Raw genomic sequence first — 72,089 nt, forward strand, 5'->3', positions numbered from 1 at the left:
AACAGTGCATGCTTTATCTACATTACGAATTCTTTGATGCTAAAGGATTGGTTTTGATCAGTTTTTAGATGCTGATTTATAATTAATTTTGGGTTTTCGAAGGTTTGGCAAATGTTGTTTTGGGTGATATACATCTTAGAGTTCATGTATGGAATTTTATCTGATTTTGGTTAATATGGGCTTAAGCATATTTCATATTGGTTAGATGCTGATTTATGATTGAACATATTTCATATGTTGATTTCTTTTTATTTTTATCTTTTAGCTTGGCATGTAGGCAAGAGTACTCTTGGATCAAGACAATGAGCTAAAAGTGAACCACATTTACTTAAACTCTCAAATTATTAAACCACCATAATTTGTACCTAAACTTTAAATTTAACTGACTGTTATTGGAGATAAATGGCTACCAACATGGAAAGACACAAGTCCACATAAGGTATAAGTAGTTCTCTTCTAAGGTAGCATCTCTAGAGCCATAACATACTTGATTATCTATTCTAGCTTGCGTGAATTGAAAGGTAGCATTTTCTGATGTGATTATTGGGTAGACTTGACGGTAAAATCCTATATTTCTTAATTTTAATTTGGCAGGTTGTAATGTAAATTATTTGGTAATGTAGTGATGGTGTTTATGGAATTCTCAGCCTTGTGGTGCCTTGAATTTGACAAGAAATTTTCGAGTTGTGCTTCAAGGTACAACTCTTTATGTTGGCAAGTTGTAATGGAAATTAGTTGGTAGTGCAGCCATTTTAACCCTTTTATTGTTGATAACATTATGCAACATCTTGTGATATGTGGGTTGGATATTTTTTTAAAGTTTTTCCTATGTGGCATCTGCTTTGACTTAGGCACTCTGGAATGTGCTATACATATTTTCTATAAATATACAGTCCTATGTTGAAGTTCATGTTCCTTTCTACTCCATTTTATTTATTTACTCATACTTGATTATCTATCTTTTTCCATAGTGATTCGACTGTGTTGATCTATATAGCTCAAATTTGTGGGGTTGGCTAACTGAAGTCCATAATGCTGCCAAGTTTATTGTACATAAGCTTAAACTGATGGCTGCTATTAATTCAGCCAAGGAATTGCCAACGATGTGCTTATAATGGTGGATGCTTGTTTGTAAATTTTGGCCACTTTATCAATCTAGATCGTTAATCATACATGTATGAAATACTCGAATGACAGAATGTAGTAGTGATCAACTATATTGATTTGATTGTTTACTGCATCAGATAGAATTTGAGTGTATTATTACCCTTTGTGAGGTATTTAATAAATTTAATATTAGCCCAAGAATTATTATCGCAAAATGAAGGATAAAAGGAAACAAAATAATTAATAATATTGAAAATCCCATGTACACTATTTTTCATCTATACTAGCCTAAAAAGAATTAGTATTGCAGCCATTTTGTCTTTTTGCAAATATTCATACGTATGGCATTGTCTTTTTGCAAATAATCAATCTGAAAGTCATTAATATATCTTCTTTGATCTGCAACTATGTATTATTGTAATTCCAATATCTGCATACCACATTATTTTACCGTAACACCTCTGCACCGAAAACAAATTAAGAGACTATTAGTGGCTAGTAATTGTCGACATCATGTATGATATATAGATATATATACATATAAAAGATGATCGATGGCAATAATTGAGTCAACAAGATGATTTATAAATATCTTGCATGTAATAAGAATTAAACACTAGCGGATAGATTACTGCAAATACTTTGCTAAAGTAGAATTTCAATGTCAAAGTTTATTCAGAGTAAAAACTCCCACATGTCTTGAACTGTAAGTAGCTTCTAGCTATGCTTCAAAAAAAAATATCCAGATTACTTCCAGCTAGAACCCACCGTCAAACCCAAAAAGTAAAATAATGTGCTATGATACGGGAGTGTGAAAAATGGTAGCAGGTAAATTGGAGGGAAATAATGGCAGTAACTTTTTAAAAGTCTAAACATAAGATAACTCACTTGGTGGAGTCAGAGTGTTGTCTTCTTTTTAATCTTATAACTCACAGTTGGCCATAAAAAGTTGAGACTTGTTTTATCTTAGAAGTACTCATAGTCCATAGAAAGTTGAGACTTGTTTTATTTTAGAACTCACAATTCATAGAAAGTTGAGACTTGTTTATTTGTCTCAGGCCAAGAAATTTTTGAAACTATGGGTGGCTACTGAACAGCACATGTGGATGCCATTTCTCAAAGTTGAGAGGTAGTCAGATATATTTTCAAGCTTTTAAGAGATCCTAGTAAGTATTTCCCTACGAAATGTTGTATGTTTTATGAATTTCATGACCACAAATATATGCTTAATGAAAATAAAATTGCTGAACTGATTTCATAATATTATTGGGGTGAAGCCAAACATTAGTGATAGATTTTATTAATCATTTTTGTCTATTAGATTTTCCTTAACAATATATAAATGGGGAATTAATAATATGCAAAATAGGACTTAGAATCTGGTGATGTGTGCTGAGGTTAAGTAGTTTTTCCTGTAGCATGAGAACAACTTATTTTAGGACTATGATTGATGGCTGAGTTTCTCAGTTAATTTCAACCCAATAATAGAGCTAAACTGGGATGACTCCAACTTAGTTGGTGGCCTTTGGTGAAGCCATTTTAATCATTTTGAATGGAACCAACAGCACTAAGTCAGAATTTGTTGTATACAACCACAATAAAAACAGGGTCTACCACTATCCATTATGAGATCAAGCTCAAGGTTTTATCCAGTTGGGTGTACAAGCATGGCCGAAACAGAATTAATAATTATAGTGCAAATATTCATATCATCCAGATTTATCATAGATTGTGGTAGACCCTATAATATTAGACCTTGTATAGTAATATTACATAACTTGAGAGTAGTTAGTGAATCATATATATATATATATATATATATATATATATAAGTAAAAGTAGTTAGTGAATCATTTACAGATGTTGAGATTTATCCTTTTTTTGACTTGAGAGTAGTTAGTGAATCAAATGTTTTATTTTCTCATGATAGTTTTATTTATCATTTTTTTTATAAGTTATTTATCATTTGTTGAATATAGAATCAATTTTCAACTCCAATCATAAAACAGCCATTTGCCATGAGAGGACCAAAAAGAGGAGTTGGTGGACATGGCCGAATGACACAAACTCACATACCCCCAAGTAATAGTTGCACATGGAGTGGTCCAACTCCTGAGGAGCAACCTAGTAGGTGGACACGAAGGGTTGAGCAAAGCTCATCATTTGATGACTCGACACAACCACCAGATCTGGTTTTGGGTACTGAATTTAATATTATTAGCAATGGTACTCCAGATACAAGGACTGAGAATGATGCTAATAACTATTGTATATGTATACATTACAAAGTAATGACAAATTTTCTGTTAGATTTAACTGCAATATTTATTCTGTTATGAGGTTGTTGTGGAGTAATTAGCATTTTTTTGGAACATTTCCTATTCACAGTTTATTAAATGCATTGTACACTGAGATAGTGACTTCTAATTTGTTACTAATCTGTGTGAACATGTCAATGATAGTGAACCAACCAATGCGGAGGTCTTGTGGACCAGCTGGGTGCACTGAGTTTATAAAGCTTCATAAGCATGGTCTCATTCCTTTGCAGATTAATGATGGTGAAGAGGCAGCATCATGTTCGAATGCGGTGTTCTTTACAACAAGAGTAACATGGATTATCAAGCATCATGCAATCATAGTTCAAAATAGTTGGGATGTTGTAGATGCATAAGAGAAAGAGGTGCTGATCAATCGTGTCAGAGTATTGAGCTGCAATACTGAAAAATTTAGAAATTTATAAAGTATTCTAGTTTTGGTATATTTTAAAAGCTGTTATATATATGGACTGAGGCATTTTTTGTGTAATGTTGCAAGCTGATTTCATTCTAGATTGGAGCAAAAGGAATCATCGAGAGATGGTCGAGAAGAATCTCGGGAAGAAGTTCAATGACTTCCACTACCAGATTCATAAAATATACATGGGCTATGCAACACACCAGGAGGCATTATTGAAGAAAACATCATTGGTGGAACCAAATATATGGAAAAAGTTATGTGAGAGATGGGGGAGTGACGAATTCAAGGTAACAAGTGACGGGTAGAAGTTTGAAAATATAAGATAGCATTTGATTTGATGAAAGGTTATTGGAATGAGTTTCTGTTTTGATAATTGTTAACATTATCATTATTAATATTGCAGAAAATATCCAATCAAAATAAGGCCAATAGGAAAAAGCAGCTTGCAAACCACACAACAAGCAGAAAGTCATTTGTGAGGTTAATACAAGAGATGGTAATATTCTATTGATTATCAAAATCTAAGCTGATTGGTTTATAGCTAGTGTGTTTACAAAAGAATGTAATTTGTTTTTTCATGTATATGATTGAAGGGTCCAAGTTCAAAAAACTTGGTAAACTTCTATAAATAAACTAGATGGTCAAAGAAGAAAGGGGCATTTGTCACTCTCATGACAGAAACACTCTATGTGTGTGCTCTCTAACTTATCATCTATACTATTTTGTTCCATTCATAGATAAGATAAAGAGTTAGTTATTTCCTCTAATTATAACTCATATAAGATATGTGCGTGCTCTCAGAATACGATGATTGAGAAGTTAGATGAGATCGAACCTGAGGAGCGCACAGATGAGGCTGCTAATAAAATATTCAGAGATGTGCTAGGGCATAGGTCTAGTTATGCAAGAGGACTTGGTGGTTCAGTTATACTCAAGCCTAAACCATCATATATGTAGGCACAGCTTGAGCACCTAACCCAAGAAAATGACAAACATAAAAATGAGGCAATGATGTACAAGACAAAATTGGATGAACTGAAAAGGGATGTAATACAATTACTGGTTTGGCAACAATCCTATGACCAGAGGATGAATGACTACGAAATTGAAGGAGTGTCTAATAGAGACACTCAAGGAAATCTTTAACTGGATGGACATGATCACTGAGAGTTTTTTTTGATATTTTGTTAAGAACCATAGGCTAACTTTTGCTTGCATGCACATATTTTGTTTAGTAGTTGTCTTAGAAAATGATGCAGGATTTTGAAGTTGGTTATACTAGCCGGAATGGTAGAAAAACAGAGTTATGGGCATATATTTGTTGGTCTACAGCTTGGTGTTCCATTTTGTTAAAGGTTATTTTTTAACTTTGTAAGTATGCTTTAAAGCCCCTTCCAATTGCATGTCTTGTTAGCAATTGTAAAGAGAGTTTGGGTGTATTAGATTGGTAATATTAAAATCTGGAATTGGGGGATGTCTTGTTAGCAATTGCTATTGTTCCTTACTTACCAAAAAAACAATGAGAGATATTGTTCCTAATATTAAAGAGGAAAACATGCGTGTATGTGTGTGTGTGTATATATATATATATATATATATATATATCTCGATCACTAGATGAATAAATAATCTGCTCAAATCAACAAGGCTACCAAATATTTATACATTCTTTTTTTATATATTGAGAATAATTTTACTTGTCATGCTTGGTAGTTTTCTATGATATGGGAGATTTAATAGATTCTTGGTTATTTGTTGAAAGAAGTGATGCAGGGTGCTGAAATGTTAACCATTCTAATTGTTTGAATTTATTTAACTTGCACATAGACATAAGCCATTTGAGGTTGATTAAAGAGACATGACAATATTTTATGCAGCAATGAGCCTGCATGCAGGATGCAAAAGCTATACTTCACTCCCAGGTTAAAATTAATAGCCATGTTAACAACAAATCCAATTTTCATCTAGATGAAAATTTAGCTTTATGTGTGTTTAGAAAAATTAAGCTTCATCTCCATCTTTCAAGCTTGTATGAAAACTAGATGGCAATGTACATGAAAATGCAAGTAAAAAATATGGCGTTTTATTTAAGGTTGTATTCAAGCTTGACATTCAATCTTTTATTTATACATGGATGTCTATTTGCTATATTAAAATCTACAATAAATTAAAAGGCCTCAAATACAGGTTTGGCAGAGTGCCAATTAGATGGAGAGGAATCTGATCAATGAATAATTAAATTGCAATTTGAGATATAATGAAATTTGTTAGAGTTTTTGTTCAATTGATACATATAATTAAATTTGAGATATACAGAGATATAATGAAATTTGCAGTACTTCAATATTTCCAATAATAATTCTATGATTGGCTGAAATGGGTTGAGTTTGAGGATCAATTACCTGAATTCATCATCACGAGTTCTAGCCATAATAAAAATTAGCTATGCTTTTGGAAAAACAAGAAATAAATCCATGGATATATTTCTGGCACTTGGTAAACCCATTGATTTTCTGTCGTTCCTCGTCGATTTTGGGAATTCTTGTAGAGCAAATACCCATGAATTTTAATGGCTAGAATTTAAAAGGCTGTAAACATATTATTCACTGCGCGATTCACCCCTCCCCGCAACCAATTCTTACAAATTTCAACGTAAGAAATATATGGCCGTGTTGGTATGGGTTTTATTTTCAGCATGCCCCAAACACGCAGCAAGGGATGGCTTTTGCGGTGCCCCTAATATTGCCGTAGGTTGATGATGGCGGCACCCCAACATTCGCCATAATAGCCCTTCAGTCCCAAATTGGGCGTCGACATATTGCTGCGGGATATGTCGGTGGCAAAATATTTTTGCAATTGCGGTGACCCAACCTCGTCAAAGATTGCATTTGCGGTGTCCAATATTTCACCGTAAATTTCGTGACTTGCCGACGACGTCCCAGCCATAATTGCCCTTCAAACCCTACCTATTCATCAAATTTTGCTGCGGGATAGATCGATAGCAACATCTGCAGCAATTGTGACCCCCTTGTAGTTATCACCGAAATTGGTTTGACCAAACATTTTAGTCTCGATCGATTAGCGATGGATGAATATCGCAGCTGCTACTCAGTTGCTGCGAGAAACCAAAGGAATTGCGCAATAAGCCAAATTCCTTGTAGTGCTTGTTTAATATATTAAGGTTTTGTATTTTACACCCAAATTATATTACTCGGTAAACTATAAGAAATGACACTAATTTGCAATATCGTTTACTTCTGATTATGAAAATAGATGAAAAATAGCTTATATGGCTTTTAACATATAGATTCTTATCGTTCTAAATTACATTTATTGATACGATATTTCAAAATAATTTTACGGATTAACCACTTAGATTGGGAATCATTCAAAATATACAATATAAATAAATATAATTAGAATGATAAAGTTTATAATAAAATAACATAAATTTTTTATCAACAAAAGCTTCTTGATAACGTACTAATATATCATATATATATATATATATATATATCAAACCCTTCAAAAAAATATATCATATACATATCAAACAAGATGAGCTATAAATCTCTCTTTTACGCATTCAATAGAAAATTAATACATCAATTTCTTGTTGAATGATAATATATATATTTATTTATTTATACATATACTAGATTACACACATTAAAAAAAAAATTAACATTAAGATTTGATACAAAAATAGGAGTGGTTATCTAGCCGCTGCTCGAGTTTTGCGACTGCCAATGAATTTTTGACAGAGTTTGATTATCATGTGATATATTTTGGTGACCTTTGATAGGCGTCTAGTGGAATTAAGGTAAGCGTTAACGAACGTTTCGTGAAATTTTTGCCGCCACCTTCAAGCGGTGGCTGGATTAATAGTGATTATTTTGGCTATCACACTTATGTATATATTATTATTTTTTTCTCTGTTTGATCTCTTTAATAATTAAAAAATGATTAGTGAAAATAGATAAAATAAAATTTATTTTTTGTATAATACATTGAAAAATTATTAGTTTTTTTTTTAAGTGAAAAATTATTTTTTTATAGGAAAATAACTTCATTGCAAATAGGCACAAAAGACCTTAAGAGTGCTAGAAGAAAGAGCATCAATGTAAACAACATTATCAATAAAATAAGGAACTCCATGCCACCACAATTGCATATCAGAAATGGTCCAAGCATGCCTTGCTAGGTGGTGAGCTGCTGCATTAGCCATACGGAAACCATGTTGGATTTTACATTGCATGAATCTTAGCATAATTCTTCTAATTTCAACAATCACAGTTCTCATAGTTGAACAAGACTCGGCAACTAGGGGTGTAAAAAAAACTGGCGAACCGGTAAACCGGACTGGATTGAACTAAACCGGGTTTGGTCCAGTCCCGAGTTTGGTTTGGTCCAATACCGGTTTTATTTTTCTTAAAATTGGTCAAAATCGATCCGGTTCTGATTTTTCTTTTTCTTAAACCGGATCGGACCGAACTAGACTGGTTTATATATATTATAATTTTTTATATTGTATATCGTTTTTATATATAATATATAATTATATAAAAAAAATTGTATTATATGATAAATTACTAATTAATATAATATTAAATTTTAAAATCTTATATCACTATAATCTATTGTATTAATAGTTATACTAATACTATATCACTATATATTATAATATACTATAATATATCACTATAGTCTATAATACAATTATAACATATATTATAATATATTATCACTATAGTATTATATACTATAATATACTATTATATATATTATAGAATGTAGTATATTAAAACCGGACCGAACTGGATTAGAACCAGTCAAACTGGAAGTACCGGTTTAGGGGGGAATCGATGCGGAATCGGTTCTTAAAAATGCAAAATCGGTGCATACCAGTTCTGTCCCAAATCTTATCCAAAACCGGACTGGTTACACCCCTATCAGAAACACTGTTTATCTCCTCCACTAAATGAAAGAAATTACTTTCAATAAGTAGATTATAAATATCAGTCTGAAAACAGAATTGCAGACCTCTCAAAATTGCCATAGCTTCCACATTTTCTGGTTCTAAGAAGAGTGCCCCATTACCACAAGCAATTCAAAGTATAGCTCCAATTCCAGTTTTATTGCAATCAAATAAAAGTGTCCTATCTACATTTAGTTTAAACCAGCTTGGTGGAGGTGGACTCCACCTATAGTTCATATTCTTGACAGTCCTGTAGGCAGAATACCCTTCAAGGAAAGAGCATATCTTAAAGCTTGTCGAGGAGGCAGATTATTACTTTCATGAATCATTTTATTCCTTCTATACCAGAACCCTTATGCCATGAGGATAAAATCTAAATCTCCATAGCAGTAAGCATAAAAGATTTGAAGGATTCCACTTTATATAAAGCAACAAATTTGTTCACCCAGATTTGATGTATAGCTGGACCAAAAAATAAAGCATGGGCTAAATCTTCTATCGTTTGATCATAGAAACGGCAAGAGCCATCCCCATTACCCTTTTTTTGAAAAAGGTTAAACTTTGTGGGAAGAATCTCTTTGCATGCCCTCTATGCAAAAATTCTGATTTTGTGGGGAATTTTCAATTTCCACAAAGCCTTCCAAAACTTTTTATTAGAGGCCTTAGATGATGTCTCCACTTGTTTGGCTCATTAGAAAAATTGGGACGAATCCTCAACACTGCCTTAACAACTTTTGGATTGAAGAGAGTCATGATGTTAGACATATTCCACCAATGTGTATTGCAAACAATTAAAGAAGAAACTGGATCATTCAATTCAACTAGAGCATTACTGTACTAGTTGCAATTAATAGATGCTTCCTTACTTAGTTCTCGAAAGCCAGGAATCCAAGGGTCCTTCAAGATATGGATACTTCCACCATTACCCACACTCCATCTCCCACCTTTGATTAACAGATTCTTAGCCTCCCATATCTCTCTCCAAGCAAAAGATGGTGAACCACCAAGAGGAGCCTCAAATAGAGTAGAATTAGAGAAGTACCTGGCACTGTAAACCTTGTAAAACAAGCCATCCTTATACTGCAATAGCCGCCAACTTTGTTTAGCTAGCATAGCCATATTGAAGGTTTCCAAGTCTTTGAACCCTAAACCTCCAACAGCTTTAGGTTTGCATATGCTATGCCAGCTAACCCAATGGACCTTTCCTTTTTCTTCTGTCTCCATCAGTAAATTGCCATCATTCCTTCAAGGTCAATACATAACTTATGAGGGAGTTTGAAACAACTCATGGCATATGATGGAATAGATAAAGCCACTGCTTTTAGCAACACCTCCCTTCCCCCTTGAGAAAATATATTGCCTTTCCAACCTTGTAGTTTCAACCATACTTTGTGCTTAATCTCAACAAATGCAACCATCTTTGATTTACCAATCAATGGTGGTAAGCCTAGATACTTGTCATAGTATTGTACTTGTGAATTACCCCACAGTTCCATAATAACTCTCTTGTTAGCAACCTCAGTATTCTGACTAAACACCATGACAGTTTTGTCTTGGTTAATCAACTGACCTGAAGCATCCCCATATGTTTTCATGACCTCAAGTAATCTGTGATTAATCTCAACATTAGCAGTACAGAAAATGAGGCTATCATCTACAAATAGCAGATGCTTAAGCCTTGGGGCCCCTCGACAAACTTTTATACCAAGGATTGAATTTGAAACAGCTGTTATCCTAAGCAAACCACCGTGCACATTAGAAATAGATAAGGAGAGATAGGATCTCCTTATCTCAAGCCTCTAGAAGGAATTATATACCTAGAAGGTGCTCCATTAATAAGAACTGAAAATGAGGCACTTTGAACACATTTCATAACAAGTTTGATTAACTTTTCATGGAAACCAAGCTTGAACATTACTGCTTCAAGAAAGGGTCATTCCACTCTATCATAAGCTTTACTCATATTTAACTTTAGAGATATATAACCCTTCTTACCCCTCTTTTTTCTTTTTTAAAAATGAAGAACCTCATAGGTAATAAAGACATTATTCGAGATCAATCTACCAGGTAAGAAGGCAGATTGGGTTTCTGAGATAACAACGGGTAAGACATATTTGTTCCTATTAGCAATAACTTTAGATATTAGCTTATATAGTACATTACAGAGGCTAATAAGTCTAAAGTCATTGACTTTAATAGGATTCTTTTTCTTGGGAACCATGGTAATATAAGTATGGTTAACAGCTTGTGAGAATTCACCAGAGTTTAGAGCATGAAGGACAACAGTAAATATAGAATTACCAATTTGAGGCCAATACTGTTGAAAGAATAAAAGAGGCATTACATCAGGTCCTAGGGCCTTCAAGGGGTGCGTTTCTTTCAAAGCTCTATTGACTTCATCCACAAAATATGGTTTAATAAGGTCTGCATTCATCTCCACTGCGATTTTGTTGTCAATGTTATCGAGCACATGAGGTACATTTTGAGTACCTGCAGAGAAAAACAGCGAAGTGAAATGGTTAATGATAAGGTTATCACAGTGCTCTTCTTCATGCCAATTTCCTCTTTCATCCATGAGTTTAATGATCATGTTCTTATTTTGTCTTTGAGATGCTTTAGCATGGAAGAACTTTGTGTTTTGATCACCCTCAGCTAACCATAGGACTCGAGAGCTCTGCTTCCACATCACTTCTTCTCTACCTAACCATTTATGAACTTCTTCAGATGCTGCATTAACTTCCTCAAAGTTTAGTTCAAGGGGGTCCTTTTGTTGCACCAGCTTAAGATTCTATCTGGCTTTCTGCAGATTAGATTGTACTCTACCAAACTGAACTTTATTCCATTGTTGTAGTTTGGTAGAACAAGAAGAGATACTTGACATAACATCCTTTAAGCATGACTGATTACTAAGCAGGTTCCAAGAATTATTCACAATCTGGTTACACCCCTCTTCCCCTAACCACATAGCCTCAAACCTGAATGGTTTTGGCCTTCTTCTTCTTGGTTGGACACCCATAATATCTACCACAATGGTAAGTGATCTGAATAAGAGGAAAAACCATGAAATACAACAGCCCTTTCAAACATGTTGCACCAAGATATATTCCCTAAAAATCTGTCCAACCTTTCAGATACTAGAGTTGAGTCCTCCCTTTTATTACACCATGTGTATCTGGGGCCACTATACCTAGATCCTTCTGGTTGCAATCAGTTAATAACTCACAGAAATCTACCATTTGTTGAGCAAGTCTATCCCTCCCTCCCCATTTTTCTCCTTGGGTAAGGATCTCATTAAAATCATCAAATACAAGTTAATGGTATGAATTATCGCTAGGTAGCCCTCTTATAAGATTCCAAGTTTATATTCTTCGAGATGCCTCAGGTTGGCCATAAATATGAGTTAAAAACCATTGGTTTGAAACTTCCTCCACCCTTGCATCAATATGAGAAGAAGAGTAACTGATTACTTCTAACTTAACTTCTTTTTTCCATAAAAGTGTCAATCCACCATTATGGCCTAAGGCATCAACTGTTAACAATTTGCTTACTTTGACTTTACTCTACATAGTTCCATTTTAGCAACTCTAAGTGAAGAAACAAAACTTCAGAATCTTCTCTTCTGATTAAATCAGCAAGAGTTTGAATACCTTGAGGGTTTCCAAGCCCTCAAGTATTCCAACTTAGGATCCTCATGGGGCTCAGTGGGGCTGAACATCAGCCACTACCGAATCAATTTGAGTAATACCATCTATTTCTTCACCCAATTTCCCCTTATTTTTCAACATTTTAGACACTCTAGGGACCTCCACTCTAGGGATTGAAGCAGGGCCCTTTTAGCACCAATTTGAGGATCCATTTACGTGAACCAGTGACTTCTTGTTGGATTACATCTAAAGAATTTTCGGTGGAAAACACTATAGACACAAAGGGATACCACAAAGAGATTCCACACACTGAGGTGGCACACCACAGTGTGCCACGTGTTTCTCTATTTTTTTTCCTTTTTTTTTTCTCTTCCCATGCAAGGCCCCTCCCTTCCTCCCCCTTTCCCTCTCTGTCTCAGCCCGTCTCCACTGTTCGCGTCGCCGCCATGGTGGTCGGGGACCACCTCAGGGCCGGCGGATTGCTCGCGCGCTGCCGTGAGTGGGAGACTCTACCGCTTGGACCGTTGGTGGCTTCTGCCGGCCTTGAGGTGGTCCCCGACCACTATGGCGGCGACGCGAACAGTGGAGATGGGCTGAGACAGAGAGGGAAAGGGGGAGGAGGGGAGGGGCTCACGCTCTGCCGTGAGTGGGAGACGCTGCCGCTTGGACCGCCGGCGGCTTCTGCCGGCCCTGAGGTAGTCCCGACCACTATGGCGACGAAGCGAACGGTGGAGACAGGCGGAGGGAAGAGGGGAGGGGAGACGCGGAAGGGAGGAAAAAAGAAAAAAAAATGGGGAGACGTGGCACACAGTGAGTGTGCCACGTCAGTGTGTGGGATCCCTTTGTGTCTGTAGCAGCCCTCATCTTCAGTCCCACCAACTTGTGCCTTAAATGCAGCTTCTCCAGTAGTTACTGAAATACCCCCATAAAAAAAATAACCTCAGAGACTCCCAGCGAACATGTATCTTTTGAAACTCCCTTTTTATTGCCAATTACACCCACAGAGATTAGAACCCGAATCTTTTGCCTCATGATAAACTGAAAATAACTACTTGTGAGATCTAACTTGGTTTGGATTTTAAATATTAGTTAAAATATATAATGTGAATTTTAATTAACTATTTTGATAGATTACTTGATCAAATGATGAAGAAATACTTGAAGAATGAAATGAGATAAAAAAATCTATGAATAGTAGTAAAATGATCTATAAATAATAATAAAATGTTTTAAGTTAAGAAATTTTATGAGGTTTTAGGAAATAGAAGAGAAAAAAATGAATAAGAATATTATAAAATTAAAATATTGTTAAAATATAATTTTTAATATTATATTTATTTTTAGATTTAAAAATTTTGAATTATTTTTTGTGTTTTATTTAAAAATTTGAGAAAATTATAATGATTAGATAATGATTAAATAAAAAATTAAAAAATATATATTTAAATGATATTTATGATGAGATGATAGGAAATAAAATAGAATGAATTGAGATGAGATTGGGTTTAATTTGGATAGTGAAGTATACTACTACTGTTTATTATTTTATTATTTATTTTTTACTATTATTTAATATTTTATTATTATTTTTTTACTTTATAATATTTGACATCACCTTATTCCGAAACGTAAACCTTCTCAAGATCGAAACGACCCGTACCGAGACACTGAGAATTAACAGTACTTTGCGGTTTTTGGCAGCTCGATAGAGGGAGAGGGCGAGAATTCAAAGCACTCCACGCGTCAAAGCAATGGCCTTGGCCGCCGCCATCTCTCTGCCTCTCGCTTCCCCTACTGGCCGCTCCCTCGCCTTTACCAACCCACTTCGATCTTCTTCTTCCTCTTCCTCTGTTTTTCCATTGAAATTCCTTGCGAAAGATAGCGCTCGTACATGCCCTTGTTTTCGCATTTCAGCGACTTCGTCCATGAGCGCCCTAGCTCCCGAGAAAGCCTCACCCCCGACTTCGTTTCTTGACCGAAGAGAGACTGGCTTCCTTCATTTCGTCAAGTACCACGGCCTCGGCAACGACTTCATCTTGGTAATCTCTCAGTTGTTGGGCTTCAAAAGAAAGAAAGAAGAAACTCTAATTTGAATGAGAAACTGAACGGCTCTTGTTTTAAAATGATATTGATTTTTAGTTTTGCAAGTGAACTGTAATAGGTGGATAACAGGGATTCATCGGAGCCAATAATCACTCCGGAACAAGCAGTGAAGTTGTGTGATCGGAATTTTGGGATTGGTGCTGATGGGGTGATATTCGCAATGCCGGGTATTAACGGCACCGATTATACCATGAGGATTTTCAATTCTGATGGTAGCGAGCCAGAGGTAATACTCATTTTTCACAGCACTCAATGTTATGTGCAGTACTTGCTCTGCACTTGTGAGTTTGAATACTCTACATTGAAATGCTCTTCCTAGTAAATTTGTATGTTATGCCTGTGTTCTGTAGTCATTGTTCATATGTCACACTTTCGGTGGAATTTTATATGATGTTTTTATTTCCTAGATGTGTGGTAATGGAGTGAGATGCTTTGCCAGATTCATTTCCGAGCTTGAGGATTTGCAGGGAAAGCAAAGGTATAGTTTTGAGTTTATCTTGTATCTGTATTTCTCCTACATAACAATCTTGCCGCACTAGTGCTTAGTAAAGCCACGTATCATTGTGTAATTTCTTTTCTTTTCTTCTGTGCGTGTGCATGAGGCTTCTTCATTGTGTAAAGTATTTCAGTTATTGAATCCGTGGCCAATTTGACTTTGATTAATGATGCCCGTTTCATTCTATTACTGCAGCTTCACTGTATACACAGGTGCTGGTCTAATTGTTCCCGAAATTCAAGATGATGGGAAGGTAGATCGTTGTGGTCCCTATCTGTTGCAATTTTTCTGATTGCTGACCTGGGAGGTGCTATCTAGGAGTTTAAAATATGATGCTTGCAAAGCTTATGATCAGTCAGGAATATTTTAAATTTACATCCGCACTAAGCCGGATCCCACATAGCTGGGGGTGGCTCATCAATTTTTTTATTTTTTATAAGTAATAAACTTTTATTGATTGAATGCAACTAGGCAAAGCTCATGTACACAGGTAGTATACAAAAGAGACCCCTAATTACTCTCTAGCAAGCTGAAAAGAAAGTAAAAACTCCTGAACATTCCCACCCTTTAATACAATAGCAGAAAACCATTGAACCAAAGAAAATACAGAAAAGTTCCAGATTTCCCGCGTTGTTCTCTCCTTGTTGTTGAAGTATCTCTCGTTTCTTTCCAACCAAAGACACCACAATAAACACAAAGGGACCATCCTCCATGTCACAGCCAACTGTGAACTATCATGTTGCCTATTCCAGCAAGTTAGAAGTTCCGCCACACTCCTAGGCATAACCCATGACAACCCAGCCCTACTGATAATGCCATCCCATAACTCCCTCGCCACCTCACAATGCAGAAAAATATGATCAATCGATTCTCCAGCATTCTTACACAAGTAGCACCACTCCAAAACAATCAACCCTCGTTTTCTTAAGTTATCAGCTGTCAGAATTTTGCCTAAAGCCACAGTCCAAACGAAAAAAGCAACTCTAGGTGGTACCGGGACTCTCCATATACCCTTCCATGGGAACACTAAGGGCTGGTGGTTTTGCAGCTCCTTGTAGAAGGATTTGACAGAAAATTTCTTGTTCTTTGAGTGTTTCCACAGCATTCTATCTCCCCCATTACCACCTATCTTCCTTGAATACAAAAAGCTGTAAAAACCTGCTATCTCCTCAACTTCCCAATCCTAAGCATTTCTTGAAAAGGGCAGGTTCCAATACACTGTGTCATTGGCTCGACACAACACATCTGACACTGCAGCTTGTTGATTTCCAGCTCATCTGTAAACTCTTGGAAATGCAGAAAACAGGGCTCTTTCACCACACCATTCATCAAACCAAAAACTGATCCTTGTGCCCTCACCAACCTCCAAACTAGTATGTGTTACAAACTCCTTCCACCCCGTTCTAATAGACATGTTTTGGGCCTTTTTAATTTATAGACAATAAGATATATTTTAGTATAGAATAACTATTGCTCTTGTATGTGTCTCATGTACTTGGGCTTTTGCCTATCCTTATGATCAATAAAATCTTGTTTACCGTTAAAAAGGGTATAGAATAATTAAATTTTATCCAAATACCTTATCATAATATAAGATTCATTTGTTCTTGTCGACTTGCATCAAGAGTACTATCAACTATAAGGGAAAATTTTTTACTGTATTTTTTGAATAATTGTACCTCTTAATTTTTACTGCTAACGTCTCTATCAATTCATTTTGTATGTTATATCCTATATGGTAGGCGAAATATGCTATTACATTACTGGATTAGATTCCACAATCATTTCATTCAGACTTAAAAGCTTTCCGTTTTTATCTTGGTAAACTTTTCATCATTTCCATGAAATGCTAGGTTGTTAAAATCCGATGGTAAGGGCGTTGTTCTTGGGGCATGCTCCCTCAAGTCTAAGGTTATAATCTTGGATGTAAACAATTTCTAAAAGGCACATCCCATTAGTGATAAACTGATGATTTACCTGAGCTGCGAGATGTGGGAGTGTTACATGGGTATGAGGTTTAAACGGCTAAAAGACATATTGTGTTTGTACTGTGAGAAAAATATTGTGAGGGATGTAAATTGCAATGAAAATAAGCTTAGATGATATTTACTTTTTTAAAAAATGCTTTACCTTTTTTATTGCTGTTGCAGGTTTCTAATAAAAGTTTTACCCTCTTTTATCTTAGTTTACCATTTCATGCCTAATTTTTCAGTTTTAAGTTGAGACCCCCGCCCCCAGTCTTGACTTAATCATAGGGCACATATTTCATTGGATTTTTCCTAGGCCTTACTCTTTTTTTCCTTGCTTGGGGGCCTTAAGCAGTGGCCCCAGTTGCCTACACCTTTGGGTTGCTCCTACTCATAGCATTTATATGACCTTATTTTATGTAGAAAATATTCCCACTTATGAACTGATAACCACCTTTACGGTATTTGATGTTTATTTTCAGTTTTTCTAACATTAGTCTTTTCGAGTCAGGTTAAAGTTGATATGGGAGAACCGATACTTAAAGCATCTGATATACCTACAAGATTACCTGCAAATAAAGATCATTCTGTTGTTAAGGCAGAGCTGGATGTAGATGGTGTAACCTGGAACGTGACCTGTGTTAGTATGGGAAATCCTCACTGCGTAATTTTTGGTAGAAAAGGAGGCCAGGTATGAATTATCGACAGTTAAGAAATACGGTGATTTTTCATTCACTTTCATGTTAGGAGTTCTATGCTGTCTTTGCTTTAAACTCTCTCTTTTTTTTTTTTTTTGATATATTGATTAAAATGTAGATAATATATTTTTTGTCACAAGAGTTGAATTGAAGTCCCATGCCAATTTCACCCTTTCTCTCGTTTTAAGCATTGCATGATCAAGTAATCTGACCATTTGGTTTTCACCTTTCAGATGAGCCAAAATATATCTAAGCAATTTGGAAAGACTTGACTATGATATGTTGATAAATCAATCAATTAATGTTGACTAATCTGTAACACTCCCTTCCCGTAGGTTAGGAGTATTAAATACTTAATTGTGCCCAGTAAAGAGACCCAACTTGATAAAAAAAAATTATCTCCTTTATTGAAAGAAATAAACTGAAAAATATACATTAAAACTGTCTTGAACAAATTTAAATAAAAATTGTCGTATGGCAAGAAAAATTAAAGTTGTTATTTTGTGTAAAAACACTTATTAACTAAGTCTGAAAATTCCTTGAAACATGATGTATGCCTGGCCGTATGCTTGTCAGCACTATCTTCTTTACCTGGACATTTTTAAAACATAAAAACAAACAACCATCCAAAATGAGTCAAATACTCAATAGGTAGCCCATCATACAGCAAACCTAATAAACATAGGGTTTTCTTGAAAAAACGTGCATACTTAATGCTCATACTTATACTAACATAAACATGTAACATGTACTATACATAACTCATTAAACTTGGCTTTTCCTTTCTTTAATGGCCAGCACACCTTAACCCTCCGTGTGCAAGGTTGTGCACTGGTTCCGCTGCCTGTGGCCACAAGGGGAACCACTTAATTTATCATATCATACTATGGTGGACCATGCTTAGATCCATGGCTTGCACATCCACCCACAACTGCATTGGTACCATGCATCTCTTATGACCATTCTTAAAGCTTCTTTCATAACTTGTTTTTTATCTTTATTACCATGATGCATGTAAAACACATAATAACATTACAGTAAAACTCACTTTCATCATATCATAACTTGGTAGGTAAAAAGAGGCTTTCAATAAAGGGCCATGCATACATAATAGTTTAAAAACATTGTTTACCATACCCATGTTACTGACCTCTTTGCTTCTAGCGATAACAAATGCGTCAATAATCACCTGCTTGAAGATGCTAAAAAGGATTGGACTTGATAGGTCAAGACAGGTTTTTAGATCTCTTGGAATTGCAGCAACTTTCCTAGGGGTTTCTTTAAAAATATCAAGCAAGGGCCTCGAGAAAACAAGGCTGATTGGTATTTGCAGCAGTTATCTAGGGTTAGGGATTGGTTTTATGGGAGAACGTCACGGGGGATTACTATAAAACTTTCTAGACTCACAGCAGCCTTTGCTTTTCTGGTTTTCAGGCCATATAGTGCTTTTTATGAGACCTGAAAAACCTACTGAATTTAACTCTCAGTTTTTTTCGAAAAGGGGTTCGAAAGAATCCTATTGGCTAGGAGTTATAGGGTAAATATGTTCCTATTCTTCGATCTATGTAGGAGTGATAAATGGGACTGCTTTTTATTTCCCCAAATCTGGAACAGCTCAAATCCTATCTCAAAAGAGTCCTAAAGCAAGCTGCAACACTCCTATTGGTGTAAGAATTCTTCTAAAATAACCTCCCAAGTGTGGAGAGCCTTCATCTAGAGGGTTTCTTGGCACCTAATCTAGTTCTAACTTATCCAAAAAGAGCTGGTTTCCAATTCTCATGAATTTAACAGCGAAAAATCAAATGGGCTTTGGCTAGAAAATACTTGTGCTTATCCATTCATATATGGGCGGCCTAATGGGATGTACATACTCCATTTTGAATCTATGTCCATAATTTCGTATCCAATCCGATCTTCTCAATACTAGATCCTCTAATAATACAGACAAGCTAATGGGCCCAATAAAATAATCTTCCTTCCAGCCTTAACAAAATTGGGCATGCAGTCCAAATTTATAAAATCTTTATCCAAGCCTATATAATTTGGATCTAAATGTTACATAAGCTCGCAATAACTCAAAAGCCTAGAACTGAATATATGTTTATGTATTTTCTGTTCTGACATTTGACATTGTCAGATAATAGTTGGGTGTGATAAATTTTATGGTTCCACTCGATGTAGTCAACCTATTCCTTTGTTGAGATATTGCTTTTTCCCTCATCCATTGCCTCTGCTGATTTTAAATCCTTATGTTTATGCTTTTAATTGAACAGGATTTGCAGGTTGATGAATTGAAGTTAGCTGAAATTGGTCCAAAGTTTGAGCATCATGAGATGTTCCCAGCACGAACTAATACAGGTTAGATTTTGTCAATCCACTGAGATGATTTTGTTGTGGCTAGTTTTCCTTCTTTCATTTATTTTCCTCTCTGTTAGTTAAAAACTAATAGATGGATTGGTGTTGGGTAATGGCCGCCAGGAGGCCTGTTAACTTTTCTATGCATCTAGGTTTCAAATTTATGCCCCCTTGTTCCCCTAAGACAATAATGCATGGGGTGGTATCTCAATTTCTTAGCTGCTTTGAGATGCATCTGCATTGATGTAGAATGGTTTTGCTTCTTAAACCTCAATGAGCTTACATGGGGAAGCTTACACCAAGACACCTCAAAATTTGATTTGAAGTATTATTGTTAGAATTGTTTCCATGGGTCTAGTTATCTTACACAGGACACCTCAAAATATAGATTAATTATATTGCGACTTGCGAAGGAGCGCTAGAATAAATCCTGCTCCACACAACATAGTTGAAGTAAAACAGATTGTCAATGGGTTTTTGGACAGGTTTGAAGGCAAGAATAGGACTTTAGACTTTAGGATGGAGTAAAAATACAAAAGTCGCATGACATGTAAAAATACCAAAGTCACACAAGTTGTGCAACCCCCACTTGAGTATCCATTAAGCGTGCCTTCCTGAAACATTGTGTGACCCCTGTGATTTGAATGCAGTCAAGTGGCTCTTCTTGAGAGTTTGCGAGACTTGTCTCGTGATACATGCACGACCTTAGCTGGAGTGAACTTGAGATAATTTTGAAATTCTTATTTCTTTTACAGTTTCATTTTGGTTTGTAGTCTTTACGTTATTCATGTAATCTAAGCCTTGTGTTGGCTGAACTAGTTATTTTTCTGATTTAAGTCGATAATCCTCTTGAGAGAGTTTTCTTTTTATTCTCTCTTCTTCTTCTTCTTCTTCTTTTTTTAAATATATATAAGTAAGTTTTCTTTATATTCTCATGATCCAAGGATTGGTTTTTTGAGCTTTATAGAAGAGTTGTGAGATCTTTGTGTCAGCCCTTCCCGTAGGTTAGGAATATTACGTACATTCATAACATAATGCCCGGTAAAGAGATTGAAGTCATGAAATTTTCTCATTTATTGAATGGTCAAGCTAATTTAACATAAAAGTCTTTGATAACATAAAGCTGAAAACATAATGAAAAAGGCATGAAATAGTTCTATGCGGTGATCACTTATTCAAATATTTTAATCATAAACTAAGTTCTTGTGGAAATAACACTTATTCCAGTCTAAGTCTCTGAACTAATCTACTTCTGGCTCTCTAGCTCTGCGTCTTCGCAATCAACATCTGGGACATTAAAGCATAAAGACAGAAAATAAATGAGTCGAAGACTCAGTAATAGCACATTATAATGTAACTTAACTTGGCTTAACATTAGGCTTGATTTATAAAACTTTAACATATCGTAACATATGTGGAATTAACAAAATCGTGGAATTTCATGTAACATGATGGCTGACTCCATGCATTTCCTATCAATCATACATAACTTATTCATCTTGTCTTTCAATTATTTATTGGCCATCATTACATGTGTGAATTGGTCCAATTGTTGTTGACCGCATATATATATCGTGACATGAGGTGAACCACACTTGGGTCCATGGCACCATGTAACATATCATATCATGTAGTGATACACGTTTGGTTCCATGTTATCACTTAACATATGGTGAACCACGTTTGAGTTTGTGGCACTGCCTAACGTATCATAACATGTAGTGAAACACGCTTGAGTCCATGTTATCACATAGAATATGGTAAACCACGCTCGAGTCTGTGGCACAACATATCATAACCTGTGGTGAAACACGCGTGGGTCCGTGTCACCTCAAAACATCATATCTTTCATGTGGTGGACCACGCTTGAGTCTGTAGTTTGCACATCCACCCATAACATAAGACCAACCTTAAAGTTTACTAGTCATTCATGTGTTTTCTTATTAACTTTCATAATGCATGAGAACATGTTTGACTTCATGAATTTACATGGCATGGCATGGTATACTCTTTGTGCATGGCATAACATTATACATGGCATATTAATATGAGTCTTACACCACCAGCATAACATAGGCATAGCATAACATGATCTAAACATTACATGGCATACATGATCTAAATATTACATGAACATTACATGGCATACATGTGATTTTCATAACATCCATCCATCTAACAATCCATACCAGCATAGCATCACAAGCATATCATCGTTAATTCATCAAGATTCATGAAAGGGGCTGACCTTGAATTGGCTCATAGCGTAGCGTAGGTAAACATCACATTTTTCCTGCACAATCAGAATATTTACAACACATAAAGTTATGATCATGCTACTTACCTCTTAGCGCTGCTTCTTGGTTCCTGCTTTGTAGCTTGTTACCTATACGAGGTACTAGACGTTACTAACTATCTAGAAAACGTGTTGTAGCATTCTACCCACTTGAACACATATCATGAACATCTAATAAAATGTTCAACGATATATTGAATTCAATAAATACTAATATCAAGGGCCCATTATGAATTAAAAGGGTGGCTGCCCTTCTGGAAAATACACGGGATTGAGAACAATGAAGGGAAATGACCGTGCGATGCTCACCGAGAGAAGGAAGAACCACTGCGACGGTGGGTTTGGGTGGCTGGCCAAGGTTCATGGTGGTGACTGGAGGATCCCTCTGAACATGATGGTGCAACATAGAGAGAGAGTTTAGAGAGAGAAAGAAAGAGAGAAACTGTCAACTGAAAGCAATAGAGACTAGAGAGAGAAGGAGGTGGCAGACCGTAGTGGACCTACCAGAATAGTGAGGATTCAACGGAGTTTGGCTGTCTGGCAGTTTCTGGGCAACGTGGGTGGTGCTCTGACGTCCTCTGTAGTCGGTGGTGGCTGGGAAAAACACAAGGCCGTTCTATTTAATTTATGGTGGAGAGAGAGAGAGAGAGAGAGAGAGAGAGAGTGACGGGGAAAGAAAGATAGGGGAAAGAAGAGGACTTATTGTCGGCGTGCTCTGTGGTGGTTTCCGGTGAGGCTGCTGCTTGGCTGCTGAGAGGAAGGCTATGGTGGTTGTGTAAACGAGAAGTTTGATTTTTTCTGAGGGAGGATTTTGATTGTGGTTGCTGTTTGCATGGGGGAGTAATAATGTGAATAAAAAGAGAAGATTTAGGCTAGGGTTTTGAAGCGTGAATTTGGCTACAAATTAGGAAACTACTCCAACTAGGAAATAAACACTAAGAGGCATATGGGTGTGAAGGGTGGAAGAAACCCAATCATATAAAATCTCTATTTTAAAATAAATCTTTTAAAAATAATAATAATAACAATAATAATACTCTTAATTCTAGATCCTAATCTAGGGCCTGTATGTTACATAGTGTTAGTAGAGCTTCTCATTCTGGAAAGGAAAAAAAAAAAAAGATTCAGCTTCTCACCACCATGCTGCATCTGTGGTGTTCCTGGGAAACTACACCAAATCACCCTTTTGATGCAGTTATTTATAATTATATAGAATTTAGGTGAAATTATTTCTTTTAAAGGTAAAATAAAATTCTATTGTATCAAGTAAATAAGCATAGCCTAGGTACACAGAAAGCATACGAAAGAGAAACCTAGTTACAAGTTAGGAGCTAGAAATGGATACAAGAAAGCCATGAAAAGTAGCCGTATTGAAGACAATAGCAAATGCCCATAGAAATCAAGTATGGAAGAAGAAACATCCAAGTTAATCCAAAGAGCGTTTGCAATCTTCAAATCTCCAACCCTGCTTTCAAGCCAAATGAACCGCATGAGACATAAAGGAATCATTTCCACACTGCAACAATTTGGTGGTTACCTTGGAGGTCCCTCCAACTAGCAAGAAAATCTACCACCCTCCTGAGCATTACCCAGGTAGTCCTATCTTTTAAAAATCTCATCCCATAAAACCTTGCCTGTCTCGCTATGAAGTAATAAATGATTCACAGTTTCACCATTTCTTTTACACATACAACACCAATCCATTACAAAAAGCCCATGCTTACTTGAATTGTTCAAGGTTAGGTTTTTTGCTAGGGAAGCAGTCCAATCCAGTCTTGGTAAAAGAGTTATTGAGCAAAGTGCAAATATTCTTAGTAATTAGTTGATATTGAAGATCATATATGAACCATGGCACCACATGCCATATGTAATAGTCCAAGTTGGCTCTCTAGATGGATGTATATTTAATTGCTTATGTTAGCATAGATGTCAATGCCTACAATTCTTCAACTTTTTTGGTCATGGTCTTTTTGCTGTATTTTTTTTCAACCATGTACTTTGATATCAAATTAATATGTTTTTTGGTTAGTGGCTATCAAGATCATATTTGTGTATATCAAGTAAAGCACAAGAATTATATAAAACGTTATGTTTAAATAAACTCTCCTTTCCCGAAAAATATCAAGATCATATTAATTTGTTTTTTGATTCGGTTCTGCACTAAGAGTTTCCTTGATTACCTGATACCCGGTCTGGCTGGTGGGCATCCGAAGGGCCTGCATTGATGAGATTCTGCTTCATAAAAAATACAAAAAATAATTGTATTGGCTTATTTAGGCCTCGCTTGGATAGTAAGATGAGATGAGATGATCTGTGAATAGTAGTAAAATAGTTTGTAAATAATAGTGAAATGATTTGAGTTAATATGTTTTATGGGGTTTTGGGAAAGGAGAGATAAAAGGTTGAATAAAAATATTATAAAGTTAAAATATTATTAGAATATAATTTTTTAATATTATTTATGTTTTGAGTTTTGAAAAAGTTGAATTATTTTTTGTATTTTATTGGAAAGTTTGAAAATTTGTAATGATTAGGTAATGATTAATGAAAATGTTGAAAATTTGAAATTGAAAAGTGTTTGTGTTTGTAGTGTTTGGATATTGAGATGAGATGGAAATGATATGAGATGGAGATGAGTTGGGAGAATTTTGCTATCCAAACCAGGCCTTAGTGGTTTGCTAAAAAGTGTAATGCATCTGCAGAAGTATGTGTAGAAAATAGAAACAATAACAATATGTAGGAAAATTGTCTTGCTTCTACACTTCTCGTTGGCTATCCGAGTTTACGTGACCATACAAAGATATCATGTTATTTTCTAGAAAATGACACTCTATGATAAGTTTTTTGGGTAGTCTTCTGTTATCTTCAAAGTTATCATATGCCGCTACCTCAACATGACATCATTTGATTTTGTTAACGTGAATACCATTGGACTTAATTGGCAGAATTTGTGCAAGTCTTCTCTCGTTCGCACCTGAAAATGCGTGTCTGGGAACGTGGGGCAGGTTAGATTTTTCCCCCTTTTATATATATCGTGAAATTGACTGTGGCCATGCAATTCACCGAGCCAGCCCATGGTTGTTTGATGGAAAGCTGAATGCAATTGCTGTTCATTTTAGGAGCAACGCTAGCATGTGGAACCGGAGCTTGTGCAACGTTGTTGCAGCAGTTCTTGAAGGTCGTGCTGGAAGGGTAAGAATAGCATTTAACATGAGTGTTCTAGACTGCGCATACATGAGAATTGCATAGCTTGTGTATATACCCCACAAAAAATAAACTTTTTGCATCTTTCATTTGCTTGGACAGTGTCATTATTGTTATAGACACAATTTCTTATCGAACATCTTTATTATGATTTTCAAAACTTCAGTTTTTAATGTTTTTTCACCGTACTTGGTGGGCCTCTTGTTTCATATTCTACAACTGAAAGGGAACTATTATCTTCTGGTGTTTACTAATCACCTCCCACTTTCTTTCTCTTTGCTTTTACTTGTTCTTCCTATGTCTAACCATATATTTATGTTCAACATAGAACTGCACGGTTGATCTACCTGGAGGGCCATTGGAGATTGAGTGGAGGGAGGAAGACAATCATGTATACATGACAGGCCCAGCTGAAGTAGTGTTTTATGGCTCTGTACCCCTATGATGTGGTTTTAATTGAATATTTTCCACTAGAGCCAGACATGCTGTTTGAATTAAAACAAACTTTTTAGAAATAAAAGGGTTTTCCCTCTAGAAGTTGGATGGTCCTTTTGCTTTATTTCTAGACTGGTATGAACATCGAACCCCGCGTGGTAGAGCGTTCTGTGCTATTGTGTATCGTCAGACTTGATAAAGGGATAAAAGAAATATTCTGTATTTTTCTATGTTGTGAGGAATCATGTTCCTTGGAAATGCGTTTCAAATAAATGTATTATATTGTGGGAGATGGTTCCTACTTGCTACATACTGTGTATTTGGAAAGACTAATGAAATTGGCAACCATCATGATTTTTTTTTTATAACTTTTTATTTTAGAGGATATGCACTTGGCTACTTTCTTCATCTAATCATGCCTCCACTGTCCTTGTTCCTACACCCTTTTAATTATACCTATGTAGTGGAGCGTAGTCAGCAATAATATATAAGGCTGAACTTAGTTCAACTTTATTTAAAGAAATGGGTCACGTCTCATTGATTAAGGTTGCGCGTTTGAGCAGTGAGGTTTTTTGAGATATTATATGAATAATAATAAAAAAATAATGATAGAATATTAAATATAAATAAAAAATAGATAAAAAATAATAATAAATAGCAATGTGGTATTTTCTGATACACCTCATTATCCAAACTAGGCATAAATTTTTCGATTTCTCATTTATTGGAGGGCCCCTCCTTGTAACACCACATATATCCATTCATTGTCTTGAATCTTGGACCTTTGATACCTCTTACGGTTTTTCATTTTTTAAATTTACAACTCAATCGCTTTTTAAATGGAAGCTTAACTTTTTATTAGATGAGAAGTGATACAATTACAACCAATTCATAATTAATTCACAACTTCTTAATAAAACAATAATTTTTAATTCAAACAAATCAAATCTCAAGGTAATAGTAAATTTAAAAAAAAAAAAAAATTAATGCCTAATTGGATAGTTATATAAAAGTTGTGTAATAGTAGTAGATTTATCATTTTTCTTTGTGATTTTTGTTATTAGATACTAGAAATCTCTTATGATTGAATTTGTACTAAATTTAGTAAAAGAAATTCTTTAGCAATAAAAAATCTACAAACTAGCATGATTTGATGTAACATATTAGATTGTAAATTTACTTTTATTATAAAGTATATTTAACAAATCATATGAAGTCATATCAATTTGTAAATTTATTTTTATAAGATTTTTTTATGATTGTAGCATTTCTCGTAATAAAAATTATAAAACCATAGGAAAAATTAATCAATACCAATAAAAATAATGGATATTAAAAAAATAATATCTTAAAAATAATATCCTTAAAGATAATAAAAATAACAAAATGGGAAAAAGATATTACCCTTAAAGATGTCTATCAAGTCATGAAAAAGAACGGATATTAAAAAAAAAAAACGATTCGAATCACCCAAAAGCCACAATCACAGAATATTGTTATTATTTTTTTAAGTTTTAACAGGACACAAGTAAAGATGTATTACCTCGATACCGTGTGTTCAACCGCAATGGCTACAAAATCCACGTGGCACAAATTTTTTTACAAAATCTACTGTGCTACAAGCAGGGGTGTCCAAAATATATGTGGCAAGAAATGTGCTGGACTTGTATATCTAAGTCTGCACATTTTTTGTAAAAAAAATAGGTATTCTAAGATCTATATAAAAAAAATATTTTTTAAAAGTTATTTTATTATCAAATCAATATGTCTAACACACCGTCTATATCACTTATATGATAATATTTGATTTATAAATTTAATTTTAGAATTTATCTTCTAATCAAATATTTGGACTAGTCATATTTAATTTCCTGTGATTATTGTCTGAGTCGAAGCCTTAGAAAGTTCAAGCAAGTTACTATGGCTTCCTATGACTCGGCCTTGAATCTATCAACAATACCATATGAGCGAGTCTTAATTTTGTTGATCCACTTAGACCCAACAACAAACTTCTCTGGAGGCAAATCAATTTAACCCAAGTACAATTCTTAGATAATGCATCAAGTTCCTCTTTCATTGCAACCTGTCAAAGGAATTAGTGGAAGCCTTAAAATAAGAGTCAGGTTCATGCAAGGCAGCTAAGGCATGAAAACAATGAAAATCAAGGAGATGTAACGATAGACATCTTATTCTACTAATCTAACTTCTACTATAATCATTGAAAATCTTGCGCTTGTTACGCAACAAACTCTTCATCTATCATTTGATATTGAAAGAAGCGACATATTGCACTTCTTTGCTCCAACCTCTTTCATATCATATTCTCAAGTTGGTGTATACAGCATATCATCCACATCACTTGAATGGCAAGATTTAATTTGTCGAATTTTTTATTAATAGTATAATTTGATTTGAAAAATAAATTTATAAATCAAATTATACCATTTGAGTGATGTGAATAGTATGCTCTACACATCCAGTTGGTAATAGAATTATTGTTTAAATTAACCATCATGATTCGAGCCTCGTCGAGCAGCATTCTTGATATGGTGCGAAGATAGAACTTGCCATGTATTTTATTTTATTTTGTAGCTGTCATGTATTCTTGATTGGTGGGAAGGTAAAATTATAAAGTAAAGAAAGAAGCGTTAGAGTTTTCTTTTTCACAGATAATTAAAGAGCTGTAACAATTTTAGGCATTATTAAGATGAAATCAATGGTAGTATTTTGCATCAAATGGACGGCTGGATCACCGAATTACAAAGGAATTAGGTGCAGAATTAAATTGTAGTAATGAAATACCTTTTTTTATTTATTTATTTATTTTTTTTAAGCTTTCAAATTACAGGACATGTACTTGGCAACTTTCTTCGGTCTCATCATGGCCCCCCACTTTCCTTGTTATCTCATTCCTTTAATTATATCTATCAAGTGCAACATAATAATTAATAACGTATGATTAGAGGACGGTTCAACTAAGTTCATCTTTCTTCAATAAATGATGACGAATTATTAATAATTAAATTTCCGATTTCATATTTTATTTGTGAGATTGAGGTTTTAATCAAGAACAAGTTTTTGGACAACCCTACTTGTAGCACAACAATCAAAAGTCAATATGTAAAACACATCATTCATATCACTTAACTAATAAGATTTGATTTTGTAATATTCAAAATTAAAAATTTATCTTCTAAATAAAATTATGTTACGTAAGTAGTGCAGAGACAGTAGAATAACAGTAAAAGATTTATTTTTATTTTTTATTATATGCATGTTTGAGATTGCGGTGAGAAATATACTTTATAACTTTATAGTATATAATTTATAGCTTAAATAATAAATTCTATTATTTAAAATTATTTACTATTTGATAACCAAATGTTTAAACACTTCAAACGTGTTATATACGTTTGAAATAAATTAAAAATAGTTTTTAAGATAGAAATTACGATTATTTAATTTATAAAGATTATAATCATATTTTTAAAAATTAAAATAATTATTTGAAATTATATAGATATTTTTTTCTATTGAAATTTTTTTCTTAAACATATTTTTATTTTATTTGAGATTAAAAATTATTTTAACATGTAACACTCAAACTAATTAATTTTTCTATTAAAAAAATTTTAAAATGCTATTTAAACAAACAATTTTTAAAATTTCTAACGCAACCCGTTTCAAATTTTCAGCCTCAATGGCTACAAAGGCTATGCGGCCCATTTGAAAAAGTTTGCCCAACGGGCCCACTTTTTGAAAATGCAGAGAATCTTGGCGTGCCTCGGATGGCTATTCCCCCCTACAAATACCCCAACTAGCCGTTGAAGATTCAAAAGAAACACTTTGCCTTTTTTGAAAACGCCCTAGATTAACGGCACAAATATAATTTTACGATCTTAGAGAGAGAGAGAGAGAGAAGCAAGAATTGGGAAAGCTCTTTTCGTTTCGCTCTTTCATCAGATTCTCCGTGCAGTCCGGGGTTTTGATCAAAATCATTTTTTTTCCTCGGCGGAACACTGTGTAAGTGGAGTTCCTTCAGTAACTTAGATCTATTCTAAAATTTCTTTCTGTTTGGTTTCTGAGAAAGCTAAAATAAATCAAAAGGAAATAAAATCATGTTTTCCAGCCAGAAAAACGAAAAAGAAACCCAAAAACAGGTTCTCAAATGGACCAGCCAAGCAGTTGTCTTAGGCGCAGCCACCAAAGGGGATGGTTAGGGTTTTATATTTTGGCGTCACCCATCTATTATTCATATTAAAATGACTCAGTGGTTTTATTCATATTTTTTTCGAGTTTCTGTAATCGTAGTGATTTTTTGAACTTTTCTCTGTGAGAGATTGAGATGCTTCACTTTTTTCTATCATAAGTTTTTAAGGTAATTTTACTTTCTAATGATTTAGATCCAAATTATTGAAGATGTCACTCACTCCTGATCAATCTAAGAAAGTGGGATCGGGGATGACACCGTCTCCCCATCCTTTTCTTACCCCTCACCCTGAACGGCGGCGTATGGACCCGAGAATGGTAGAATGGAACTCAAACCGTCAGGACAGGGATAAAGAGAGCAATGTGCAAGTTTTGCTAAGATGCAGGTGACCGGTTCAATGTTTTTCGGCTCTCGCCTCTATGCCTGACTATTGAAGGGGTCAAATTTTGATGATAGGGTTCTATACCAATTTTTAGGCATCTCAATGATGATTATTATTTGCAGGTGTTTCTGTGGGTGATTTGAATGGAAGAGAACGAAATTAGTTTTGAAATTTTTGTTTTTAGAATATTGGCATGTCATAGTCTGAAGATTAGTAATGACTGCTTTTTACTAGGTGAATGATGCTATGAACTAGGATAATTTTGCACATGGAAATTTCTTTTTGTTGAATCATGATTTCTAGCATGTGAGACTATCTATTTAATTTTGTGATTCATTGTTTCATTGATGTTCTCTAGCTGCAGGATTGTGCTTAGATTGAGATTTTGGAACTGTGATATAAGTCAAAGAATATATAGTTTGGCTGTGTTTGAAATCGTGTATATCATCTTTTGAGGACTAGATGGCATAGCTAGAAATAAAAGCATTAAACTGGTTAGATAACCTTTGATAAGTTTCCTTGACTATTCTAAATTTTAGTTTAAGATAACTCGAGCATACAAGCATGCATTCTTCAATTAATTTAGAATGATTTCATTTGCTCCAATGTCAGGCCTTTAAGTGATGATGAGCAAAGGTTGAATGTGCCGAAGGTGATATCATGTAATGATCACAAAAGAGAAGTCACTGTTTTGCAAAACGTAGCTAATAAGCAAATAGATAGAGTTTTCACCTTTGACAAGGTATGCTTCTACCTCTATAATGATTTATAACTGTTTTGCCTCTATGTTTTTACAGATGATTTCTGTTTATAAACATACACTTCCTTTGCTGTTTTGTAACATATCCTAGGTTTTTGGCCCCAAAGCACAGCAAAGGTCTATATATGACCAGGCAATTTCACCAATTGTTAATGAAGTCCTTGAGGGATTCAACTGCACTGTCTTTGCATATGGGCAGACTGGCACTGGAAAAACATATACAATGGAGGGTGGGATGAGAAACAAGGTACAGATTAATCAGTCATCTAACAATACCATGACATTTTCAAATGTTAACAGAATATCATATCCATTTTTCTTACTGTGATTTACAGGGTGGGGATTTGCCTGCGGAGGCTGGAGTTATTCCAAGGGCAGTTCGTCAAATTTTTGATATGCTGGAGACACAGAATGCTGACTATAGCATGAAGGTGACATTTTTGGAACTGTACAATGAAGAAATAACTGATTTACTGGCTCCCGAAGACAATTCAAGATCGACTGAAGATAGACAAAAGAAACCGATTTCCCTGATGGAGGATGGAAAGGGGTGCGTGGTTATAAGAGGTCTTGAGGAGGTAGCCGTGTACAGTGTGAGTGAAATTTATACTCTCTTGGAACAAGGGGCATCCAAAAGGCGTACTGCAGACACCTTGTTAAACAAGCACAGCAGGTAATTTATTCTTTTGTTATCTCGTCCACCAGGGTAAATGGATTTATAAGAAACCATAATTTACTCTTTTTTGTTTCAGCCGTTCTCATTCCATCTTTACCATTACTGTCCATGTAAAAGAAGCAACTGTTGGTGATGAGGAGCTAATTAAATGCGGCAAGCTTAATCTTGTTGATTTGGCAGGATCAGAGAACATATCTCGCTCAGGTGCACGAGAGGTATGATAATATTTTACTTTTACTTGGCAATGAAATCAATTGCTTGTGATATCTATTATTGATATAGTCTCCTTTGCAATTATGTAAATCATAATCTCTTGCCAGACGAAAACAAGCTTAAAATTTCTGAGTAATCATTTACATAGTCTTTCAATAGTATAAATAGCAAGCAACTTTCTTAACATCGTTCAAAATATGGCCTACTTTAATAATGGACGTCACAATATGTTTTTCACGAACACTTTATTTACTATATATTTTTTTCAAAAATACAATAGTATGTCCAAAGCTACACAGCATTATATTTTTAGTGTCTAAAATTTTCAATTCTACCTTTTGAGGTGACCATCGGATTTTGATCAAGTCATGATCTAATTACAGGGTCGGGCAAGAGAAGCAGGGGAGATAAACAAAAGCTTACTCACCCTAGGCCGTGTTATAAATGCACTTGTGGAACATTCTGCTCATATACCTTACAGGTTTGTCTTAATATTTTACGAAATTCTTTTTATGTACTAGGTTTCTTATAACTCTTTTCCAATGCGTCTTCCACATGTTCCTAATTTTATTTTCAGGGATAGCAAACTTACCAGGTTGTTAAGAGACTCCTTAGGGGGCAAAACAAAAACTTGCATCATCGCTACAATTTCTCCATCTGCTCATTGTTTGGAAGAAACTCTAAGCACTTTAGATTACGCCTTCCGTGCCAAAAACATAAAAAACAAGCCCGAGGTCTATAGCTCTTCTTTTGCCTCCATTTTACTTTTCTTTTTCTAGACATATATTTATGTTTTGGTGCTGATGATGAAGTTCATCTTTTCAGGCCAATCAAAAAATGTCCAAGGCTGTGTTGCTTAAGGAAGTGTTTTTGGAAATTGAGAGAATGAAACAAGGTCCGAGGATTCACTGTTTTTAAGACTTTTGTGCAACAAAAGGTTCATACTTATAGTATCTTTTAAATTGATTCAGATGTTCGAGCAGCAAGGGAAAAGAATGGTGTTTATATTCCGCATGAAAGGTTTGCCCGAGAAGAAGCCGAAAAGAAGGTGGCCATTCAGTTATATATAGATATTTATTTAAAAACTATCTGAAACCAATAGGAAGCAACAGGATCCAGTTGATAGTCTAAACCTTAATTGATTGGCTCTAAGATATGCAGTCTATATAGTATTCTATAATTTGAAATTACAGATTTAGAAGATCCTATGATTCACAGTTGAGGAAACTTGAAGCCTGCATCTGGAAACCATATTCTTTAATCCTATGTAGTTGATTTTTTTGAACACTTGCAGGCGAAGAATGAGAAGATTGAGCAATTGGAGAATGATCTCAACCTCAGCGAGAAAGTATGAATTGCGTGCTCTTTGATTAATTATATCATTCTCATACGATGTTATAATTATATTAGTAAACGGACTTATCTTTCCTGTAGCAAGTGGATACATTTCGTGAGCGCTATTTAACTGAGCAAGAACAGAAACTGCATTTGGAAAGTGACCTCAAAGAATGCAAGGTATATAAACTTCTATTTCTTTGTTCTTAGTTTCCTCGGTGCATCTATCTGATTTGCCAATTGAAATTATAATCTCTCAGATAAATCTGGAAAACAGTAACAAGTCATTGCTTGATCTTCAAGAAAACTACCTGTTAGCCATCACAACATTGAAGGAAAAGGAGTTTATTATTTCCAAACTGTTATGCTCAGGTAAGACCACTGAAAGATCAGTGGCAAACTTTTGTGCTTCATGCGGTATATATCTGTTCCATTAACAAAATTCTATGCATTTATCAATGAATAAACAGAAAAATCTTTAGTTGAACGTGCAAAGGAGTTGCGCACCAATCTGCAGGGTGCAACAGAGGATATATCTTCACTGTTTGCAAAATTAGGTATGTTTATTTTTTGCTTCGACCCACTTTTGTAGTGCCTGTTAATCTATTGCTTTAAAGGTATCTTTTCCCTAGTGACTTTTAGTTCTAGAAGTTGAATTTTCTAGATTTGGGATCATAAGTGAACTTAAGCATTCCATAGTTAGTGGAAATATATGCGGGTATGATGTAAGAAATATATTATTAAGAAACAATAACTGGATGGGCAATTGCTTCAATGTGATACTTACATTTTTATGTATTATTCTGCAGAACAGAAAGACAAGATGGAAGCAGAGAACCAGAGCATGGTTTTGAATTTTGGTTCTCAGCTGGATCAGAGCTTAAAAGACCTGCACAGGACCATCCTGGGGTCAGTTTCTCAACAACAGCAGCATTTAAGATGCATGGAAGAACATGTCCGCTCATATCTTGCTAGCAAATGTGATGTAAGGAAAGATTGTAGTCACCTCATCTTTATTCTTGTCTTGCTTATACCAGTTATCTAATTCATTATTTTATTACTATTGCCAGGTAACACAGGCGCTTGAATTAAGAATTAAGAAAATGACAGAGACCTATACATCAGGAGCAGCAACCTTGAAGGAGCTTGCCAATACGCTGCAAAGGAAAGCTTCCTCAGACCTGGAGCAGATAAATTCTACAATCTCAAAGCAGGCAATGGCAGTTGAGAATGTACGAAGCAAAGAAGATTGTTTGTTTTCCCCTTTTACTCTTCTTTGCGCTTCTGTAGTTAATAAGATTTGTTGTCTTTACAGTTGCTTATAACTTTGGTTTTGGAGGCCAAGGAGGTTATTGGTGACATCCAAAACTCTCTTGATGAACAAAAACAGTTGCTGGCTTTCTCCAGTCAACAACAGGAGGAGGTAGGATTATAAGTGTGATCTTATTTTATTGATTGAAGTATACTTATTTTGATAATTAAAAATATGATATGTGCTGAGAATGTTGATCTTCATGGACTATAGGGGTTACAACGCAGTTTGGTTTCAGCACAAGTAATTTCAAAGGCAACCATGAGCTTCTATAATAACATTCACAATCGTGCTTCTAAAGTAATGTCAATACTTGAAGAAAACCAAGTTGAGAGATCCCACCAATTAATAAACTTTGAGGAGAATTTTAAGGTAAGATAATCCCGGAGTGCACTCCATGTATGACTGACCTATTGTGATGGCTAATAGAGTTCTATTGCCGTGAAACAGGAGGAGGCTGCTAGAGAAGAAAAAATGGCTTTGGAGAAAATTGCGAGAATATTAGAAACCTTGACATCTAAGAAAACATATATGGTGGGATTGGTTGTCACTCTTTGTTTTTTTAATGTCGCATTGAACAGTTTGCAAGTTTTGCACACATGACAACTTAAATGTTATATATATTAGGTCTCAAAGGCATCAAGGAACATCCAGGACTCAAGTATACAAGAGAACACGAGATTGAAGCATGAGATTTCCAAGATGCAGCAAGTTTCAACTGTTGCTAAGGAGGAGTTGATTGAATACGTGGAAAAGGTGGAAAGTCATTTCATGGAAGACACATTCTCAGCCACTGAGTCTAGGACTGTCATGGAAGATTGTCTTTATGAGTGGTAAGTTTTTTTTTTTTTTTTTTTTTAATCATCTTTATGGCTTCTGTTTCAAATTTCTAAGCTTCATACTAAACAAGTGGAAATAAATTAAAATAAAAAGGAAATAGTATACAATAAAAACTAGGTGCTTTGTTTAGGGAAAGAGGATTCGTTGAACTAAATAAACTTTTCTTTTATATGTTGTTGCCCAGATGACTAACCAAAGATGGAGTGAATTGCGTTTTTTGAAAAATTTCACAAATATAAATCAAATGCGCAATATGATAAAAATATGGACCCAAAAATACTATGCAGTAGTAAATGTAAGGAGCAAGGGTAATAAAAGAGATGCAAACTCAGTATTTTATCAAGGTTCTGGTTTGCTGCTTCGCCTTATTCACTATTTAATCTTCTTTAGGTGGAGAAGGAAATCTATCATATACCTTTGAGCAATAATGCCTTAAAGAATTTGTATATACTACCTCACAAGAATTATACACACCTTTTAACAGTTAAACAAAAGCTGAAAATCAGTCCTCAATAAGTGAATGAAACAATACAATGCAAACTAAATGAACAGGTGATGAGGATAAGAGAAATGCAAACTCAGTAAGTATTTTATCAAGGTTCAGGCCCGCTACCTACGTCTTTGCCTCAAGTTGCCCCTTGAATATTTTCAAATTCACCATTTCAACCTACTTCAAGTGGAGATAGAATTATTCAACCTCTTTCAGATAAAAATTGAAACATATTACACCTTTACACTGTATAGAACAATCACCTTATGAGTGGTGATTTAGTTATTTCCTTGTGTAGAACTCCTACAACGCTCATAAGGGTTATACACACCCTGTTACATTTATATACAAAATTTGATAGTGGGTAAGTTATCAAATTACACTCCTTAATCAGTAAATGAAACAATACAACACAAATTATATCTAAATGAACAAGTGATAAGACTCTCAATATTAGAAAAGAGAGAGTGAGAGTTTTTTATGAATGAATCTTGTAAAACTTGTAATCGTTATCTCCTAGAAGATCTCAAATAAGCTATTTATACGCATATGATAGATTGAAACAAAAGTTTCTTCTGTTTGCACATCTCAAATAGATTGAAATAAGCTATTTAATCACTTTTCAAATGCACATATGAAAGATGCAAATCGATTTCATGAATTTTTAAAAATATTCTTGAGCTTTAAAACTTTTTCAAATTAATAAATACAGAATATTTTAGAGCTTCATTGGCAAACTTGTTCATTGGCTTGATTTGTTTATGTTTTTTTATCTTCAACCGTTCATCATGTAAACAACTTGAGACTTATTTATACTTGAACTCGTTTGTTATGTTATCATCAAAATCAATAAGTTGGTATTTATTTATATAATGCTTGAAACATTGGGGTCAACATGGGTGACTCTGAGTCCATCAGATATGCAAGCTTCTGAACAAAGCCGCAATTTAAATGAATCATAGAGGTTCCTCACTGCATGTATAAGAAAGGAAAGTTCAGAAGCATGTATGAGTACCATACACCAGGAATTATACAGACATGAAGTAGTTGACAAAAGTCAGGAATTATCTGTCAAGGTTTAAACTAAAATTGTGTTCGATGTTTGCAGAATTAGTGCAATACAAGCATTTTTTATGTGATATTGTTAAGTTCAAAATTTTATTTCATTGATTATTATATTGCCTTTCAAAACACCTACGATCATGTTCCTATTAATGCTGCTTAAAGAGTTGAGAGGGTGAATTACTTCAGGTATCCAATGGACAAAGCCCCCCCCTTCAACGATTATATTTGATTCCATGTCTTTTTATCTTCTTTTTCTTTTTATTGGCATGGGCAAGGAAGTACAAATCTGTGATTTGTCTTTTGATACTTAAAACATCCTTTATTCTGATTAGTTTCGTGAATAGTCCTCGTTTATGTTACTCATATATGATTGTATATTTTATGGTATGCAGCTCAAATAGAGTGGATTATTCTGGGAAGCAGTGGGAAAATGCACAGTCGTCCTTAAATAGTCTTATTAAGATTGGTATTTCAGATATTGAGTCTAATATAATGTAAGCTTCCCTGTTCTCCTTGCTTTTTAAAAATTACTCCTTTTCATCCCTCAGTTTTTTCTTATAACATTTGTGTGTGAAATTTATTTTTTTGATAGGGAAAATATATATGCAAATCATTTTGCACATGAAGAATTTGTGTCTGCGTCATCCTCAGTAAATGCTGATCTTGATGCTAGAGCCTGTGACATTCTTGTAGCTGTTAAAGGTAATAAATTTTTACATATTGATTTAGTTTTCTTTTAGCACTCTTCTCAAATCTAAGTGGACTGGGCAGATTCTTTGATCCTGGATCGTGAAAATAAGAAGGAAATAGACTCTATGACAACCTTGTGCTTGGATCAGCTTAAACTGACACAGGAAAAGCACGGTGGAAGTATGTCAAATATCCGTAGCCAAGCAGAAAAGTGCCTCGTAAAAGATTATTTGGTGCGCTCTCTTACCTAGAATTCCTTCATTTCTCCACTCCATTACTCGATTGGAAGAGTTGTAGTCAAGATTTTGAAATATTTGGAAGTAATTGATTGCCCCAAGACTTATTTTTATTACTGGTATTGTCTTCATTTTGAAATATTTGGAAGTAATTGATTGCCCCAAGACTTATTTTTATTACTAGTATTGCTGAAGACAGTCAAATGTGAAAATGGTTTTCAATTAGACACTTTAGGCAAACATACGGATAGGATGCTACAGGATGGTCTTCGATTTGAGTTCCTGCATTTTTGTATAAAAATAGCTTCAAACTCTTGATTTTGATTTTAGTGATCTTAAAAACAATGAATACCAAGCTCTGGAGACATTGTTGCAGAATTTATAAGTTGGTTATTGGTGTTTGTTTCCATGAACAGGTCGATGAGCATACTAGCGCAACACCTAAGAAGCGTGATATAGCAGTGCCAAGTTTGGCATCCATTGAGGAGATGAGAACACCCATCTTTGAAATCGAAAACAAAGATAATAATACTTCAGCGGATGGGTTGAAATGGGCCATCACTGAAAGCAAGATCCCGCATCTGGCAGCCTCACCTATGCTTCAGAGAACTCCCTTTGCTGATATCAATCGATTTTGACTACAAGGGTTAGTACCTTTGAAGACCATATATGATGGAAAGCGACAGATGTGGTTGTTTTTATGTCAATCAAGCTCTTTTATTTCAAGATTAACGTGCTCATCATCTGATGAATACGAGTCTAAATATCCTCAAGAGTGAAATGTTTTAGATGAGACAACATGTTTATGCAAGAAATTAAACCAGGGTAGTATGTGTAACGACGTGTATGATGTATCTTATCTAGAAGCTGAATAGTTGGGTATAAAAGTTATTGAATATATATAGTCCTAGCCATGCCGAATGTTCTTTTTGCCCATGTGATTTACATATTTCTTTAGCATGTTGGAAGCAAGTTTTACTTCCAACAACACCTGCTCAGCTGCCCATCACTAGTCCAAGTTATCCCGTCAAAACTGGTGCAATTTGCTCATCTAGAAGTTCAAGAATCTTATGCATGGCATCCATTCATGATCAGCTGCCGTATTCGTATATCTAATATGGGATCCACTCAGAAAACTCATTTTTTAATAAAACACTTTTAAACTAATCATCTTAATCTATCTCATCTTCATCCCAAACATTACTAAAATAAAACACTTTCAAGCTAATCATTCCATCTTTTTTAAGCTTTAAAAAGAAAATTAAAAAACAATTCAACTTTTTTTAATTCTAAAATAAAAATAATATTAAAAATTTATATTCTAACAATATTTTTAATTTTATAATATATTTTATTCAACTTTTTCTCTCTCTTTTCTTAAAATAAAATAAAAAACTTAACTCAAAATTATCTCATTATTATTCACAAATCATCTTACTTGACAAAATGCCTTGAACAAAAGCTCTCCGAAAGAAAAGTACTCTCAAACGAGAGAACTTCAAAATTTGACTTGTCTGTCAAAGTACTGAGGCGACAGTCTTGATTTGTTCCCCCCCACACCATCTTTGGTTGGTTGCCTGCCTTCTTCACCTATGGCGTGCTAAACATGTGTTTGAAGTTTTCCAAAACATACACCCCGGAAGTTGCTCCAACTTGCATGCAGTGCGGTCCCGTTCTTCTTGAAGGAGCTTGATTAGCAGGTTTTCCTCCTACTAAAAAGCCGAAGTTTCACACGAGGCTCCACATGAGGAGGCATCCAGACACTCTTCTGGGAATTGCTTGCAGACATGGCTGAGCGTGTCTAAACTGTTATGCGCCGTGTGGAAATATTTTGTGATGCCTAAGTACTACAATACCTACCAAAATGACGAAAAAGATGCTAAGCTTAGGAAACAGTTGCGGAACATTCATCATCCCGACCCCACAAAAAACCGCAAAATAAAACAAAACAAATGAAAGCGAAGCATCGTGGAAAGTTGGAAACAACTTTTCAACTTTTGGTCCAACGTCTCATCTTCTTTTCTTCGTGAGAACGCATGAGCACACGTCGTTCCAGCGCGTCATATAGAACAATAATCTTTCTTTCCCCTCCCCCACTTTGACTAGCATTACCTTCGGAGTCTTATGTTTTTTCAAATGTTTAAATTTTATACAACTCTTTTGTTAAATATAAGTTATATATGCATATGAAAGTGAATTTTTTACATTTTTTTTTTTACAGTGGAATCCACTTTTTATAAAAAAAACTTTTTATAAAATACATCATCTATTGAAAAAACTTTATTTTTTATCTTAAATTTTGTAATTTTTAATCGCGCTTATAAAAATATCGTATTTGAACTAGCTTGTTTATTTATCACTTAAATGAGAACCATATATAATTAATTTAAATTTAGAGATGAGATAAGATAAAAGATAAAAGTTGAAAAAAATATTATTAGAATATAATTTTTTAATATTATTATTATTTTAATATTTAAAAATATTAAATTAAGATTTGAAAAAATTAAATTATTTAATATATTTTATATAAAAGTTTAAAAAAAATTATAATAACGAAATAAAATGAAATAAAAAAATTTCAGAATCTAAATCGGGTATTAGTATTACATTTACAAATAAAAGAAAAAACAAAGAAAACCTTGGAAGCTTCGTACAAGGATCGCACAAGTGGCAGGGCGAAAAGTGGCAGACGCGGCAGGGAGAAAAACTAGCGTACACCACCGTCAAAAACAATTGTGTGTTAGGGGCTATTTTCGCCCTTGTAATGTTCGAGTCAAATAAATAGTCCCAGCAAGCAGCCTGTTACCAGGAACCCAGCACCGTAGTACCGTACTACTTCTGCAACGTCTGTCAGTCAAACAAAACGAATGTACGTTTCAAATTTAGACCCTCGACTCCCAACATCTTTAAATACCAAACTCGCAGCCCCTCCAGCTGTCTCATAAATTTCCTTTCCAATTTCCATTCAACTTACGTTATCAAAGCCGATACTTTTCTGACTTCAATTCCTAAGTTCTAACGTTACGTACGTCCTGTTTGTTCACATGGCCATGAAGAGAATGAGAGAAGATCACGGAGGGAAAATAGAGAGCTTAGACATGGCTGATTGTCTGATGCTGCTGTCTCATGGCTTAGCAGCAAATACGACCAAGCCCAAAACATCCTCGAAGGTTGATGTCTTTGAATGCAAGACTTGTAATCGCCAATTCCCATCGTTTCAAGCTCTGGGTGGCCACCGAGCCAGCCACAAGAGGCCGAGATTAATGGGGCCGGAAGAAGAACAGAGAGAAGATGGGAATAAATTGCAGACGTCAGGGAAGAAACCAAAGATGCATGAGTGCTCCATTTGTGGGCTGAAGTTTGCGATGGGGCAGGCTCTTGGGGTCATATGAGGCGGCACAGGCCGAATCATGATGATCATCGATTATCATACGTTCCTCATGATGTCGGCGCAAAAGTGCCGGTGGCGGTGATGAAAAGATCTAATAGCAGTAAGAGGGTTGTCTGCAGCTTGGACTTGAACTTGACACCTTTGGAGAACGATTTGAAGTTGTTATTTGGGAAGATGGCTCCTAAAGTAGATCTTCGTTTGATGATTTGACGTCGATCTCAGCTAGATTTTCATGTGTAGCCAGTTTTTTTTTTTTTTTTTTTCATTTCATTTTTATATTCATTCATTTATAATTTGATGTACGTATAATATCATTCATGAGTTGATCTAATTTACAGATTTTGTTAATTGAGACGTTGCTTTTTTATCTTTTGTCCGATCATCGATAGGGGTGTAATCGGTCTAGTTTGATCTGATATTATATAAAATTTAAGACAGAATCGGTATATATCGATTTTACATTTTTCACAACCGATTACGTATTGATTATCCTCCTAAACCAATTTCCCATCATATCCAACCTCCTTTTTCGATTTTCTTTAAAATGTAAATTTGTTATTAAAAATCTGTTTAAAAAAAAATTGATTAAAAATCTGATATTTTGCACTAACCATATGAATTCAAAAGTTGATTAAGTCCCTTGAGTCCTTGACTGCTCATTGGATTTAAAAGTTGATCAAATCCTTTTCACCACCATGCTGTCTAGTTCGTTTTAATACTGCTTCAGAAACTAGGCATGTGGATCCTAAATATGCCCGGACACACTGTCTTATTTTCTGAAATGTCTCCATACATGCTTGTGTCGCAGGGTCATTGGATGCACTAAATGAGCTTCTCAATAATCTTATAGTATCATAGTGTAACACTATGATTATCATAGTATCATTACAATACTAACATATTAAGTTAACTATATTATGTTATAACTCTTATAATATATAATAATACTATATATTATGTTAAGAATTTATTAGGCCATAACATGTAATTAATATTATAATATATTTTTTTATATTAATAACATATGATCAAACAAATTAAAATGTTCATATTTAAGATTAATATTTTATGTTATAAATTATAATATAAAATTATTTCATATATAATTATATATTATATATAAAACTTATATATATATATAAAATATTTTATATAATATATAAAATTAATTTATATATATATTTTTCCCAACAAGTCCGGTTCCAGAAATTACGGAACCGAAACCAGACCGAGTCCGGCTGGATTTCATAATATAGGAACTGGTCCCAGACTGGACTGGTTCAAAACCGAACCAACCGATCCAATCCGATTTGGACCGATTTTTTGATTTTTCAATTTAAATTTACACTCCTAGTCATTGGACTTAATTCTCATGAGAATTCCTATTGTTATTTACATTTAAATATTATTTTATTTTATTTCTCTCTTTCCTGAAGCCAAGATTTGAGATTGTGATGAGTTGAGATGCAGTACTATGCTTCGCTAAATGGATGTAAACTAGTCAAGTTCGAGTGAGTAATGAGGGGTCAGATTTTGTTGCTTTAATTTTATTCAAGGACAAGTCGAGCTTGAACTTTTTATTGAGTTAGATTTTATGTTCATGAACAGGTCATTTAATATTATTCAAACAAGTTCGAGCTTATTCATGAACTACTTCATGTTGATAAAATAGATTACTTATATTGAATTTTATAATTTTTACATCTTTCTAAGTTTATATATATACATATCCATGATTATATTTATAAATACTCGAGTAACACATTTAGTATTAAGGACATGATTTTTTATCTCTAATTTTTTAAACATTAATGTTTAAAACGAATATTTGTGACGGATTATTTGTGACGAGAATGACTAGTTATTTGTAATAAAAACAGACTCATTTTAACAGAAAATAATAATTTTTGTAAGAAATAATTGATCATAATTAAACAGTTTTATTGTAGTACTGATTAAAAATACTCAATCTCATTATAAATATAGAGGTAATACTATAAAAAAACAATAAATATAATTTTATTAATGTAGGATTTTATCTTCACAAACAAATCATTTAATAAACAAATTCAGTCAAACTCGAGTTTGAACGAGCCGATCTCGAACCACTTGTCAAATTAATTTATTTACAACGTCCCTACTTCATTATTTTGGACTGATTCCTGGAGAGACTAACTTCCTCTTCTTCCTAATAATCGACAAGTGAGAATCGAAGACAGACAGTGTGTACAAAAAGAAGGAAGAAAAGTTTCCAAAGAAAGCATTGGATGAAGGGCTTACGTTCGCCGTGTACCACAGCGCGCAATGGCGGCATGTGTTGACGGTGCGTGTCACACCCGTTGAAAATGGATCAAATAATAATAAAAAGTCATCAATATTGTTCTACAAATACATTGTAAGAGCACAACTAAAGAATACAAGTTAAATATTAATGCTAAGTCTATATATTTAACATAGATATGAATAGCCATATGATCAGATTTGTTGGCATCACTCCTAATTGTTAATTCAATGATAGCATATATGTTTCGTACTAATAAAATCAATTCAAATAAGCTAGTTAGTGGAAGATTTGGAAGGCAAATTGTAAGTAAATAGAGAAAATGTGGTTGTAAATTTACCAAATACCTTGTAAAAAGAGACCAATATATGTTATTGCATCTAATGTAATGTGGAAAAAAAAAAAAATCAATCAATGTGAGAATGTGAGATTTTATTATTGGCAAAAAATTAGGTACAAGTATAGAAAATTGTTGAAAAACTAGTCCCATTTGGATGCAAAAAACATTTCATCTCATATCATTATTATAATTTTTTTAAAATTTCACATAAAATATAATAAACAATTCAACTTTTTCAAATTTTAAAATAATAATAATATTAAAAAAATAATATTTTATTCAATTTTCATCTCAATTTTAAATCAATCTCATATCAAGAATTGTTTTTGCATGTCTTTTAATAACATATATTTTTTACTTTATTTTATTTTAAAGGGCAAAAAATAAAAAAATAAAAAAAATAAAAAAAATAAAAACTCCAATCCGAGTTAGTCGTCCGAGTCATGATCATTGTGGTAAACACCCCCTTATACAAGTTGGGTGAAAGAAAATAGCCAAAGGATATTTCGATTCGTTTGACCTCAAACTCCAGTATGCTGAAGAATAAATTAATTCCTTCAAACAGGACAACAAACTACATTAACCAGTAGTACATTAATTATGAGTTAGCACTTCTTCAGAAATATGCCATTCTTTGGTGGCTTCCCACGACACACGTACACAGTAGTACTAGCTAATCTGTGATCTTTTGTTGACTGACTGGACCTCAAGACCTCCTTGCAATATTGTTGAAGATCATCAGTCCTGGTCCAACCATTAATTTCAAACATGTTTTTGCAAATATATATATATATATATATATATTGGCATATCTTTATCTTATATATATAGGGAAAAATCAAATTCCATAAGCATGCAGCCTCATAATCTGACTCCTTAAGCAAATAGTAGTGGAATTCACACTGCTTTTTTCAAAAGTATCACCGGACTTTTTCAAAATTTTGGTTGGGTTTAAAAACAAATCATTCCGTCCAAAACCATGGCTGCAGTCTGCATATCATAAAGTGTCGCGTTACCAAACAAATGATGGCGTCACATATATATGGTGATCACATGTCATACGAACAAATATACGCGCAACATGCCACATGTCTTAGATAAATTTGAATGGTTTGGATTCAGATATAAGTTGAGATAGTTTATAAATAATAAAATAAAAGTTAAATTATTTATTATATTTTATGTAAAATTTTAAAAAAAATTATTTTAAAATTTAAAAAAATTGAATTGATGTGAATTTTGAATGCAAACGGGCCCGCAAGTTTTCTTTTTCATTTTTCTAACAATCTTTGCGGTTTCAAACAATTTTTCAAACATTAGAACTTTCATCCACAGTTTATAAGCACCCATTATTTTTATTTTGGGAAACATTACCAAACTTACCATTGCGGTTGCCAATTAAACGGGCTTTGTGCATGAAAATGAATTATTACTATCCAATTTAAGATATTGCGAGCTAATTAATCTTTCGTCTACATTGACAAATATTTCTGCCGTGGGTACGTCAGTAGTACTGTTGGTGGTATATATAATTAAATCGGTCCATTAATATTATATAGAAATTAATACAGTACTAATGTTCTCTTGGGTTCTCCGAGGGTCAAATCCTAAATTTTATCCAACTTGTCGCTCGATCGTGATCAGCACTACGCATGGATTGAAAATGATTCCATTTCTTGTGCATGGAACGTACGTGAACAAGCGAAATTAAAGGCTCCGCGATTTAGTACTATTAGCATAGACTCCACTGATGCCTCAACAAACATCACTGCAGAGAAATCAAGTGCCACTGCAGAGGAGCTGTAGATATTTTTCTTTCCATATTTTGTCTATTATACCTGTTTTTAATTCATTTCTGATTCTTTAGAATATTGTACAAACTCTGTTTAAAATCTCCACACTAGCACAATACAATATAAGGAAGTATTTAAGAAATGGTGTCCTTCTAATTTGGTATCAAGAGCTTGAAACTTACAGTCCTTACAAATATGATCCATGGCCGTCTCTACTCCCCTTCCCTCTACAAACATGCCTTCCTTCTCTCAGCTCGTCACTACTAAATTAAACTTACTACCGATAATTATCTATTATGGAAAGTCTAAATTTCTGCTTACCTCCGTGGCCAAGATTTATATGAGTATGTTGATGGCACACTTTTCTCTCCTCCGGCATTTCTTCCAAATTCTACTGCACCTAATCCAGTGTATTTCTCTTGGAAGTGTATTGATCAATCTGTTCTTAGCATTCTGTTCTCATCTCTTTCAAAGTCAATCATTGGCCATGTCCTTTCCTCAAACACCTCACGTGAGCTCTGGCTTTCCCTCTCCTCCCTATTTACATCTCACTCTCAAGCCAAGAGTTTTTAAATTCGTTTTCAATTAGCCAATCTTACCCATGGTGACCAAAGTATTACTGATTACTTTGGTAAAGTGAGGTCTCTAGTTGATATTCTTGTAGCCACTGGTTCCCCATTACCTGACCCAGATTTCGTTACCTATCTTCTCGCTGGCCTTGGCTCAGCTTATGACTCTTTTATCACTTAAGTGACAACACGAGTTGAGCCGATTTCCTCCAATGAACTATACCAGTTATTGCTGGTACAAGAAAGTCACCTTGCCCACAGCACACATACACCCTTTTTCTATTGAACCATCTGCTAATTTCACCAATACAAGTGGACTTGATCGTAATCAGTCCCATGGTGGGCGTGGTCACAATGGTAGAGGAAGGTCTGGTTATCCTTCTCGTGGTGGTCATAGCTTCTCACCATCAGTGTAGAATACCTCAGCACCCACACAACGCCCAACCTGTTAGGTTTGTAGGAAGGCAGGACATGTGGCATTACAATGCTTCCATCGTTTTGACCATAGCTACCAATTTGCAGCACCCACATCCTTCTCCGCCAACTACACCACACCAAGCAACTTCATGGAGTCCACCTGGTATCCAGATTCAGCCGTAACCCACCATATAACACATGACTTCAACAATCTGAACCTCTCTTCAGAACCATACTGCTGTAGTGATCAAGTTCATGTAGGGGACAGATTGGTCTTCCAATACAGAACACAGGTGCCTCTTCCTTATCTTCTACCTCCTCTTCCTTCTTACTTCAAAATTTGCTTCAGATTTCTAACATCACCAAGAATCTTATCTCTGTCTCCAAATTCTGTAGTGATAACTCATGTTGCTTTGAATTTCATGCCTCTTTTTTTTCCGTGAAGGACATTTCGAAGGGGTAAACCCTCCTCACCGGACCACTCCGTGACGGGCTCTACGTTTTTCCATTCGTGAAGCCCTCATCCTCCTCTTCTCTTCCTTCTCTATCAGCTCATCTAGGCGAGAAAACCTCTTTGTCTCAATGGCACCGCAGGCTGGGTCATCCTCAACCTCCCACGCTGTCTCATATCTAGCATTCTACCTGTTTGAAAGTTTTTCTACATGAGTCTACCTTCCAATGCACTAAGTGCCCACTTGCTAAAGCTCATCAGCTTCTGTTTATTCCAACAAAGGCCCATTCAACTAAACCTCTTGAGTTAGTCTGTGCTGATGTATGGGGTCCAGCCCACTCTATTTCTAAAAAATGGTTTAAATATTATCTTTCTTTTGTAGATCAATTCACTTGGTACACTTGGTTTTATCCTTTAAAAGCAAAATCGGATGTCTCACATATTTTCTCAATTTTTTTTGCCATATGTTGGACGTCTTTTTAACACTAAACTCATCACCCTTCAAACCGATGAAGGTGGTGAATTCAAACCTCTTACGTTGTTTTGTCAAAAATTTAGAATCCATCATCATTTTTCTTGTCCACATACCCATCAACAAAATGGGCTTGTTGAAAGAAAATATCGATACATAATCGACACTGGGCTTGCACTCTTGGCCCAAGCATCTCCCCCCTTCACCTTTTGGGCTAAAGGAGAAAAATTTTGAACCGGTCGATCTATTTTTCTTCAAATAACAGTCCTTCAATGAAAAAATGCCACGTATGAGTTCTATTTTATCAACATTGTAACCGCACGACAGAGGATTCATAAATCTTCTCCCCCCTCTCGAAATTCTTCTCCGCCTCCTCCCCTCTCACAGCCACCTCGCACAGGCGTCTGACCCTCCCCCCACCCTCTCTCGGAAACTCTCACTCACGGAAGCCCCCCTGAGGCAAACCCATCCCACCAGTACCCCTAGGCGAAATCTGCTTCTCGAACCCTCCCTCCTTTTGCAACACCGAAGTCGACCCCCCTCCCCCACCACCACCTCACACCGGCGCGAGCCCTCCCCCATCCGCCCTCGGAAACCCCCCTATCGAGACGAACCGGTTCTTCTTTCTCATCCTGACGGAGACTAACTCTGCGAATAAGGCGTCGTTTGCATCAACGTCCTCATCATCGTCATCGGTTTGATGCTCTGATTTTTTGTTCAAAACAAAAGGTGATTCAAATGGGTTTTGTGATTATTTGATGCATGTTTGGATCTATGATTTGATTTGCTTTGTGTGTAAAGATCCAACTTCATCGAATGTTGATTTGAGTTTATTTGAGACATCGACAGTGGTATTGGGGATTGAGGCATCGATCTGGGGCAAAGACAAAGAGGATGAAGGTGGTCCGTGGGTGGTTGTGAAAGGACCTTGGGTCGTGTACTCGGCTGCGAATGTGAGATTTGGAGGGCTGAGAGGGGGAGATCTGGTGTTAAGAGTTTTATGTTTTTTAGTGTAGACTTGCTTATGTGTTATTCTTTGATTGAGGGCTGTTAAACACCTAAAACTAGCCGAACCATTTCAAAGAGGAACTCTATCTCATAAATCGTTTACCTACATCAACTCTCAAAAATAAATCTCCATATTATCAAATTTATCATCATGATCCAGATTATAATTTTCTTAAGGTTTTTGGCTACCAATGCTTCCCAAATCTGTGGCCTTACTACCAACACAAGCTAAATTATCGATCATCCCCGTGTCTCTTTTTAGGTTATAGTTCCACACACAAAGGATATAAGTGAATGGATTTAAAAATTCATCGTTTGTACTACTCCTGTGATGTACTGTTTCATGAGTCCAATTTTCCTTACTCTGTTTCTCAGCCCAGCAGCTGCCACTTCTCATAACCCACATTCAACTCATGCTGCCTTGCCTCTTCTTAATCCACTCCCTTCTCTCATCGACCTAGGCCCAACAACACTACCCAACATCTCCTCTCAACAGCCCAATTCTGCTTCTTCTTCCCCAATTTCTCCTTCGCACGACCAAATCCCTAATTCCCCAGTACCTTCTGCAAATCCCACTCCTATCCTCATTCCACCCCGCACTCCCATCATCACACGTGCACAGACCAACTCATCTAGACCTCGTGTTCAATTGGATGGCACAATCTCGTTCCCTTCTCAGACATGCCTCACTATTACGGTCTCTCCACCCGAATCTCCTACCAGCTATACAGAGGCTTCTAAACACTCGGCATGGCGTGCCACTATGTCTCAGGAATACCAAGCTTTAATCCAAAATAAGACCTGGTCCTTAGTTCCTCCTAACCCCTCCATCAATGTCATTGGTTGTAGGTGGGTATACAAAACAAAGCTTCATACTAATGGGTCTATCGAACGGAGAAAAGCAAGGCTTGTAGCCAAAGGCTACCACCAGCAGCATGGTCTCAACTTTCATGAGACCTTTAGTCCCATGGTCAAAGCCCCTACAATCAGACTCATCCTGTCACTAGTTGTTGCTCGTGGATGGCCACTCCGACAACTCGACATTCAGAATGTGTTCCTTCATGGAACACTCACAGATCAGGTATACATGCATCAACCTCAAGAATTTATCAATCATCAGTTTCGTGATTACATTTGTAAGCTACATAAGGCCATTTACGGCCTAAAATAGGCCCCAAGGGCCTAGTTTGCCCAATTGAGCTCATGGTTATTAGACTATGGATTTGTGGCTTCTCAATCTGATGCTTCCTTATTTATACTTAATCATGGTGATCTGCACATCTACTCGTTGGTGTTCATTAGCACTGTTTCCAAACCTACGGCAATTGACACCTTTATTAGATATTTAAACTTGGCCTTTCCTGTAAAGGATCTTGGACCCCTCTCGTATTTTCTTGGGTTGGAGATTACTCAATTGAGTAATGGTTTGCTGCTATCCCAACGAAAATACATTTAAGATCTCCTTACCCGAAGTAATATGTTACATGGCAAGTCTGTCACTTCACCCATGGGTGCATCTTTAAAACTCTCTAAGCTGGACTCTCCTAGTCTTAATGATGTTACCATGCATAGAAGCATAATTGGAGGATTACAATATCTATCTCTCTCAGGACCTGATATCTCTTATGTAGTAAATAAAGTGTGACAATTCATGCACACACCTAAATTACCTTGCAGGGTTGCTGTGAAATGCATACTGCATTACCTGAAATCTACAATCAATCATGGACTTTTCTTTTCTTCTCAATCTTCCTTTTAATTGCATGCCTATTCAGATGCGGATTGGGCTGGATGCACAGATGACAAAAAGGTCTACGGGCGGGTATTGCATTTACTTGGGTAAACACCTGATTTCTTGTAGCTCCAAAAAGCAAAGAACTGTTGCAAGGTCCAGTACTGAAGCAGAGTACAAATCTGTAGCCTCTTCAGTAGCTGAGATCATCTGGCTTCAAATACTTATTTCAAAACTTGGGTTACCTCTTAGTCATGCTCCAACATTATGGTGTGATAACATTGGAGCCACTTACTTGGCTGCCAACCCAGATTTTCACTCAAGAACGAAACATATGGATATTGATTTTCACTTCGTCAGAGCTCGAGTTGCTGCCAAGTCTTTGAACATCTCTTTTGTCAGCTCTAAAGATCAACTAGCTGATATTTCCACCAAACCATTAGATGCTAACAGATTCTTCAGACTTAAATCGAGTCTCAAAGTTGTTGATACACCCCTGGACTCGAGGGGGTGTATTAACATAGACTCCATTGATGCCTTAACAAACATCACTGCAGAGTAACGGTAGACATTTTTCTTTCCATTTTTGTCTCAAGTTGTAACTGTTTTTTATTCCTTTTTTATTCTCTAGAATATTGTACAAACTCTGTATAAAATCTCTACACTAGCACAATACAATACAATACAATGAAGAATTCCAAAAATTGTCTCCTTCTAATAAGTACTACCAAAACAAATAATTAAACAAAAGTCGAAAACTTGAAACATCAACTCTCTACGAATGAAGAAAACCATACATTAGAAGATAACATGAAGTCAATTTCATGGTAGAAGAAAAACTACGCAAGTGTACATACGTGGAGAAAGCTACATGCAATTTCTAAAATATTTAATTTTTCAAGTAATCTCAACCTCGCATAAACACTTAATTAATTTTGTTCTACAATTCCTCTTTGGAACGGTACTTGAAGTTGTGAGATTAACGGCAACCAATGCTATGCTGACACATCAGACTCCTCATAGTATACTCCTGCAATACTGCATATATCACGGCATAGCAAAAGCAAAACTCTCACTTTCACTCACGTATGTGTTTTCCTCCTGTGAAGAGAGACCCACTTCAACACCTTTGCACTTTGCACCCACCCCACCGCCGCACACCGTACGACAATCACACTAGCAGAGGAGCTCTAGGCCAGACCAGCGCAACAAGCTCCATTTGTAGCACCCTTTCTTTTGCAAGTAAAATTGAACTTCATTCAGGAGATGCAAGTAAAATGTAACAATAATTTGCAACAAAGTGTGTCACAAACAATGATGTTTTTGCAAGCGCTGTATTGTTTTGTGGAATACAACCATTCATAAGCAAGCAAATTGCATAACAATAACTTGCAAAACAAATGAACACAAACAATATAGCCATGAAATATTTACATTAGAAAGCACAGCACATTTTCACATGTTTAGTCACAGCCATGAAGGATAACCATTAGAAATTAATGGCAGCAAAGTGTATCACAGGTAAAAAAAAAACCATTTTAACTTAAGTTCTGAAATTTGTAGACAAAGAATTTTCACCGAAAAATAGCAATTTTAGAAGAAAAGGAAAAGTCACACGATGATGAAATTTTATATAAGAATTGATACTAGAGATCTTGTTGAGGAAGGAGGCGTCCGAAGCAACGCAATTCAGTCGTCGATTGAGAAGCTGATGGCACGATTTCTAGGGCTCGTCGAGGGAGATCGGTTATGGAGAGAGAGAGAGAGAGAGAGAGAGAGAGAGAGGGTATGGTTCTCATGGGTTTCCTAGAAACAAGAGAGAGAGGGAGGGTAGGGGAGTGGATTTCGTTCTCATGGGTTTCTTGGGAGAGAAAAATGAGAGAGGGAGGGAGGGGTTTCATTCGACAGGATGGAGGAAAAAAACTTTCCTATGCAGTGCAGTCATACGGTTGTTAACATGTGTTGTCTACATGCATGGCACATCTCTATTGGAGGACATTATTTAGGCGAAATCGGTTGTGCTTGCATGAAGATATTCTCTTTGTTCTAGTTTAACCATTCAATTTTGTTTTTGTTTTTTAATTAATGATGCATTAAACTAAAACAAAGATACAAGAGGGAGGAGGTGGCCGGGGTGCCACATACAAAAACCCCATTATAATAATAACTATAGGACTTTTTAGGAACACATTAGCAAGTGATTAATATAAAAATATAAGTGAGTAAAAATAATAAGAAAATAAATAAATTTTGAAATCACATTCTTCTAAAGATATTTGTAATTTGAAGAATTTTATCTGCAACTGCCTTGGGTAACCGCGGGGAACCGTTGCCCCTGTGGCAAGTGAAACAACGCATTTTGAACGAAATGGACCGTTTTCTTTCACTCCTTCCCTTTGTTTTGAAACTCACTCTTCCAGATTTTGTCTCTTCATCTTCTTTCATCTTCCCTTCATCTTCCTTCGTCTTCTCTGCCTCTCCCCTTCGTCTTCAACAATTTCACTCCGCCAGCGATCCTTCGTCTTCAACAATTTTCCTTCCATTGATTTCACTCCAGTCTGATGTTCGCACCCATCTTAATGAAATCTTCACACAACAAATCAAGAGCAAAACAAAACCGTAAAGAAAACTAACAAAATGAGAAAATAAGTATGAGTTTTCAGAAACCAAAATGAGAAAATAAGTATGAGTTTGAGCAACACAAATTAAAGAAACCAAACATGTGCTCAAGCAGGTTTTTCTCTTCCAAACACGAAGACGACGAGGATAGCGGCGACGATCTCTCCTTCTTCCAAACCCTAGATCGAACATAGCCGAGCTTTTCTTCCCAGACCCAATATCGAAATGAGTTTTTCTTCCCAAACCCAAACGACGGGATCTACTATTCCCAGAACCAAGCGGCAAAATCTTTTATTCCAGTTCAGAGATTGAGCAAAGCAGATCTTTTCTCCCCTTCTTCCAAACGACACAACCTCCAGCTTCCCTCTTCAACAATTTTCCCTCCGTTTTTGTTGTGTTTTGTTTTCATTTTCATTTTCGATGGTGGCTTCGTGGAGACCAAATTTGTGTGAAGAAGAGAAGGGATTTCTCTGAATGGAGATGATGAAGTAGTCTTCGATGGTGGCTTCATGGAGACAACCAGGGGTGGAGAAGACGAAGGGATCTGCTTGGCTGGAGTGGAGAAGACGAAGGGAAGGGGAGGGGCGTTTGAGTCATCAAATGAAACAGAGTGTTTCATCTCCACGTGAATAACGGTTTTACAAAAGTTATCCAAGGCAATTGTATATAGCATTTCTATTGTAATTTTATGTACAACTAGTACCTTTTCACGTATTACTACTAAAAAGAGGTAATTATTATATGTCAATGATAAACTAAGTTTTGAATTTTTCTAAATAATGCATGTATAGTGATAACATGATATATTAAAACAAGTTTGTGAGTTGGGCAATTACATACCCAATAAATCCCCAACTCACATGGGCCATTAAATATACTCCACCCAAATAAATACAAATTTAAGAAGAGATATAATATTATAATGTGAAATATTTAAATTCTAATTTTCTTGAAAAAAAAACGTAGATACAAGTAAATGCAGTTACCATGAAATAAATTAATTTACGTGATACAAAAACTAATTTGATGATAATAAAAAAGAATTGTAGATGCTACATATGAACACTGTAAACTCTAACATTCAAAAGTGATAGGCCTGCGTGGACTAAGCCCAATTAGCTGATGTCCGCGTATGTATTATATATGTTTCTGAAATTAACATAAGGTCACATATGCATGCATTTATATGTAATCACGACGCACGTAGATGAAGGCAACAACATTATTATAAATTAAATTATTAATTATTGTCTGTAATCCAATGAACAGTAAATTACTACATTTTCATATGTTATAGGTATTGATAAATCAAGTTAAGCTGAGCAAAACTTGGGTCATATATATATAATTCTGTCGTTTCTCCCGATCAATCGATCCCCACTACAAGAAAAATGAATTTTTGTAACTATTTAATTGCGGCGAAAAGATTATTTGTGACTAAAACAGACTCATTTTGACTGTAAATAATCATTTTACTGGAATTAACTGGTCACAAATAAGCAGTTTTCTTGTAGTACCCGGAATTAATTAGCAGTATATAATATATTAATAATTCCCTTTAACTTCCGAGTATGTATATACTTACCTCCTATTCTATTTACTAACCAAGCTAGTCACTATGATTATTAAATTCCAGTACTATTTCTCAAGCTTTTTTTTTTTTTTTTTTTTTCTGGTGATTGATCAGCAAATTAATATAGACATGACCTGCATATGAACGTCACTGCTGCTTACCCATTTTTATAGATCAGTGACATTAATGTTTCTAATTAGTGACATGCAGTTTAAATTAAGCTAGCTAGCTAGCAATGCAGCCAGATAGGAATTATATATAAAACTACCAAAGTTTTTCACGTTTCTTCATTCGATCGGCAGCTGTCCTATCTAGCTTTAATAGCTAGCAACGTGAAAAACTTTGGTAGTTTTATATATAATTCCTTAATATATAGAAAAATATTTTAGTAGTAAATAGATTATAATATAATCTTACAAATTTACGTGACTTGATGTATTGTATCAGATTGTTATGTTATTTTTATTATAAAGTAGATCTAACAGATCTCATAAAATCATGTCAGTTTATAAATTTATTTTTATGTAATCTCTTTATATCTGTAGCAGTATTACTTCTCATATAAATAAATATATATATATATAATATATATGTAATGACCTGCGCGCGCCACGAACATCATGATGCATATAATACTTATGCATATATTAATTCTTCATTAATGTACTTGTTATTGCATGCGCGCGTACGTCCAATGATATGATTCCTAGCTTGAGAAATGATCAATGTAACTTCCAAGTCATATGGAATCAATCTTTATGTAAAGTCCTTAATTAATTATATATAATCGGACCGATCAGTACTAATGCATGATATGCTTTGAAATTCATTTACCGTGTGTGTGTGTGTATATATATATATATATATATATATGCATGGTCTGTCTGAACTCATATATATTATATCATGGATCGAAAGCCAACTTTTTGAAGCCTCTGCACGCGTTCGTGTGTTAAAAGATCGTATAGTAATTAATTAGACACGTACGAGTGCTAATTATTTGAAAAGTTCTCGAAATTCGAAATTTGTATTATATATGTGTATCTCTTTTTATTGCACTATATATGTTGACATCGCAATATTACTCATTCATGACTGACTATTCTTTTATTAAGAAATATCTGATCTAATAATTTTGGATACTGTCACGTCATGCATTATAATAGGCCAGATATATAGAATTAGTAGAATGAGAGTTGTTATATATACACTATTTTCATGTATATATATCATCAAACTAGTTTTTTAGTTATTCGTTAAAAAAATAGTCTTTTAACAAGAGGATTAATTTCTGGCTTTATTAGGAGTCGTGTTTTAGGCAGGATCGAGTTCTAAACTACTTAGGTTAATTCATTAATGGAATTCTTGTTACTCTCTTTAAATATGTACCTATGGGTTTCATGATAAAGATCATCAAACTTGACTTAAAAAATTTTAGTAATTGTTGTTTGAGAAATGATTTATACAAATTTTAATTAATAGACAAGTTTCGTATAGTCATTTTGTAAAAAAGTTGCCCTCATTTTAAAAAAAATATCAAAAAAAATTTTTTTATGCAACTCATTTTTATATAAAAGGTTTATACGAAATTTATCTATTTAAAATTTATTATTAACATTTAAGTCTTTTCGTCCGGTTATCATTAATATTTCCTCAAATCTGATTTTCCATTAATTGCTTCCATTATAGGCTGGGGTAGTTCTGGACATAAACATAAAGACAGAGCTTTAGAATATTCTTGGTGAAAAACCAGAAAGTGGAGTTGATTTTTTCAGGAAAAGAAGGCAAAAAGGGTTTAGCAAGGAGAGAAGAAGTTGGGTTTGGTTAATCAATCAGGATTAGGCATGATTTGTTCAAATCCCAGAGCGACCGCAGCCCGGGCCATACAGCACGCACTAGTAATGATCAGGATGGTCATTACACCAGCCATTTTCTCAAGCTAGCGCTGGCCCAGAACAGAATTAAAAAGCTTTTGCCACTTAGCACAAAAGTACGAAACATGATTATATATATATAATAAGAAATGGTAGTTACAGTCGTGAATATGCAAGCGTCGTATACTTATTTAAAAAAAATAAATTCGGAATTCACATAAAAAAAAATTTAATTTTTTAATAATAAATTTCACTCTTTTTTAAAATTACTGAACAGTACTTGTGCGTCGACGTTTGCACACTTCACGATTATACGTAACTCATATATAATATGTTTGGAGGATCCGATCATAATTATCTCAATATATAGGAGAGGGATCATGATTAGGCCGCTTACCAGCAATGATCCATATTAGTTTTCAGCTAATCATTATAGGTTGGTTTGGCTTGGCTAATTAATCCTCTCTCTCTCTCTCTCTCTCTCTCTCTCTCTCTCTCTCTCTCTATATATATATATGTGCATATTTTTGGAATAATATAAGTACTAGTTAGCTAGTCCCACTTCTCATTGCCTAAAGTGTGGCATCCCGTTGGGTTTCAATAACTTTGTAACTAAAGGGTTGGACGGTATTATCACCTAATTATGCTTTGGTTCCTTAACACCACGAGCTGCCATTAATACTTCATGATGTGACCAGTACTCGTAGGATGAGTTCTCTCCCTTTCCGGCGGTTCTAATTCTAATATTGGAAAAATTATTAATTAGTGTTTTCCAACATTGTATATTGACAACAAGTTAATTATTAGGTTATTAAAATGACTTATGTAAATATTAATTTTAATTAATATGGTATATATCTTAATTATCATAGAATATGAGTATCACGTGTCGGAATTTTAGAAATACCTAATAATTATTGCTAACCTAAATAAAAAATTAACTATTGCAATGAGCTCATGAACATATGATTTTAGTTTTCTTTTTTAAATATATATATTTAAGGGTTGAATATTAAAGCAGCCATTATAGTGCTATTTTGGACAGATTTATCTCTATATTTTAACTTTAACTTTTTATTCTAAGTGCTTTTAACTTTAGTAATTTTAGTTCGTCCGCTATTAAACCATTATTTTTTTTTAAAGAAAATTATCATCATTCATTCATCAGAAAAATTTACATTCATAACTGGCCGGATACATTCTGAGATATATGTCATCATATCAAACATGACATTATAAACCAAAATAATACATTTGGAGCTCCACCAATATACTATTTTCTTTTGTAACTAGTCTGGTTTTTACTATTGCTGATACTCTCTATAGACAAACGTCAAAGAGAAAACACTATCTGCCTAAACAGAGACTCAACCTTACCCTTCATAGAAAAAGATGACTCAAACTCTACAAACAAACGTTTGGGAGACGAACACTTTTTTATTTTAATTAACAATAAAGAAACCAAAATGGAAAGCAGTAAAATATATGCAAAAAATGACAGATTACAGTTTGGACTAACTCCAGTAGATTTCAGAATTTGTGACAACCCATGAAAGTAACACATTTGTCTCTTTTCATCCACAAATGTCATATCTGAAAGGTCTGGTGGTAGCGAGTGTATCGAGAAGAGTTGCCGGAAGGGGTGGCGCATGAGGACCACGCACATATGTGAGAAGCGCCTGAGAACCACGCAGATGATTTTTGCAAAACCACCACTTTCCTCCGAACAATCTCAACCTGTAAATATGCTTGTATCATGCGTGTCTCTCAGTAGTTGTCGGAAAACTGTAAATTTTTCTTTTTTGGCTTTGAAGAAAGCAAAATAAAACTAAACAAAAGAAATCTTAGTAGATAAGGTGGGTGAATGGATGAATGAGGGAAGGAGAAGGAGGAGGAAACCAAGGCCAACTTCCCCTCCGGCGAAAATAGCCCTTGGTGTTTTACAAGAGAGGGAGAAGAGGAGGCGCTAGGGTTCTTTCTTATTCATATGATTCTAGCTCTATTAAACCATTACTAATAGAATATTACTACAACTACAAAAAAATCACACAAAAGTAATTTTACAAATTGATGTGACTTTATATAATCCGTTAGATATACTTTACAATAAAATTAATTTTACAATTTGATGAACTACATCATGCCACATCAGTTTGTGAGATTATTTTTGTGTGATCCATTTGTGACTAGAGTGTTTCCTTTACTAATATAATCAATTGAATACACCGTATTGACACCAATAATTTAGTGCCACATGTAATAAATACATTTATATTTTAATTGTTTGCATAACTGTAATAAATATCGTACCCATGCGTTGTACTTAGGCTATATTTGGATGTCAAGCATATTTTAATTCATCTCAAACTAATCATTAATGTGACTTACTATTTACATTTAAATACATCTTAAATTACCTCAGTATTCAAATGCAGCCTAAACTTCGTTGTGTAAGTAACAGAACACAATATTTAACATTCATCTATGATTACCCATGTTGCGAAGTAATGCCCCTAGCTTGACCATTGAGTGAAGAATGCAATGCAGCACGGCCTCATTGTTGTGGCTACGCTTGTGTGTGTGTGTTTTTTTTTTTTTTTCCCGCGCTCTTTGGCTAGCTTCTTCAAGTCGGCACTCAAAGATTTCTTTTACTTATCATCACTTTTAATAAAACTATCATATTTTTAAGTCGGCGCATAAAGAATACGATCATTCACATTATTTAAATAATAATTAAAATTTATTTTTAAAATTAAATTATATCATATAAATACTTTACTAAGTGTATTTTTACGCTCCGACTTGAGAATAGAATTTTTATTACAAAATACGATGATATCTTTACTACGTTTAAATGTTAAATTAAGTTGAGTTGAGATGATAAAATATTGTTAAAATATTATTTTTTTAATATTATTATTATTTTAAAATTTAAAAAAATTAAATTATTTATTAAATTTTATATTAAAATTTAAAAAAATTATTTTGATGAGTTAAAATGATCAGACGAAACCGAACCGAAAGTAATTGGCTAATTTATACCCTCTCCACGACGCAATATCGGCCATGCACTCCATCTTTGACTTTCATAAATGCCGGTCATCCAGTTTGACTAATCCTTGTGCGCACCGTATGGTGGTTTGACTCAGAACAATCGCAATATAGAAATAATAAAATAATAATTTTTTTAAAATTACCTTTTATTTAGTTTTTCTCTAATTTGCTGTGTTTTAATTTTTTAAAAATGTTATTTTATTAAAAAATTGTAAATTAATTGTAGATGAGTTTTTGTTGCATCACTTCTCATAGTAAATTAGTCCCTATTAAGATTTTAACTTATTTTAAAGGCGAAAGGATTTCATGAGAAAAGCATCCTACCTTCTCCATGGTCACTTTTATTGGAGTGATTGCATGGACAATGCATCGTGGTGTTTTTGGATATAATATTAATCTTATAAGATTATCCTATTTGGATGCCTTTAAGCATTAAAATTCACATGCTAATTGTGAGAATCTATTAAGTTGTTTATTAAGATATGTTCTTATAATTTTTTTTAGTCATTATTCTCTCATTATCTCCTTATACGACAAGAGACATTTTTTAAAAATATATTCTCTAAAACCAACTATTTTACGACAATTTGTGTGTTCACGTTCTAAATGAATTAATTAAGAGCATATCATTCATCTCAAAGAGTCAAAGTTGTCATATTATATAATGAGTAATGCTACATACAGTCATAGAGTACGCAAGTGCCGTGCAGTTGTTTTGAAAAATAGTAGATCCACTATTAAAAAATTAATTTTATTTTCATATGGGTCTCATATTTATTCATTTTTTTCAAAATGATTACGCAATGTTTGTAGACTCACGACTGCAACTATCATTTCTCTTATATAATATACATCTTAAACAACATCCATGGACCCTTAAGTTAGGATGTTTACATCAAATGGATAACATTATTGGGATCAAAGTTCAGCTTGCATATTGGAAATATGATTAATTAGTAAGACAAAGTCATCGTATAGACCTAAAATTGTGGTGACACGTCTTGTAGGCTATTTAGGCATTAATTCATGATGTCCTTGTTTTTTATGCTACCGTTTTATTTTTTATTTATTGGGTATCATTATTATATGTATGTATAAGAAAAATTAGACTATGTGAGAATTTATATGATTTTTTAATTCTACATGATGTACAGATCTTTTAATTGATCCTGACCATTTATAAATTTTTCTATTAAAATGGAGAGCTATTTTATTTTAAAGAAAAACTGATTGAGCAGACCGCTAGCTAGGTTTTATTTGGTTAAAAATATAAAATGAAGAAAAAAGTCAAATGAATATACAATTAATTTATAATTCATAAATGAAAAAAAAAACTTCAATTTATATAAAAAATTTATTTCCTATCATTTTTAATTTGATTTTTAAATATTTTCGAAGCAATTATACTAGACATTGCTAAAAATAAATAAAAAAACCAAATTTTTGTCAGATTTATTCAGATTCCGACAAATATATTCTGAGTTAAATATTATTGAAAATAGAGGGATCGATGATCATGTCCGAATCAAACTCCGTATCTTGTTAGTTGGGTTAGAGATGATAATTGAGATTGGGATTTGACATTCCACTGGTAACCAATGCATTCATTGAATTTCATTAAAGAAACATGACAAATTATAATTAAATGCCTTGGTTAATTGTTGCTTGAATAAATATTCATAAGTTTCCATGCATGTACACGAAATGTAGCGAAGAGACGTACGATTCCCTAACTAGCTTGGGGTCACCCCATCATAGCCGATTCATTACAGCAATAACGTCGCTTTGATCTTTACTTAAAGTAGACATCATTTCTTCCCTAAAATTTTTCCTTCCCTGCCTTGGTTTCTAAATTCCTTCCAAACTTCAATACTTGTCCCGTTAAGAGTAACTCCTTTCTACTAATTATCTCCTCCTTCCGATCCTCTACTTTCGCTACGTACTTTCATATGTGATATGATTCATATAATAAGTGAGGATAGGTAGTGTATGAAATCGATCTCATATTATTTAGAAATGAAAAGTTTTTTCTCTTTATAATGTTTTAATAGGTTTTCAGTTATATCGTTGACTAGTTTTTTAGAATATAAACCATGTGGCTTGCATTAAAACATTACAAATTAGTTATTTAAACATAAAATAACTAGCTACAAATAAACAGTTTTATTTCCACCATTTTTTGCATCTACCTTTTGTTTTCTCCTTACTTTTTATTTTTCTTCCTTTAGGTTAGGATATCTTTCATCCATCTCCGTTCTACCACCACATGAAGATCACACCCACTAGAGACCAAGTGCTCTCTAGCCATATATCGACCTTCAAAATTTATATGGAAGCACCACCAAAAGATTGACACTGCATGAAACTCACGTACTGCCTTGAACATGCTTGAGTTTCAGGCGCCACCGCATATTTGGACCTCCCAAGTACTACCACACGCCATGAAAAGATCGATTTCGTGCCTCACTCTACTCCACCCTGGCCGACATGCATGTCAGCCCCAAGTCTCGACGCCCCAAAAGTGTTCTCAGTGATGAGTCAATCATGTAGTCGCTAATCTGAGGCATCCAATTTAGCTATATATATATATATATATAGTAACCTTTCGACTTTACCCAACTGATAATTAATTCAAAAGAAAAAGAAAAAGATATGGAGATTTCCATTAACAGCACTGCAATGTCTCTTTCTTGAGTGCGGTCCCAAACAACATTCAAAGGGTGCACTACTTAGGACTATCAAATAGTTTCTTTAGCAGTCCTCTCCTTAGTAGAACATGGGCCACAAGTCCAACAGCTTATTAGATTTGTTGTCTTTCATTCTTTTGTTTTGTTTTATTAATACATTAATCTTGATTAAGAAACCAGGTTGTTCATTTAATCAATTGCTAACATCCTATATCATTCACCTATAATATTCAGCCTTTATCATGGCTGAACATGGAGATGTCCCAAAGGAATATTAATGGACCAGTCCTACATAAGCCACCATCTATGTTACTTTTTTGTTTCGAGATCATATATATATATACATACATACATATATATATATATATATATATATATAATCGCTAGCTCATGTTGCTCTAGTCAAAAAAGTTTTCAAGCTAGGAAATTGGTCATGACATTTATATCTGTTAGGTCGATATCTGTCCACACGTACAGCGTACGATTATAGTATAATTTCATTGAATATTATATGCGCTATTTCAGATTTCTTTTTCTTTGTTGATCTGTTAATTATGCACCCAAAGTACGTGCTGATCTTTGCCACGAAAAGCATAAAGCCCGATTTCAAAATGAAACCTTTATTAGGTCATTGATCTCAAATGCTAATGAATAATTAGAAAAATAATCTTTGCACCGTACTATCCAACAAATAGAACTGATTTTACCTTCTGCATTCCAAATTAACAATACATACAACATAACCTTACGGACGTTAATTACTACCAAACCAGCTTAATAAATGGCACTCTTATCTAATTCTAGCCATTAAGATTAGTGACTTACATGTAAAATAAAGATGTACAAGTGATAGAATCTTGATCCTGATGAATTATTTTATGATGAGAATGACTGTTTGTGACGAGAATAGAAAATATCCAGCCATGACAAATAAGCATTTTCCTTATATTATCGAACTTGTTTAATTTGTCATGAGTTTTGATAATTTAAAATCCGAAATGTTAAACATCAATCAGTAGATTAAGATCATGAAAAGTGTTTTTTTTTTTTCAATAAACAAACAAATATCATAAATAAAAGTCATCGATCGATAGAGCACGTACGTAGAAAGATTGAAACAGATGGCCGGGACGCCATATTGGTACACGCGCACGTATCAGCAACATATTTCATCAAAATATATTGGAAACCGCAAATCGATCTAAGTTAGGAGCTGTGTCCCACAATTTTTTACGTATTTCCTCTTTTTGATGTTAATGATCATTCTCTTTCTCAACTACTACTAGCTAGTACTACAGTTGCACGTACACATGAATTACTTTCCCGAACGACCTTTGAGATTTAAACCAAAGTTCAAAACACCATGGTAGAGAAACGTCTCCCATCGATGCTATCGAGATGCTATCGAGGGCGATTATCGCATACGATTCTAGGACTAAAATACACCTCCTTTCCTGACTAATTTCCAGATGTTTTTTTTTCGTTCTTTTTAGTAAAAGGATTGGAAGACACCTCCTCCCTGTTAGAAAATATGTAGGCATGACGAAGGCCATGCCTCCCTTAAGGTTTCTCTTGACCTGATCGTCAGTCATATTGGGTTAGGTTTTAGGAATGATCTGTGGAATCTTAACGACCAATGGGTGAAGGCCAGACAGGCTAGACGACAAGTTGGTCGTGACACTTAGCTCAATGCCATTGGTCTCTCCCTTTCGACTGCAAAAAAACCCTACATTATTATAATCCTAAGTAATCTTTTTGGACGTTAAACTTAGTCTGTGTTTATCTGCTGGGAGGCACATTGTCTGACACTTCAGCACTTTTATCGTCACTAAAAGTGGATATGATTGGATTGCTATATGCAGATTTTCTGCATAAACCCTCCTCAGCTCTCAAGCTAACGTTGACCGTAGCATACGGACTTGGCACTAGTACGAAAAGGCTGATCCAGTTTGATTATATTGGGTTTAATAAAGGGTCTATTCCACAATAGTCACTAAACACATGTTAACGTTTTAAGAATGCTTGTTTTGCTTTTCTTACGACAGGACGTTTTATATTTTACAGGTGAAGAGGTAGAAACAGATCACCACTCAAAGATGTAGCTTTCATAACACTTAGTGGCGTCCTTTTTAGTTATTTTTTATTTTTTGTATGATGATATTAAGATATCAAGATTTTAGGTTGGTAACAAGGAAATCTGGCCAACTTTGCAGTCAGTAATTGCTGCTAGCTAGCTCCTCCTGATGAATGAACATATGTTTTAATTAATAGGAATGTAAAACACACGCACAGCACTAGAGGTTAGCTAAGAACGTCATTTTTGGAAAAAAAATATATATATTTCTAAGTTGTTTTATTGACTTCTCCTATTAGGGTGCAACCCGCAGTCCAGATAGGGGTGCTCCTATCTCGTTCCCTGCCCCCGTATGGGCGGGGTACAGTTTAGACTCCCGAACCTCGGCACCACCCCACATAGGCGGGTACCCTTGTCTAGATGCCGGAGAAAGGATTAGCCCCCATGGCCGTCCACCCCATCCTATCCACCACCTATCCACAACAAAACACAATCAAAAAACAACAACAAAATCCAAAACCAACTCAGATTTTTCATCAAATGCACAAATCCATCGTCCAACAACAAATACATGAAGTTACAAGCACAAATCGGAAAAAATCATTTAAAAAAATCACAACCTTCTGCTTCGACAAGACCACAGCGTAGCCATGAATCTGAGCAAAAAACCACGGCCACAAATGGTCATGGGTCTCTTCGCAAACCTACGACCATTCATGACCTCAAACCAGACGTGCCCTGTAGATGTCTCGTAGTCACAAACTTCAAGAAGAAAAAGTGGAGGAGGAGGAGAAGAGGAGATAAGAGAATGACATTTAGGGTTTTGTAGCTTTCTTTATACACTCAGTCAAACATCAAAACAACATCGTTTTATATTTATGAATTTGTTTTTTTTTAATATATATGTGTGCGTGCATGTGTGTGTGTATATATATATATATATATATATATATATATATATATATATAACATTTTGGGTCGGGCGGATGAGGTAAACCTCGGGTGGGCCAAGGTCGAGCCAGACCCCATCCCCCGACAACCAAAAGCGTGCGGACATTCGCTCTCACACTCCCCGTCTGCAGACGGGGGCTGGACGGGGTGGCGGGTGGCGGTGCCCCACCTCCCAACCCTATATCTTGTCATGTTAATTAGATAATGATTGTAAATCTTACAGGAAATTGTAGTTTAACACATGTTACATGTAGAAGAACTTATACTCTCCATATCTACAAACTAATGATCAAGATTGTGTTTAGAGTTATAAAGAAGCAGCTACACTTAATACTAGGATGTAGATATGTTATAGAAAAATTCTATATATTACATCATTACCTTACTTTTATCCCATTGTGATGATGAGTTATTATCCATCAACTTTTGAACTTTTGTTTTAAAATAAAAGTTGATCAAAGACGATAGAAAATATTATATTTATAAAGTAGAATATATAATAGTATAGTATGTAATGTTATTCATTGTTACGAGGATACACTTACAATATTTTATAACTCATTTTACGATTAATCAATATAATCATGTCACTTAATAAAAAAAAAACTTAATTTTAAATAACTATTCTTCAGTTGGAATAAAGTTTTAAAGCAACCGTAAAAAATTAAAAATTTATTATTTTCCTTGATTGAGTGTGCAGAGGCCAGTGCATTTTAAGGAATAAATTGAGAAATTAAGTGGAAGATCCTATAAATTAAAGCAAAAAGTTAAAAAAAAAAAATTGAATAAACAAAATGCAGAACTTGCAGATCATAGCTGGTCTCAATCGAGGCCAGGGCTTATAATTGGATGATCATTAATTATTCAGAAGAACTTAAATTTAAGGTTCTATTAATTTCATTACATAAATAATTTTATCTTATATCATCTAATCTTATAATTATAATTTTTTAAATTTTTACATAAAATATAATAAAAAATTTAATTTTTTTAAATTTTAAAATAATAATAATATTAAAAAATAATTTTTAATTTTTATCTAAAATCTTTAATACCGACGGCAATAGTGTCCATTGTATTTACTGCATTAATCTGAATTTGTATGTAACTTTATTTAGTTTGGTTCCTCTCTGGCATGCATGGCAGCACACAGTCCGTTGACATGATTGAATACGTTCGTGTCACATCAAGGTTTTAGCGTTGTAACGACCTTTTCTTTAATGTAATTTCCTTTTTTTTTTCTTTTTTTTTTTCTTTGTCTTGAACCCTCCCTTTGTTATATATAAGACATTTTGGGTACGTGCCAAAACTTATTTCCACGTCAACTCTTGCGTTTCTTGTTTCTTTCTTAAAAGAAAAACAAAGAAAAATTGCTGCAGAAGTGCGTCATTTTTAAGGTTCACTTATTCCAAAACCAAATGATGCGAAATTATGTATGAATTCCACACTTTATACCATTAATAATGCAATCCGAGAGTGATGTTTGTCCTTGTCATGTTAGATGTAGATTTAACACATCTTGTCGATCAATTATAATAGAAATTAGAAGACTCAATTATGCTTACTAATAATCAAGAGATTTAAATAATAGGTTATAACATGACAATCAAGTTCCAAAAGATTAATTATTGAATGGGATAGTACCATTCATTATCTATTAAGAATTATTATTCATTTTTTATAGTTATTGTTTTATTTTTCAATTTGTCTTAAAAATTAAAATTTAAGACTTGCCCAACATAGAATTTGTATGTAAGATAAGATCATATATATTAGAGAAATGTTTTTAAAAAGTTGTACATCTTTTTAAGATAGATTTTCTCTTGTTTTATTTTTTTTATTTTTTTTCTTCTTTCAATCATCCACTTGTGGCGTCAATGCTCACTGCTTCTACTATCACTATTTGCTCTTCTTCTTCTGGAGATCCTAACCCTACTGTTGTTTGTTCTTGCTCCAACGTCGAGATATGATGATATTTTATGGCATGATTATTTGAGTTTAGATAGTGAGATGAAATAAGATAGTTTTAAATGAGTTGAATAAAATATTATTATAATATCATTTTTTAATATTATTATTATTTTAAAATTTAAAAAAGTTGAATTATTTATTATATTTTGTATGAAAATTTGAAAAAATTATAATTATGAGATGAGATGATTTCTATATCCAAACGAGTCCTTAGATCAGCTCATTTGAAGCCACAATCATTCTTTGTTCTCTTGAAACTTTCTTTCTTCTATTTTTGCTTTTCTCATTTTTTTTCTCTTTTGAAGAAACCAAATATCCTTTTACTCTTTAAAAAGATGTTTATTTCAAGCAAATAGAAATGTTTGAGTTTTCTGGGTGTTGATTTTTATTAAAATTAGGAGATTTTTTCATTTTTTAAGATTTTACAATTGATTTTGGACGGTTATGCAAGTGGGGAGGATGCAAAATCTGGCTACCTGATTGACAGGGACGAAAAGAGTATGGAAAAAGCAAAAACATATGGCAAAATGATCTCCCCACTTAGGCGGGCCCGAAGTGCGGGGGAGGGCAGCCTAGTTGGCACTATTTATCCATGTAAGTTTTATTTATTTATTTTTCTTTCTACTTTGTCTTACTCTTAACATTTACTAGACGAAATGTGCTTTAATATTTTTCTATAAATGATTTCAATGCATCTAATATTTCTAATTGTTTATCATAATATAGTCACATTTTTTTCATCTTTGGATTTTATTTTTAATATTTTGCTTATAATTGTTTTTTATTTTGTATATGCCAAATTATATTATATTGTATATAAATATATATTGCAAATATCAAAAGATACAAATTTATTGATAGTTAGGAAGAATATTTTAAACTAATAAATATGAAAAATGAAAGACAAATTAAAGTATGATATATGCTAAAAGTTAGTAATTAAAATAGAATAAATGGATTTTAACTATGCATAAAATAGACACAAATTAGTAACAAAAATGCTAGAGTCACTTAATGTTGTCTCCCAATAATTTTTTTTTTACTTAGTAATTAAGAAAATATTTTTTAGTAATATTGTGAATTTTTTTAACAAAAATGTTTAAGAATATAAAAAAATGAATGAAAAAAATAAAAAATATTTTTTTTAAACATATTTAAATATTCTTAAAAAATAAAAAAAAAAATCTATCAATACACTAAAAGTCAATTTCTTAATCATTAGGTAAAAAAATTAAAAAATAAAATAAAATATATAAGCAGTCAAAGTAAGGGAACAAACTCAAACGACATACTAGCATTTATAAGACAGGTTGAGTTTGAATGTTGAGTTGAGCTGAGTTAAGTTGAATTGTGTTTTTTATTAATAGTAGTGAGTTAGTAGGTAGAGTGAGTTATTTGGGACACATCTAAAATGAGTTTAGATGTGTTTTGATATTAAAATAAGTTTAATACTATTTATGAGAAATTGAAAATGGCTGTGAGTCCTACGTATAAAGATATATTGAGTTGAAAAAAGTTACGAGTCTTACGTATAAAAATGTGTTGAGCTGTTAAAGGTTATAAGTTTTACATGTAATTAAATTTTGAGTTGATATGAATTTAATAATTTAAAAATTAAATGTTTAATTCAATTGAAATAAAAAATGTAACAGCCAAACGGACCTTCGCCACTGGCCAGCAGCCAGATTCCACAGGGAACAACTATGTACAATTCCGCACACAGCAATATTGCAGTCACTGCATCCGTCCTTCCAAATTAATTTTCTGCCACTTCCTTTGAATTTAGCGGCAGTTGTGGATCTTTGACTTTGACATTTGATTTGCCTAAGAAATCAAATCAAATGAAAAAGGTCAGAGCTGAAAGAAAGATTGACGGCTAAATAAAGACTTAATCAATAAGAGTAATATATATTTTTCTAAATTAGGGCTTAAATGAAACTTTTTTTCATGATTTATATTTTTTTAATCATTTTAACAGAAGAGTAGGAGCGGCTTCGGCTTCACTTCGAAGGACTCGGCATGTCCAAAGGAGAGTATTTTTAAGAGCATTCTTATTCGTTTGTTAAAATTTATCTTTAAAATTTAATTAATATCATATTTTTTTATATTTATCTATTTTATTTAAATTCAATCTTCACATTAAATTAACTATTTATTTTCTATATAATAATAAAATATTATTAATTTAATAATTTTTTTATTTAATTTATTTGTATCACATTTTATAATTCTACCAATTTAATATTAATAATAATTATATTCTAATTAAATTAAATTAATATTTATCACATTTATTGAATATTAAATTTATATTAAATATTAAATATAAATATTAATAATAATTATATTATAATTAGCTTATCATCATAATTAACAGAATAATTAATATTCTAATTAATATTAACTAATTAATTTATTTTTATCACATTTTATATTTAATAATAATAAATCAAACCAAATTCTTAATTACAAAAAATACTTACATATTTTGTGAGAGGAATGTGAATTAAATATTTTAATGTTTGACTAACCTACTATTCACCTATAAATTTGGAGAATCACTGTAACAGAAGTCTAAACTTTTATAGTGATGCCCCATTCAATGTGGTGATTTTTTGGCACATATTGGCTAAAATTTAGCTATCATTAAATTTTGGGCAAGTCAATGAGGATGCTTTAACTAGTCTCCACGTGTTTCAATCATAAAAAAATCATAAAAATAAATTTATAAATTGATAAAATAAATTATAAAACTATTTTTATTACAAAGTAAATCTAACATATTATATGAAATCATATCAGTTTATAAATTTAATTTTATGATATCTTTTTGTGGCACTTCTTTACCACAAAATGAAAAAGTAAAACCCCATTTAACATCCAAACGGGATCTTGCTACGTTTAGATGTTGGGCTGAATTCTGTATAAATAGTAATGAGTTGAATAGATGGAGTGAATTATGTGGAACCTATATAAAATGAGTTTAGATGTGTTTTGATGTCAAGATAAGTTTAATACTATTTATGAAAAATTGAAATAGGTTGTGAGTCTCACGTATAAAGATGTGTTAAGTTGAAAAATATTATGGATCCCACATCTAAAGAGATTTTTGAGTTGAAATGAGTTTAGTAATTTGAGAGTTGTGTGTTTGGATATTAGATTCAGCTTAAAATTAGACTGAACTGAGTTGATTTTAACTGAATCTTGCAACCAAACGGGGCCGAGTTTAGCCTTAGTTTAGATACAAAAAGTTTTCCTAATTTATCTCAACTCATCTCATCTAATTATTACAATTTTATCAAATTATCACACAAAATATAATATACAATTTAACTTTTTCAAATCCTAAAATAATAATAATATTTTATTCAACTTTCAACTCAACTCATTATTTAAACTCCCCTAATTTTGTTTTTTCCCTCCAATCTACCATTACCATGGATAGACTAAGGCTACTTTAAGAACAACGTTTTTATATGATTCAAGTAATTATGGTCATACTTATTAGCTGGATGTACAAAAAAGGATGCATTGTCCAATAGGGTTGAGAAAAATTCTGAAAATCGGACTCCACTCCTATTCTGATAAGTCAGAGTCGGAGTCGGAGGTGGCGATATACCGACTCCAACTTTGATTGTCTAACTTCAAATCCGACTCCAATATTGTACGTATTTTATAAAAATATATGTATTTTTTTATATATTAAGACTATATATATATGTATGCTTATAAAAATAAATAAATAGACTATATATATGCTTATAAATAATTGTTATTTTATAAAAATTTAGCCTATTTATATATGCTTATATTATAATATAAATAGACTAAGTTCACTAATAATAGTTTAGTATATGTACACATCATACTATTAACTATTACTACCATATAACACTAATGTATAACAAAAACTAATGTATAAACACTAATGTATAATAACATGTAATACTAATTATATAATAACTAATGTATAATAATATGAAATACTAATGTATTGTGTATAAACATAAATATATAAATTTATAATAACATGTAATACTAATGTATAATAACATGTATTATATTTTGGTAATATATTTAGAGATATTTATAATCCATGCCGTCATATAATTAATATTTGGCAAATATTTTCACCATCAATTTCCTGATGTCACAAACAATTTTTAAAGGGTGCCGCTACTATGTCGCCTAGGTTTGATCATTGGGCGTGCCCTCTAATATAAATTATATATATTTTTTTCTTTAAAATATTTTTTAAATAAATACCAATGCACTTGTTAATGCCAAAAATTTGTACAACAGAATGAAAAGGAGGAAAAAGTCATCTCCGACCCACGAGAAGATTCGAGCTTTAATACGATGCTTTTCACATTCACTCATAGCATAAATAATAAATAAGTGAATAGATATAAATAAAGAGAGACACATAGATTTCCGTGGTTTGATATAATGCCTACGTCCACAAATTGTTTGGGGGCAAAATCTACTATAATGAGTGATTTCACAATCTCTTATAGCCTCATATGTCTCACAATACAATAGGAAAGTTTAAGGAAAATCTTTTGGCAGTGTGGTGGAGCTTGAGCGTAGGGAGTTTGTGG

The 72,089-nt window shown here is 34.0% G+C and overlaps 3 protein-coding genes across 4 annotated transcripts; all 3 read left to right on the top strand.

The window, feature by feature from the left end:
• The first annotated feature begins 14,123 nt into the window (after positions 1 to 14,123).
• LOC121265301 (diaminopimelate epimerase, chloroplastic) lies at positions 14,124 to 26,370 on the top strand. Its single transcript, XM_041168874.1, is given in 11 exon segments — positions 14,124 to 14,504; positions 14,627 to 14,794; positions 14,976 to 15,046; positions 15,260 to 15,317; positions 17,543 to 17,722; positions 20,003 to 20,087; positions 25,326 to 25,385; positions 25,500 to 25,532; positions 25,535 to 25,572; positions 25,913 to 26,038; positions 26,077 to 26,370. Coding segments are annotated over 10 exon segments (1,098 nt in total). The 5' UTR covers positions 14,124 to 14,216; the 3' UTR covers positions 26,030 to 26,038; positions 26,077 to 26,370.
• A 3,476-nt stretch (positions 26,371 to 29,846) lies between these two features.
• Positions 29,847 to 39,162, top strand: LOC121266448 (kinesin-like protein KIN-5B). 2 transcript variants are annotated; one of them, XM_041170263.1, is made up of 24 exons: positions 29,847 to 30,042; positions 30,423 to 30,614; positions 31,224 to 31,353; positions 31,463 to 31,618; positions 31,707 to 32,044; positions 32,124 to 32,262; positions 32,644 to 32,741; positions 32,838 to 32,994; positions 33,086 to 33,155; positions 33,232 to 33,308; positions 33,555 to 33,608; positions 33,695 to 33,775; positions 33,856 to 33,967; positions 34,066 to 34,152; positions 34,405 to 34,580; positions 34,666 to 34,827; positions 34,911 to 35,018; positions 35,121 to 35,279; positions 35,358 to 35,441; positions 35,535 to 35,740; positions 37,695 to 37,796; positions 37,895 to 38,004; positions 38,074 to 38,225; positions 38,645 to 39,162. In XM_041170263.1, the coding sequence occupies exons 2-24, from the start codon at positions 30,439 to 30,441 to the stop codon at positions 38,864 to 38,866; spliced, it is 3,156 nt and encodes a 1,051-aa protein (XP_041026197.1). In that variant the 5' UTR covers positions 29,847 to 30,042; positions 30,423 to 30,438; the 3' UTR covers positions 38,867 to 39,162. The 2 variants fall into 2 exon arrangements, with proteins under 2 accessions (XP_041026197.1, XP_041026199.1); XM_041170265.1 differs by having other exon boundaries at positions 30,439 to 30,614.
• A 1,981-nt stretch (positions 39,163 to 41,143) lies between these two features.
• Positions 41,144 to 41,992, top strand: LOC121264068 (zinc finger protein ZAT11). The gene is given in 2 exon segments (XM_041167114.1): positions 41,144 to 41,609; positions 41,612 to 41,992. Coding segments are annotated over 2 exon segments (555 nt in total). The 5' UTR covers positions 41,144 to 41,275; the 3' UTR covers positions 41,833 to 41,992.
• The last annotated feature ends 30,097 nt before the right edge of the window (positions 41,993 to 72,089 follow it).

The sequence above is a fragment of the Juglans microcarpa x Juglans regia genome, chromosome 5D (genome assembly GCF_004785595.1).
Source record: "Juglans microcarpa x Juglans regia isolate MS1-56 chromosome 5D, Jm3101_v1.0, whole genome shotgun sequence".
In the NCBI taxonomy this organism is placed as follows: domain Eukaryota; kingdom Viridiplantae; phylum Streptophyta; class Magnoliopsida; order Fagales; family Juglandaceae; genus Juglans; species Juglans microcarpa x Juglans regia.

What these genes read in the sequence shown, in the direction of transcription:
- LOC121266448 (XM_041170263.1), top strand. Translation starts at nt 30,439, where the DNA reads ATGTCACTCACTCCTGATCAATCTAAGAAAGTGGGATCGGGGATGACA. An exon ending in TCTGCTCATATACCTTACAG is followed by an intron (nt 32,742 to 32,837) that starts GTTTGTCTTAAT and finishes TTTTATTTTCAG; the next exon opens with GGATAGCAAACTTACCAGGT. An exon ending in GAGAAGAAGCCGAAAAGAAG is followed by an intron (nt 33,309 to 33,554) that starts GTGGCCATTCAG and finishes GAACACTTGCAG; the next exon opens with GCGAAGAATGAGAAGATTGA.